General features: G+C 40.5%; 2 protein-coding genes across 2 annotated transcripts; one reads left to right on the top strand and one right to left on the bottom strand.

The window, feature by feature from the left end:
* The first annotated feature begins 3,245 nt into the window (after window positions 1-3,245).
* si:dkey-283b1.7 (von Willebrand factor C domain-containing protein 2-like) lies at window positions 3,246-24,246 on the top strand. The gene is made up of 3 exons (XM_034113746.1): window positions 3,246-3,626; window positions 18,503-18,632; window positions 23,396-24,246. The coding sequence occupies exons 1-3, from the start codon at window positions 3,264-3,266 to the stop codon at window positions 23,626-23,628; spliced, it is 726 nt and encodes a 241-aa protein (XP_033969637.1). The 5' UTR covers window positions 3,246-3,263; the 3' UTR covers window positions 23,629-24,246.
* Window positions 24,247-28,118: 3,872 nt separating this feature from the next.
* rpl23 (ribosomal protein L23) lies at window positions 28,119-32,426 on the bottom strand. Its single transcript, XM_034113770.1, has 5 exons — window positions 32,317-32,426; window positions 30,584-30,667; window positions 29,991-30,119; window positions 28,948-29,061; window positions 28,119-28,247 (listed from the first exon to the last, which is right to left on the bottom strand). Exons 1-5 carry the CDS (start codon window positions 32,327-32,329, stop codon window positions 28,165-28,167), a joined length of 423 nt encoding a protein of 140 aa, XP_033969661.1. The 5' UTR covers window positions 32,330-32,426; the 3' UTR covers window positions 28,119-28,164.
* Between the last annotated feature and the right edge of the window lie 31,339 nt (window positions 32,427-63,765).

The following is a 63,765-nucleotide window of genomic DNA, read 5'->3' as shown; positions in this document are numbered from 1 at the left end:
TAGTATAGTATATCAGAATCAGAAACAGCTTTATTGCCAGGTAGGTTCGCACATACTAGGAATTTGACTTGATGTCATGGTGCATATATAGAAAACTAAGAAATCTAATATAAAACACAAAATCTTTTACACCGTAATAAGATATAAATAGCAATACAAATAAAGCAGTAATTTACATGGAAATGGAATGCTATGAATGAATTTTAGAATATAAACATGAAATGTGAAATAAGAATATGTGCAGTAAGGAGTATGACATTGTGTGCATTAATGTAATGCATATAGTCTATAATGTGGCAGAGGTAAAGTGTCAGCGGGGGGGCCGGGCCTTGTTTAAGAGGCCGGCAGCGGAGGGGAAGAAACTGTTAAGGTGGCGAGAGGTTTTGGTCCTGATGGAGCGCAGCCTCCTGCCAGAGGGGAGGTGGGTGAACAGTTTGTGTCCAGGGTGGGAGGGGTCGGCCACTATCTTCCCTGCCCGCCTCAGATTCCTGGAGGCATGCAGGTGGTGGAGGGAGGGCAGATTGCAGCCGATCACCTTCTCTGCAGAGCGGATGACACGCTGCAGCCTGCCCTTATCCTTGGCTGTGGCTGCAGCGTACCAGGTGGTGATGGAGGAGGTGAGGATGGACTCCATGATGGAGGTGTAGAAGTTCACCATCATCGTCTTTGGCAGGTTGAATTTCTTCAGCTGCCTCAGCTGTACTTTTTTGATGAGGGAGCAGAACATCTGCATTTGAGGTCCTGGGCGATGATGGTGCCCAGGAAGCTGGGGGCGGGTGGGGCTGCGTTCTTCCTGAACTTAAGTCCACGACCATCTCCACTGTCTTGAGAGCGTTGAGCTCCAGGTGGTTGTCCCCACACCAGGTCACCAGATGGTCCATCTCCCACCTGTAGGCAGACTCGTCCCCACCAGAGATGAGTATACAGGGAGAAGAGCAGAGGTGAAAGAACGCAGCCTTGAGGGGAACCGGTGCTGATGGTCCGGGGGTCAGAGACGTGTTTCCCCAGCCTCACGTGCTGCTTCCTGTCAGAAAGGAAGTCTGTGATCCACCTGCAGGTGGAGTCGGGCACGTGCAGCTGGGAGAGCTTGTCCTGCAGCAGAGCCGGGATATGGAACATTTGGAAAATATAAACATAGAACAATATGTCCAAAATATTAGAAAAACGACATAAAAAACATGTTGAGAATATAACACAGATCCACGCATTATACATAGTCGAAGATATCACCTAAAAAAACTAAGTATAGTTTGTGGTAAAAGAATATCAGGAAAAACCACATAGTGTAGTATATTGGAAATATCCCGAAAACCAACATAGTGTAGTATTTAGTAGCTGCATAGTATAGTATGTCTAAAATATCAGGAAAAAATACAATATGTAAATAAGTTAGATACGCGCTGTTCAGTCTTCATTTTTCTGGACTAATAAAACTATGTTTTTTTAAATAAAGCATGTTGTATAGATTGATTCTTAACAATATTGGTTTTCTAATCTTAATATCTAGCTGTGGTTTATAACCGTTTATATTCTCCTTCTTCCCCTAAACCAGCCCAGATGATGTCCCACTGACACCAGGTCAGCACCACGTGACCCCCGCTCTGCTGAAATACACAATTAAACATTTTCTATGGCCTATTTTTTGTATTAATATAATTAAACAGAATTTAAGACAGTTTAATGACCTAGAGATATCCTATTATCCCACTGCGTATGTACACATGTTGTAAATAATGGTTAAAACCTCAGTAAATGAAATTTAAAAAAGATGTGTTTCAAAAAGTGTTTAATTTTCGCACCTATACCAGTCATATTATTTCATCCAGTAGCCTAGTTAAACTTTCACGAGAAAACAGTTGAAAATTGCTTTTATGGTGTTCCGAGGGATTCGGCGGCTCAGCGGTCTCAGCCTCTCGTGCGCACGAGAAAGTTACCGGTGCCAAGTAGGAAGAGGAGCACACAGGAGACAACCGTTTCATTGCAGACCGTTATATTTATGTGGGGAAATGGCAGTGCATACATTATTTGAGATATATTTCAAACTCGGACTTCATTTTAAGGACATGTCGGCCAGGGGTGTAGAGCTTGTTTAAGCACCAGATTGGCAAAACAGGAGAGTCTGTAAACCAGTCTGCCTTGATCTATGAATGAATGTCCGGGACTCTCACGGTATCTGCTGCCCACAGCTGTTTTATAGAAGGAAAACCTCCTTCACTTCATGAAATGGCTGCAGCATCAGGAGGCAGTGGGACGTGTAACTCTGCCTCTGAGAAGTGCAGCACCAGCGCACCGAGAGCTGTGCCTTTTTACGCACCGCCTTCACTGTGTTTACCTTCTTCAGAACAGCTTAAGTGACTGCAGGCTGCTACATGTTAACCACACACACCTCTATACACACACACACACACACACACACACACACATCGAACTGCCCGATTATTCCCCCTATTACTCGTTTTATGAAGGAGATGTCCGGTCACCAAGGAGCATGATGTGTGTGTGCACCGGAACGAACGACACTATCATAATATCTTCTGAAAACAAATGCCACACACACACACACACACACACACACACACACACACACACACACACACACACACACACACACACACACACACACACACACACACACACACACACACACACACACACACACACACACACACACACACACACACACACACACACACACACACACACACACACACACACACACAGGCGACCGGACATCTCCTTCATAATGCGCCTTCTCCTCGTTTTCCCAGCATTCACTGGATTATCCGTAAATCATACAAACAAAGCCAAAACGTTGATTTATCTGTTTTCCCGTTTTGGTTTAAAAACTGAATAACGTCGGTTTTTTGGATTTCCGTTTTTCTATTTTTCCAAAAAACACCGGTTCTTTTTTTTTTTTTTAAACGTTGTTAATATGTTTTGGATGCATATTGTACTAGTATTTGTTCAGGCTGTTACATACAATTAGTCTCTGTTGCTACTGCTGGTGAGTAAATATTAAAATCAGTTAAAATTGACAACCGGTCTGCGATTTTTTTTTAATGTATCTGCCGGTCCTTGGCACAATAAAGGTTGGGAACCCCTGAGCTAAACAACATGTCAATATAAAAACAATAACAAAGTATCCGAGTACTTTATGTGAGTACTCTCCGTACTGACGCGCATGTGTGGGCGTGATGTATGGGGGGGGGAGAGCTGACCGGACTCTTCTCTTACCGGGGCTCAGTGTCGGTAACCCGTTCACCATGAGCCCTCCGCTCCGCGCGCTCAGCTGCCTCTGTCTCGCGCTCGCCCTGCTGATGTTGCACGCGGCGGCGGAGTACTCCTCCAGAAGCGACCTGGACTACGAGTTCGGGGACTACCGGGGCCGGTGGTGCATCGACGACCACGGGTTTGTTTACGGGATCGGAGAGGTGTATTACCCGAGCTCCACGGCGTGTCCCTGCACGTGCACCGTGGACGGTCCCGTGTGCGTCCGACCCAAGTGTCCGCGCATCCACCCCCGGTGCACGCGGATGATTTATAGGGCGTGCTGTCCGGTGTGCGAGGCTATGGCCAGGGTCTGTGTCTACGGAGGCAAAACGTACCGGCTCCTAGAGGAGTTCAGGGTGAGAGAGATTCAAACTTTTGTTTTGAAGATATGGATTAATTATAAACAATACAATCAACTCTTTAATCAGACTTTAGTTACACCTGGAGTCCTACATTCACAAGCTACCCAGCAGTATACAAAGTCCTTAAAACTAGCTGCACCTTTACCAGCTTTGATAACACTTTAAAGGTGGGGTAGGTAAGTTTGAGAAACCGGCTCGAGATACACTTTTTGTTATATTCCATGGAATGCTCTTAACATCCCGATAGCAATGAATATCTTAAGTGCTTTGACAAAAAATCCATAACAAAATGTCATCTGTGGAAGCCGTAGTACTGTAAAAAGTACGACCAATCATTTTAGCCGGCCCAGCTAAAATAACTGGATGGCCTACCTGCCTGTCAGCCTTCCATCTGTGCACAAACTTATCTCGTGCCCTCATTGGTCATGTGCGCGTTCGTGTGTGTTGGAGGAGGGGCTCTATAAGGAAGTGGCAGATTTTCTCCGGTTGTGTATTTTCAAATTCTAGCGATCTCGAGCCGGTTTCTCAAACGTACCTACCCCACCTTTAATGATCAATAATTATAAAACATATCATAAATTATTCTGAAATGGACCAATCTGCATAATGACTACTTTACTTTTGGTACTTTAAAGGTCTCCTATCATGCAAAATGCACTTTTTGATGTCTTTTATACATAAAGATGTGTCCCCGGTGTGTCGGGGAACTCACGCAGCGTCAGAAAATAAAACCCTCTCTCTTTTCCTCCGTACCCAAATCTCTAAAAATGGGGCTACAACGGAGCTGATCCAGATTTGCGTCCGATATGACGTAATATCGGAAATGTAGGCTGGCTTTACACCCACGGCCCTATCAGAAACGTTGCTATCAGAAACAGTTTTGGACGTAATATGTGACCCGAGGCGAAGTCCCTCCCCTTCCGGTTGAGCTCCATGGGACCTTATTTCGGAAAAGTTATGCATTGAAGTCAATGGAGAGAGAAAGATTATCTTTCGATCCCGTTTGAATTGTGCCACGAATTACACATGATGTTTGACAATTTAAAAGATAATTTTGCAAGTCAAAAAAATAAAAATGTGTCGTAAAACTGTGAAGTAACACTTTTTTTGTGTGAAACCGCTCAATGAACTACATCTCCCGTCTCGCACCACACACCAAGACGGCCGTCACGTTGGCACATTTCACTTCTTTCTTTCAGAATGAGGTGAAAAGTATTAAAAGAGGTGAAAATCACTACAAGTCTGGGCATGTTGAGAGCTGTACATACACACAAGGGGAGTTAGTCGGTTCCGTAAGAGCCAGCATGCGGGACCGGGATTCTGGGATTTGTAGTCTTTCTAGTTGCGTATTTTTCATAGTCTTATATTTCAACCGTTTTACGACAAACTGACTTTTTTGACATGGAAATTATTATTTAAAGGGCCCATGTCAAGCTTTTCCGGTTATTACCCGTCCCCTTGTGTGTTATGAAGGTTTTTATGCATGTAAACGGTGTGCAGAGTCACAAACCCTCAAAGTACACCCTGTAGCGAGTAAAACTCTAACACAGAAAATACCTCCCCAAAACGCCTCGTTGGAGATACGTCATTGTCCATTTGATTCTTCCATTTCGTTCCGGGTACGGCATGATGTCAAGCCGTACCCGGAACGAAATGGACCAATCCGTGGAGCCGTTACGTTAAGCCCCCGCTGATTGGTCCAAATTGACCAATCCACGGACTTCCTCACACACACATCTGTGTGCAGGGAGCAGGCAGCTCAGCTGATTTCTCCTCCCTGGCTGCAGGCTGATAACAGACAGTTGGGATCGCGGCGAAATTCTCTCTGCAGACCCATTCTCACAGCGTTTATCAACCTTTTTCTTACTCAATATCAAGCCACACTTATTGTTTTTACTTCGGCTGTGACTTTGTGTGTGCTCAGGATGAGTTTGGCTGTGTTTCACTATGTATCCTAAACAAGGAAACAACACCTCCACGGAGCTCAGCGCGATTCACAACGTCCCGACCAATCAGAGCACACTGTGCTCACAGGGAGGGTGGGGGCTGGAGCTATTGGAGCTACAACGAGCCGTTAAAGGCAGAGAGTGAAATTCAGTGAATACACGTAGTTTACAGAGATGCTGTATGAGAAACCAATGTGAGTTTGGAAAAATGCACAATATAAATCTATTCTAGTAGACCTCAACAATGGAATTATGATCAGTGGAAATGGCCATGACATGGGCCCTTTAAGATTGACAAACATCATATGTGTAATTCGTGGCACAATTCAAATGGGATCGAAAGATAATCTTTCTCTCTCCATTGACTTCAATACAAACTTTTTCCGAAATAAGGTCCCATGAGTCCCAGTGGCGTTTTCTCCCGGAGGCCAAGGGAAGCCAGGCTTCCCCTGTTTTTTCGGATTGTAGTTATAATTTAAATAAATAAATAAAAACACTTTGTTTTGTTTCGATAATTCTCCTTTGCTGTGTGTTGCTGCCGGCCCGTCTCTCCCCCACTCTCATTGAGTATTTTACAAAGAGTGAAACAAACAGCGCCCCTCTAGATGTTATGGTGAAACAGTAGATTGCATTCACTGTTGCAAGAGGAGGCCAGCCGGATCGGGCTTCCCTTGGTGAAAAAAAATTGAGGGATTGACCAATCAGATGAGGCCCACGTGATGCCCCTGCCAACCTGTGATTGGTCAGGGCCATGCCAAGGGAAGCCAGCTGCCTCTAGCTTCCCTTCAGAGGCGGCTGGCGATTTGATTGGACACTGCCATCCAATCAAATCACATCAACATCAGTTTTACTACGTACTGTAGTAGCCTACTGTAACTGTCATCACCGCTGTTTGAAATTATCAAGCAAATGAAGCATTATTTATTCCATATAGGGCCCGATCACCTGAATAGATGAGATTGTTTATATTTTTTAGTTACTTTTGGACTACGGACTGAGCTAATTACAGAGACGAGGACTGTTGCTGCACTTGCCGTGTGTTAGAAAGGGAAGGGAAGAGAAGGTGGACTATCGCATGCAAATGTTTCTGAACATAATTGTTTTTGAATTCATGTGTTTCATACACGCCTACTGATACTTTGATGTGAACGTAAAACTTTAAAGGTCTCCTGATTTACTTTGTGAATGAATGCTTCTTTTTTATTCATTACCGAATCTGCACTGCGCATTGAGCGGCTGGTATTGCATTTGGGGGGGGTGTGTCTGCATAAATTAATAAGAAAATGCTTAAATGAATAAGACGAGAGAGTTTCGGCTGGAGAGTGCGTGCGGACCTGTCGGTTAGATAACAGGCGTGTGCAAGTCCTGCATCTGTGTGATACAAATGTGTGTAAAATGATACCGGGCGCTGTAATCACTCATCTGGTTACGATATTGACCACCCCCCCAACCCAAAAAAATGGGCTTCCCCTACATTTTTCCCCACGCCACGCTACTGATGAGTCCCACCGGAAGGGGAGGGACTTCGCCTCTCTATATCGAAATCAGTCGGAAGTCGTAACGGCTCATTTCAAAATAAACGTGGATTTGCGTAAAGAAATTCGGGTGTTTTGTTTGATTTTAAATAAACAAATTCTTGGCTTTCAGAATATGAAACTTTTATTGCCAAAATCACACGATAAATACATTTTTGAAGCTTGTAAAGGGAAGATGACAGCTCTCACTCGCCACTCTGCTCTTCCGTAGCGCCGCCCCCCCTCCCTCCGGCTGAAATTATTAATGTAAGGCGCATAGTAATCATAGATAACACGGCAGGGTCCGTTACAGTTTGTTTTCATCTGATTTCAAATAAACAAAGTCTTGGCTTTCAGAATATTAAACTTCTTTCGGCAAATTCAGCAGGCATAACAACAGCCGGTGTTTGTCGTGAGTGTTTTCCCCGGGAAACAAACACAATACACACAAACGCAAAAATACACCAACACACACACACATACATACACACACACATACTTGCGAGCTTCCCCCAGACCAGTAATCCAAACGAAAATATTTTCCCTCCGGACTATTTTGACCATTTGCTCCGCTGGTAATCAATCAGATAGATGGATTCCAGAGAGTAGGAAACTTTGAAGGCCTTTTTCTCAAAATGATGACTCGGTGATAGTCATTATATAATGTGACATATTTTGCTTAATATTTGGAGTACAACAACAACACCAGAGGCCTGTACTACGAAGCCGGATTTTCGCTTAGCCGGCTGACTTCAGGGAAAACTCGGGCTTTCCGGTCCTACGACGCTGGTTCTCTTTTTAGCGGGCTAGATCTCCATGGTAACTTATGCTGAGCGGCTAACCTCCTCGGGAGGAGGTTAGGTTGCAGGCTAAGAGATCAACTCAGTGAAAGCACCGCCTGCTGACCAATCAGAGCTCCGTGTGCGGAGTTTAAAGCTATCAAGTCATATTACAGGATAGAGGAAATACAGAAAAACTGCCGTTGCAGGAAAGACGGCCGGCAAAAATCAACTGACTGTGTGAACGTGAAAATTAATAGAATATCCCCTCCCATCTTCAGAGCAATCTGACTATTATAATATTAGCGTTAAGAAAGCTTACTTAAATATCTGCCACGACATAAGTAACCGGATCAGAGTAACATTAAGTACAGTCCGCGGCACTGTGAGTGCAGACGTCGATGTGTCCCATTATCATTCATATCATATCACATCATAATGTATCATATATTTCCTTATTTGAGTCAGCTTCTTGAGCCGTATCTGGCCGTGCAACACTCACAGTGTCACATACTGTATGCAGAAGTATTATTTTAAGCAACACATTAAGTTGACGAAACACTCGAGTCAAATTCTCCTAATTAAAGTCAGATCCACTCGTGTCTTAGACTGGGCAGTGATATCATAAACCTGTTAATGTACGCATTCAAACGCTTTTTCTTTTACCAGCTGTATTCACCTATGTGGCTTTTATCCTGGATAAACTGTTTAAGTCATGGATGTTTAAAGTTTAACTTCTTCATATTTGACTAATATTAAAGTTCACTTTTCATTCAGGAAGTATGACGCTGCGCTGTCAGTACGCTTGTCCATGTTTGTGATTGGTCGAATGCTCCAAATACCACCCCTTTCATGTGAACGCGCACCTAACTAGATAGGACACGGCTGGCTTGAGCGATCCACTTGATAACCAGGGTCGTAGTACAGCTTAGCCAGAGCGCGTATGTTTTGGATTGGGCCAACCGGCTAACTCAAACATATCCAGGTTAGGAAAATCCGGCTTCGTAGTACAGGCCTCAGAACTGTTGAAACAACATCCATAACATTCATCTGCTACTTAGTAATTATTTATCTCTTTATCTAACATATCATTCCAATAGCTTGCATATAGACTCTTATTTCACTATTTCACTTTTTTAAACTATTTTTCTTTTTGTATTTACTTTTTAATATTTACTTGCACTATATTTTTCTGTTTATCTGTGTTTTGTGTTGCACTGTTGGAGAAGCCTGTGACCTAAGATTTTCATCGACATAACTACTCTGTAGCTATGTTCGTATGACAAATAAAGAACCTTGAACCTTGATTAGAAGGCTAGGAATCTCCTCTTTCCAACAGTGTATACAACTCAAAATGTGTCTTCGGGTCAATGCGACTGATTTCGATAGAGCAGGTCACATATGGTCGGTGCATGTTTACATTAGCATCGCTAACACTCAGAGCTAACCTGTACTGGAGAGCATGTGTGTGAAGAAGCAGGAAATAAAAAGGAACTCACCTTGTGGTATAACCGGCAAGAGAGAAAGGCTTTGAGCTCCATACTGTTTCAGAAACAGGGGCGGATCTAGACAAATATTCATGGGGTGGCAAGAGGGTGGCAGGAGATTTTGAGGGGTAGCATCCCCTGGCAGAAGTATGCTGATTTAATCGCAGTCATATCAATCAATGTTAACTTGGAAAGCCACAATATTAATATTTTAACTCAATAACATAGGTGACATTATTGTGGCACATCAGTAAAGCCTTACATATATATATATATATATATATATATATATATATATATACATATATATATATATATACATATATATACATATATATACATATAAATATAAGGTGGCAGACATAATTTAATGAATTTTAACTGAACAATAACTGAATGAGTTTGTTTCACTCTTAGACCAGCAGGGGTACCAAATCTATGCAGACTGCTGCAATAAGTACATTAATTAACTGTCTCATCGATGTTTGTCTGAATGAATATGATACTATTAACAATCATATTATTCCTATCAGCTGTCAATCACTGTCATGATTCACATATTAATTTATTATTGAATAAACTATATTTTTTGGAGGAGTTAATGATGAATGTTCCTCAAGATGCTTGCTCACCCTCCTTCAAATTTGAAAGACAAGTAATTATATCATGTATCAAAAGATTCAAAGGAACAGTTCAGCGCCCCACGACTTTACTGCAAACAGTTACAACCTTGACTTTACATCAGAAAGAACAAACATTAAGGAAGTGACTAACTGCATCAGTTAGGGTTAAAAAACGTGTATTCAGCTAAAACATATACATCGCTGCAGTTATTATCCAGTGGAAAGTCCTTACCTACTGGCCTAGTTAAATCAAAGTGGTTACTTTTTTTTGGCTGGGCAGTGTAGTTTTACCAACCCGGTATCACGGCAAGACGTGAACATGTGACGATCTACCATGCTGGGAGACGTGAATATATCACGGTTTCGTCCCTTCAAACGTGACAGTTACACAGTATTGTTAACATGGCCCAACCAGTGGAGAAATACCCGGAAGTGCCAAGCAAATGGTCTACCGCGCCTATTGGTCGGTTTTTATTGTCAAAATTAGATGTTTTTAATTTATTTTTTAATCATCACACTTGATTTCGCCGATTTTCTTGTTGCCCTAGCTGGTCGACACCTCTTTTAGCAGAAACAAAGGCTACATTAATGTATTAAATCGATGTTAATCCATGTGTATGGAGGTGAGGATGTGGAATTAACGGACGTGACGTTGTGCGATTGCGTTGCCAGGCAACCCAATTTACAAACTCTTCAACTACAACCCTAATTATATTTTAAAACATTTTAGAAGGCCTCACGAAATACTTTAATGTAAATTAAAATGTAAATGTGAAGGGGTGTGTGTAATGTGGTGATTGACATTATTCACCCACGGATCTATGGGTTGGGGGTATTGTTCCGCACGGACATTTTAGTTAAACGGACTTACTGTTGATGTGAAATCCGAAAAAAAATACGTTATACACCATAACGGTGCACAGCTGATATAAAAGGACTTGTCGTTTTTAAAGATATTACTGATTTTCTTTGAATATAAGAATGTAAATACTGAGTTGAGAGAATAGTCAGGGGATTTGGGTGATGGGAGACACATCTATGGATTCAGAATTTCAATAGCTTACTGTTAAATGACAGATATACCTTTCTGTCTGTGATGTTTTACAAATCAGATATTATAAGTAAAACGTGAAATAATATAGCAATATCCTGTACAATTATGTGAAAACATGAATAAAACTACACATCTTCAGATATTATACATACACAAGTGTCCTACACTAATAATACAAGGTTATTATGGCTGTGTGCACCGCCTAGTGGTTAAAGCACGTTATTGAATTAGTTGTGTATATGATATGTCAATGAACCTTAGAAAATCTTGAAATCTTGAAAGGGATATGCAAAATAGCCATTATATACAGTCTTTAATGAACTATTAGTAGAGAATAACGAGTAATGAATATACTTTATAGGGATCTGCAGATAAATGTTTAGTCTTCTCAAGCAGCAACTATCAAATATCTCTCCTGATTGTTGGCACTTGACAATCACCTTTCCCTGAATTTTACTCAGGTGTAACTAAAGCCTGATTTAAGGGTTGTTTATATTTCACATCATTAATCAGAATCTGCAAAGTAACTAAAATAAATGTAGTGGAGTAAAAATACCAGGTTAACCTCTGAATTGTAGTGGAGTAGAATTGCTGTTTTGTTTAGTAATGGATATTGAATATGGAATAAAGGTTTTGACAAGACCTGGTGTAACAATAATCAAAAAGGACATTAAAAGAGCTCCAGATGTCAATGATCTAAACAAAACAGCACACCTGAAATGTATTAAATACTTTATTAAGGGCAGTGAATTCGTTTTTTCTGTATGTTTTTCAAATCAGTGTTATACAGTAAGTGTCATAGACAGTGTTACATTGCTATTATTATCCTTAAAATATATATTATAAAACAAAACCATTTATGATCTTTTTTTTTGGGTGGTTTACTAATGACAGTTAATTCTGTTTCTGCTATTGATGGTTTCATTTTTGTGAAAAATAATCAAATAATCAAATTCAATAACGTGCTTTAACCACTAGATGTGCCTTTCTATCAGCTGTGCACCGTTATGGTGTAAATACAGCCTATCTACCAATTGGATCAAATATAAAAGTCAGCCGAATTATTATTGATACTGCAAGGAGACGTATTGTGTGAAAATAAATGTAAGATGTTGTTTAATTGCGGATATATTTATGATCCACGTCACGTTTTCAGTTTTGGCGGCCGTGCTTCCTGTTTGTCCAGAAGTCTTCTCATCAGGGCTCTATAAATACAGAACTACGGCAGATGTGTCATATTTAATGCAGCCAAACCGTGTATTACAATGCCGTTATGTGATGACCTCCAAAGAGAAAAGCAAGCAAACTCGGAATAAAGTATTATTTTTTTTTTTTTAAATGTTTTCGGATTTCACATCAACAGGAGTCCGGTTAACTAAAATGTCCGTGCGGAACAATACCCCCAACCCATAGATCCGTGGGTGAATAATGTCAATCACCACATTACACACATTCCTTCACATTTACATTTTAATTTACATTAAAGTATTTCGTGAGGCTGTCTAAAATGTTTTAAAATATAATTAGGGTTGTAGTTGAAGAGTTTGTAAATTGCGTTGCCTGGCAACGCAATCGCACAACGTCACGTCCGTTAATTCCACATCCTCACCTCCACACACATGGATTAACATCGATTTAATACATTAATGTAGCCTTTGTTTCTGCTAAAAGAGGTGTCGACCAGCTAGGGCAACAAGAAAATCGGCAAAATCGAGTGTGACGATTAAAAAATAAATTAAAAACATCTAATTTTGACAATAAAAACCGACCAATAGGCGCGGTAGACCATTTGCTAGGCACTTCCGGGTATTTCTCCACTGGTTGGGCCATGATAACAATACCGTGTAACTGTCACGTTTGAAGGGACGAAACCGTGATATATTCACGTCTCCCAGCATGGTAGATCGTCACATGTTCACGTCTTGCCGTGATACCGGGTTGAGTTTTACACACCGTCTTATTTGACTTTCTCAGGACTTAAAACAGTTTTTTAGGGGCAGACCCCCACAAAGAAAAGAAATATATACACACATAAAAGGTCATCATCTTAACAGTTTGTTATGCTCATCGAGTCATCCGTGAGCAGAGCATCAAGTTGGCATGACTATTACGACCCGTCCACACGGCGGCGTGCGTTGAAGCTTCAACGCTTCTGCCCATTCACTTTGAATGGGGTGACGTCACACTTTGCCGAACTGCAATGTGGGAGCGTCGCTTCGCTTTGCTCGCGTTGCTCGCTTCAAAAGTTGAGCAATGTTCAACTTTTGAAGCTTCGACGGAAGTGCCAGCCAATCAAATCATATGCCAGTACAAGCTCTAGCCAATCAAACCGCGTGCTTGTGTGTCCGGGGCGGGAGATTCATGTCATTGGTTGTTGGTCGAGCTTCAGACGCGCCCGCCGGCGAGCTTCAACGCACGCCGCCGTGTGGACGCTGCGTTACAGCTGAATGCGGCTATTACCATTTTGTTCATCAAAACGCCTCACAAACTTATTAAGATCCAAAGCTTTAGTGCGTTTCGATTCAATGCTGAGTACAGCCAAACTTGACAGTCTCTTCTCTGTAATTGTAGACCGCACATTTTTTAGGGTGGCAGTTGCCACCCCATGCCACCCCGGTAGATCCACCCCTGTTCAGAAATAATCCTTGATAATCCATGATATGGCGTTTCATCACCGCAGTATCTGCCGGTAGCATCTCCCGCATGAGCTCAGCCCCCTCCTTTCTTTTTTATCAATTCTTTTTTTTTTTAAAGCTTTATACCCCAAATCAGCACTTTTGAAACAGGAAGTGAAATAGAGGGATATGAGGCATGGCTAGAATGGGTGATCCGTTTGGTATTTTGAGCAAAACACTTCATAGACATGTTTTTTATATATTTTTATATATCTGAGACCTATGCTATTGCCTAAAAATAGCATGATGGGTGCACTTTAAGTATATTTAGATGCCATTACTTGGTATTGTTTACTTGAGTAACATACAGGACCTTTGCTTGTAACAGAGTATTACCACACTTTGGTATTTCTACTTTTATTTAAGTACAAGATCTGAGTACTTCTTCCACCTGTGGTACTTACTATAAATATATATTTTTTAGCTTTTTGTTCCATAAAGATTGCATTACTCATATACCACAATGAACCATATGGGAAAATGGATCCATTGAAAGTGTTCATTTATTATCTATTTCCAATTTGTATTTCTGATTTATATCTGTCTTTATGGGGAGTTTCATAATATACAAAACGTTATAAATGTGTGCTTTTTTAATATTGATCTGAACACATTTCTGAGCTGTGAGATAAATGTAGTGGGATAGAAGTGTAAATAAGTACAACATGTACAGTAAATACTCAGGTAAATACCTCAAAGTTGTACTTAATTATACTTTTTGTGTCATTTAAACTTGTGTGTGGCTTCTGGGTATATTTTCAATTATTTTTGTCACATGCTATCTTACAAGAAATGATTTAAAGGAAGTTGTATAATGCATTTAAAAGAGAGTTTCAATAGAATAGGGCTCGGGGGACAGGTTTAGATCATTATCATAAGGTTTGCATAGACTTTGGGATATAGAATATTTGTAATATTATTATTATTGCTGGATTATCCCAATGGCTGCACACCCTACCATTCTGTGAAATGTGTTTGTTATGTTCATATCAAGTGTACATTTCATGACCAGTGGTGTCGCCTGGCGCCCCGAATGTTTTTTCTGTAGCCCCGGACAATTCTCCCTCAATAATGTAATACATTAACCGTGCTTTACCTGAACCTCATCATGACACTAGAGAGCACGGCAGGATTGTAATTTCCCATGTCCAGTGAATGCAACAGAGGCAAGACACCAGACCAATCAGAGAGTTGCATGGCAATACAAATACTTCTGGGACTCTGTTACCCATTACACACCAACGCGGTTCCAGGGCCGGTTCGGAGCTGGAGCTTGAAAAGCACAGTTTTTTCCTGTTCACACCGCAGCGGAGACGCCTCTAAGCTCCGGAATCCGGTTTGTTTCAAGCACCAACAAGTTGTCGGTCTAGAAAGCAAGCAGGGGCAGGGGCATCAGTTTTAATGTTATACCATAGTAATTAATGCTGCAAAGCTGGGTATTTTGAGCTTGGCGCATGCAGAGGCTAACAACAGCTAGCTCTAACGCCATCGAATAGGACGTATATTTACTTTCTTTCTCCTACCGAATCGTCGTTGAAGTTGATGATGATGATTGTAAAGAAGTCCTGAATGTAGCATTTAACGACTAAAGTTGGTAGTAAAGTCGTCCCATTTGTTCCATTTCGTTTCGACAGAGCAAAACCAAAACGAGTAGCGCTTCAATACAATCTGCCATTGTTGTTGTTTTCGATGTGAGGGGTTTCCGCGCGGTTTCACTTTATGAAGCAGTTACGCAAACGGTTACGTCATGACGCAAACGATGACGCAATGACGCAGCACCAGTCGGGCTCTGAGCGGTGTGAACAGAGCGGGAGCTGAACCGAAGAACCGGTTCTGAACCAGAAAAGCTCTAGCACGGAGCTAGAACAGGAAAAGCCTTGGTGTGAAAGGGGTATAAGTTTCATTCAAGCTCGGCTCTGTGTGTGTGTGGCAATAGCGCATTTAGTGTGATTGTGCGAGCGAGAGAGAGAAAGAGAGCGTGCACCGGTGCCAGCAGGGACCATGGGGCAGGGACCGTGTTGTTAGCATCTGGTTAGCTAGCTGCACTAATGGACATTAGGAGCTGTTTCCACAACAAGCTGGAGGAGAGTCCTCTCCTCTCAGACTGAGAGACTCAGGTGAGCTAAAGGACTCTCTGAGTGTTTAGATAGTTAACTTTAGTCTAAGTTATCTCAGTGGGTCTCAAACGGTTTGGTCATGAATTATGTAAAAGATTATTTCCGAGGCACACCTTTATACGATCATTATAGTTATAAAAAAAATAAGAGAATAAATGAAAAACAGTTATGAAATACTATATGACAGTAAAACAAGAATACAGTTTAAAAGGGGGGTGATTTGTAAAAGAAAAAGTAAATCTGTTTACAGTTCAGTTTCATATCGATGTTGAGAGAGGTATCCATAGATCTCTTCATTTTGCTCTCAAAGTGCACCAGATGAATGCTTTTAACTTCAATATTTAAAAAGAAATCTTCGTGTGGAGCATGCCCCCGGACCCCCCTAGAGGAGGTGAGGACCCCCCTAGAGGATGTTAGGTCCACCCACTTTACCCCTGCTTACACCTTATGCTGTGAGTTGATTATCGAGCCTTCATTGTAACAGTCGCGGGTGTACTGTGTATGTGCGTGTGGGGAGTGTTGCAGTAGAACATTCAACTGTAGCACCCGTATGGGAAGCCCTACATGTTTGAGCACCCTCTATGAAACGTCAAGCTACCCCACAGCACCCCCAAAAGAAAATCTCTGGCGCCGCCACTGTGGGCTAAGCCCCGAATGTTTCCAGGTCCAGGAAACGCCCCTGGTGGAGACCAAAATGGAGCTAAAAACAGAGTTAATATTGGACTTGTTTGCCAGGTCTGATAACATATGAGTACAGGTTATTACTGGATGTGTAAATAAGAAACAGGCCCAATTCCAAACCACACCCTACCCACTCCCACAACGTGACAGAGTGAACTCCGTCTGTAGTGACACTCGCAGCTGAATGAGGCTCCCTCCTTTCAGATGGAGGATGTAAATACAGCAGGAGGCTTTGGGAGGAACTCCCCTCTCTCTGGCAGAAACAGGAAATGCCGTAACTTTAGGTAACAACAGTTTCAAATCAGCATCTCTTAAATAAAATAAAACTAAAAAAATCTTTAATTGTGTTTAAAGAAACCTCTTTTAGTTTTAAAACCTGATGTTTATAAGCTTCTTAGTTTTTGCAACAGTCCCTGTAAATATACACAACTTTATAATAAAATGAAAACATTTACCGTTTTCTAGACTAAACAGAGGTATGATCCTAAGTAAAACAAATATGAGGTTACAATGGAGTTGTTAACATCTGTATGACGATATTAAATGTCTGTCTTGTTTGGCGCAGTTTATCAGTAAATGTTTCTACGGAACTATTAGTAAACAGCTTGTTTCATGACGGACACACACAGCGTTGGTCGGTCAGGTATGGCAGCAGGTGAAGTCAGCACCGATGCAGACTCTCTGTTGGAGGGCTTGATAACCCACTCCCCCTCCACACTCGTTGGTTTGGAACAGCACTTAATGTGGCGGACCCTCCGCGCGAATGCGCAAACGGAAGGGTAGTATGTAGGAGTAGTATGTAGGGGTAGGGTGTAGGGGGTGGTTTGGAATTGGGCCATCGTTTGCTTACATTTCTGCAACTTCTAAAGCCCTGGCCACGCGAGGACGATAACGCAAACGGACCGCAATCGTTATCAAAAAAGTCTTCCGTCCACACGCAACAGGCACCAGAAACGTGTCCGTTCACACGAGACCGCTCGAAAGCGCTGGAGACGCTGTAGTACATATGCCAGGCCTGTAAGTGGCGCTGTAGTCCTGCCACAAAAGCAGCGAAGAAGACATGCCCATGGTTGCCCTTCTGTTTATTCTCCGCTGTTGACGCTCTGGCTCTTTTTCTCCCTCCCCGAGGCAAGCGTGTGCTCCTGCTGTATATCTCTCCGGTTTGCCACCAGCAGATGAAAAACACCCACCTCTCCGCCTCTTCCAAGGGACGAGGGGACCGTGCGGCAGAGTTTCAGTTCGATTTTTTTCCGCCGGTCAACATGTCCGTTAAAATTTAAATCTTCTGGACAAAATTATAAAAGTGCCGGTCAAAGGTCTTCTTTGTTATTTATTGAGCTTTAAAACAAATGAATAACGACTCTATATAATAATATAACAATAAAAAACGGAGCCTCTCTTTTCCTCCCCCTCTTCTGACAGCCCAGCAGCTGATCTCTGAGCAGGAGAGGTGGGGAGAGGCGGGGCGAGGCGGGGCTATTGCTTCAACGTTATCAGGAAATGATCGTATAGGCGTAAACACAGAGCCGTTTGCCCCCCCAGAGCGTTTCGTTTGCAGATCTACCCACCTTGGGACCCGTTATCGTTATCGTTTTCTGCGTTTCCATGTCGGCCTCGTGTGGTCAGTCTATCTGATAGTGAACTGTAGCAGATACGACCGTTATCGTCCTCGTGTGGCCGGGGCTTTAGCTTGTTGTGCTGCCCCCAAGTGGCGGAAACCGTTACCAGCAGCATTTTTCCCTGTTGAGGGAATGCATTTTTAACATTTAGACATTTACCGTAACAGTATGTTTGACACAAATTCCTTTTTTCTCCGTACAGAAAGCAACTTAAAATGTGCAACATTTAATAATAAAAAGAGGGGCTGTCTTGTGTGTGCTGTTAACCAAAATGTACATGTGTGGGGATTGAGTAGTGGGATTACAGGTACGTACACAATTACTTATTCGAAATGTTTAGAACTTGAAGTCAATGACATTCAAATTGTGTTCCAGTTGTCGAGGTGTGAGCGATGTCGTTGCCAGGCCAACAGAGAGGTGTACTGCAGCATTTCGGAATGCCCCGCCCCTCACTGCGTCAACCCCACCTACGAACCCAACCACTGCTGCCCCATCTGTAAGACTGGTAAGACTCAGTCAGTGCCCGGACATCTTTTTAACCCATTAAACCAATTCCCTTCTCATCATCCCAGAAAATACTCAGCTGTGGTTTTGTAACTAATAAAGAAGAAACAAAGAAGTACATGCCAGCGAAATTAATTTAGTGTGATTTTATTCATGCCATTTTAAAAGTATACTTATGGTAGCCGACAGGTGCAAACGCGCGACAATGGCCCAAAACACTTCAATTAGGAGAAACACGCTGCCACTTTAGAAACAATGTAAATATAGAATCACAAATGTGCCAAATGAGGAAAACATCTATACCAACTTGACAACACATGCACAGCATTTAGAAAAAAATCACCAACTTGAAGAAACATGTGCAGCATTTAAGTGTTTTGTCAGTATATTTGAAATGACTAGGTTAGCTACGTGAGCTAGCTTCCAGCAGATCTGAAATAATATCCGAAGGAATCATGAGATCACTTTTTATAAGCCAATAAAACTTAGTTTTTAGTGACAGAGGCAGTTAGCTAACTTCATAATCCCCGAACGTCAACAAGTGTCCCAGCTGTGTGCGTCACTTTTGAGTGTCCCCAGTTTCTGTTGTGTTTTGAGCTTCTTGCAGCGTTTTTTATATGTATTGTTTTGATTGAGTGCCCCCTAGTGGCACAAAATACATAGTGCACGTTTACGTTTCTTTAAATTACATTCAAGTTCGTAAATATATGTATAATAAAGAATGGTGCCGGATTGAGTGTTAAACCCAAAAATGAGTTAGCATTTTTGTACTTCACAGATTTTCCAAATATTTTTCCAAAGCCAATCGAAAAAGTCCCATTGCTTTCAGTCGAAGCGAGGAAGCCCTTGCGATGCTAACTTTTGGGTTGGCCTACACAAAAACGTCATCACTGCACTACTCTATTGAGTTAAATCCAAAGATTAATAGTAATAAGATCATCTGACACAAGCTTTAAACAAACCTTTAAACGGTCAGAAACAAACAAACCTTAGAACACTTTTAGTTTTTTTTCAGTGAAGAATAACGTGATTGTTTTCAGTATCTGTAAAAAGTATTATACGACTTTATACTTCTTCATAATCCTTTTTCTTAAGCAAATAATCAACTTTAAATTACATAAATTAAAGCATTACAACATGTTGGCCATGTTACTGGATTGAAATCTAAGTATCCACTCAAAGCCTCTCAACTGGAAACAGTGTCATCAATGTGCACCAGCCAGCCACTAAAGGATTGTAGGATCAGTCATTGTCCTTTTGCAACACAGGGTTACACAACCAAATGCAGTTGTAGTTTAGTCCATTATGCAACACAGGAAACACAAGACAGAACAGAACAAAAACAGTATCTGGATCTGGCTGAATACTAAGCAAACCCCAGAGGTATCATGCTCCGTGGGGGATGGATAATCCACACTAAATGTCTCTTAATGTTTACCGGAAGCAGTCCACGGACTCTGTTAACAGCTTTTAATGGCAGCAGGTTCCACTCTGGAAAGAATGAGTGTTAGTAAATGTTCTGGGTTGCCCTTCTGACAGCCTCTAGGTGCAACGAGGCAACAACAGCTGAGATGTTTTGAACAATCTTGAAGAAGAGGACTAACCAAGACGATAATTTCCTTTCCGTCAATTCCACCAAATTCAACACTGCTACCCCCCCCTGTAATCCACATATATCGACCTCTTCCTTATATTGTTCAAGAGCATCATTGTCATTATCAATGTAGGGGTCCCAGGCATACTCTAGTTTAAAGCGTGCTACGTCCACAAAAGCTGTCTCCTTCAGATTCTGGGGATCAGCAGCTTAAATTCAGGTGTAAGAAGTTGAGCAAACTATTTTCCTGTGTTACAATTTGGTCAACTTGTTAGCCGAACTGTTGTGAATTTCAACCCCAGAGGTGGAAGAAGTACTCAAATCAAAAGTAAAGTAGAACTATGAAAGAGCAGGAATACTCTGCAACAAGTAACATTTCAAAATGTTACTTAAAGGTGGGGTAGGTAATTTCGGAGAAACCAGCTCGAGTGCGTAGAATTTGAAAATACACAACCGGAGAAAATCTGCCACTTCCTTACAGAGCCCCTCCTCCAACACACACGAACGCGCACATGACCAATGAGGGCACGAGATAAGTTTGTGCACAGATGGAAGGCTGACAGGCAGGTAGGCCATCCAGTCATTTTAGCCGGGCCGGCTAAAATGACTGGATTTTTTGTCAAAGCACTTAAGATATTCATTGCTATCGGGATGTTAAGAGCATTCCATGGAATATAACAAAAAGTGTATCTCGAGCCGGTTTCTCAAACTTACCTACCCCACCTTTAAGTAAAAGTAAAAAAGTATTGGCTACAAAATATACTTAAAGTACCAAAAGTAGTCATTATGCAGATTGCTCCATTTCATTATATATATATATATATATATATATATTGTGTTTTGATTATAATTATTGATGCATTAAAGTGTTATCAAAGCTGGTAAAGGTGGAACTAATTTCAACTGATTGTGAATTTAATCCTGGTGTATCTTAAAGTGTTGATCCTATTGTTTATGATTAATCTGCAAAGTAACTACAGGTACTACATAATTGTAGTGGAGTATCAGTACAAAGTAGCATAACATTGAAATACCCAAGCACAAGTACCTCAAAATTGTACTTGAGTACATTACTTGAGTAAATGTACTTAGTTACTTAACAGCAATGTTCAACCCCAAGGTAAGCCTGACATCTTTTAACGCCTCGCCACATACAGTATAGTTTTTGGGTTTCTTGATCTGCTAGTAAGTAGTTTGTAGTGCTTACTAGCATTGAAGCACATCTCCCAAGAGTCAACCCATTCCTAGAGTATGGTCAGGTCACCTTGTATAGGAAGAGCATTCCTTTTATGAATTGAGGCAGGAGAAAGGTAAACAAACATAAATATAGCCATTGTTGGCAGTAAAATAAAAAAGCCACAAGGGACTAAACATGGGAAGAAACACTTTGAAATACGCTAATTGGTAATCAAAAAATGTTCACTCCCTGCTCACCCCTTTGCCTGTCCACCCAAACCCAAGTGATCAGGTGAAAGCATGTAAATTACGCGAGCATGGCCGACATCTTTCGCATCAAATAAAATCGATATCAGTCCCTTCTACGGGAAGTTGCTGGAGCATAAACACATGCTGTCATATCCCATCCCACTCACACACACAAGCAGGCACACACACACACACACACACACACACACACACACACACACACACACATACACACTTAATCTCAGGTCCATTAGAAGGCTGTCATTGTAAGTGTTCACCCAGCAGCTTATAAAGTCAGCCCTGTTATGTCAGACATGCTTTTTACTGCCATCGGCGGTAAAGTCCCTCTCTAACATTGCTGGGATGTGTGCAGCGGGGTTATTAATAACTTGTATTGTGTGTTGCTTTTTAAAGGATAAATGGGAAAACCATAGCAGCTACATAATCAAAAGGCTATTTCATTGATTCTTCATGAAAATAATAACCACATGAACGTGCTTCCTTGCTGCTTTATTGTTAAGCTGTAGTGTCTATTTTTACTGCTCCTCTGATGGACAGATGGTGAGGTTGGTTGCGTCATTGTTTTTTTATTTTTATTTTTTTCTGCTGCCAAATTGCCTCATGTCAGCTGTGCTTTATGGAACGCAGTTGGGTCTGGCATCAGATTAACTGTACTTCCTCTCCTCCCGCTGACTGCCTTTGGTAATTGTTTCACAGGTAGCTGCCAATAAAGGAACCCCCATCTGTGATTGAGCGATCCAAATGATATCAAGGGCTGGGTGTTCTGCATATAATGAATTTACTAAAATATCATATCGTACATAGTGTATATATACAGTATATATACATATATATTATATGCACCGAGTAAAGAAATAGCACCTGTAGGAAGGATTTTTTGGGGATTATTAGTATAGTATTATTTAGTTCATTTTGAATTTGCATAAAAGTCAGTATCTGTTGCTTTTCCTGTGTTGCTTGTAGCATATTAGCTAGATATTTGATAACGAATTTGAACTAACTTTAAAGAATTAGGTTTAGTCAAGAATGCAGTTGACTTACTTGAAACTGAAGGAACCATCCAAAAACCCACTGCTTCATTATTCTACATGATCTATTTTAGCTGTTTTTGGCCACAACCATCTTTGTAGAGCTACTTAATGTTTTGTGGCTAAGTAGCATACAGTCTGCTGTGGTGAATGACACAGATGAGAGTGATGAGACTTTTGTTTCAACTACGGTTTCGTACAACTTAAATTACCTTTATAGAACATGTTAGCTAGCTGTTACTCCATGTTTCCTGTCTTTGTGTCTTTAGCTGACTGTATCCAACTATAATATCTTCCTTTATTTAAAAAAAAATGGTTAGACACTGCAAGACGTTTAGTATCACATTCACTACAATCAGAGTAAAATGTATTACAATATATTAATCCCGGGGGGAAATTGGGTTGATAAAACGGTTGCTCCATTGCAAAAAACAAGTCAAATAGAATGAAAATGTTTATATAAACAAGGAAAGTTAAAGTAAGAATGTGCAATAAAAAGATAGACTAAAGGGAAGTTAAAATAAAATAAGAATACAAAAATAAGCAGAAATATCTAATAAACATATGAGAAAATATGTATGTGCAAATTGCACTACAATAAACAACATGTTAAATAGCTGTGTTGGGCAAACGAGACACAAAGGGACTGCTTTTACTATGCTGAGGAACAAAACAAAATGTCTCCTGTTTGTTTAGGTCCTAACTGCTTCGCAGGGGACAGGGTGGTCCCAGCGGGGGAGCGCGTGAACATCGACCAGCGGACGGTGTGTTACTGCACCTACCGGGACGGGATATGGCACACACACCCCCAGGCCACCTGTGAGCAGCGCCCCCAGCCCAGCCCAACACCCAGCGCCCCAACTGAGCCCCCCAGAGACGAGGAGCCCGGGGGGAGGAGGTTTATTCCCAGACTAGGTCTGATTCCATGAAGTGGAGTGTTAACATTATTATCTATTACTTACATCAGGACATACATCCTCACTCAATCTGTACATTAATACTACCAACACAATTATTTAAGAACTGGAAGAACTGTGGGATAACTGCAGGGAGGTTGGTGTTAAGGATGAAGAAGGAACTTATGAAAGGGGGGTGAAAAGTGGCAAGAAAAAATATGGTTGAAAAAATGTTGCATGCATTTTCAAATGGACCATTAGACATTGTTTGCTAAGCCCAAACCCCCTTAGTAACTGTAGCTATATCTGAGTACATTTAGATAAAAAGAACCTCTGATTTTAGACAGACTTAAACAAAAGAAAGCCTCTCATTTCCAGCCGATGAGAAAATCAATTTAGCCAGCAGTGAATGAAAAACTGTCCTGGCCGATTTGAGCAGCTTTAGCTAGCTAGCTAACCATATTATTAACTTTAACAACTCTTTAATGTTTCCAGCTGTCCAGCATTTTTTTTACTGAGAACCAGGGTCCTGAAAATGTAATGGATAGATCATATTGTGCTAAAATACTAGAGGTAACAAGACTGTCAAATCTGACCAAATATAATAAAGATCAGGAAAGCTGTTGAGCAGCTGTTAGCCTACACTTTGATATAGCATCTAGCTACAAGGTGGGGGGGGGAAACAATGTTAGAAATGACCTGGCTTTGGAGCAGTGGCGGCTCCAGAGTATTTTTGTTGGGTAATCTATGGTAGGGCTAACCCATACAGTGGTGGGGCTCAAGTCAGTATTTGCAATGTAATTACATCATAGACTATATAGAATTACAACACGCTATATCGCCCCCCTTGACAGTGAAATGCCACGCGTGAGGTTTAGATTATTTCCCTGTCTCAATCCAAATTGAACTGTATGAAATAAAAAGGCACATTTGTCTTGTAGTAAATAAAAAGGGTGACCTGGAGCCAATCCTGCAATTTCCACACAGGTGAAAGAGTTGACATGCTGAAAACCCAACCCCTGCAGGGGGGTCTGGGGGGTTCTCCCCCAGGAGATTTTTTGAAATACTAACATAAAATACACATTCTGGTACTCTCTTGAGAAGAAAAATAAATAAATCTATTACTACACATTTAAAAAAAATGAATGCCATTTTTGTTTTTTGTGACTTTGTTCTGAAAGCTGAACCTGCTGCTCCTCTCAGAGAAGAGGGAAGAGGCTGTGTGAATTACTTTACATTGTGGATAAGGGTGGATAGCCCCCATTGTTCTGTGTGTCAAAATGAAAGACAGCCCACACACCTATCAATCATCAAACCGTGGGGTCTTATTTCATTACGTGTTGATTTCTATCAACACGTTATGTTGTATCGATGTATAGAGATGTACTACCGCAAAAGTATTCTCCGTCGGGACTTCCTGCAACAACACCACGCCGTTATCGTGATTCTGATTGGCCAGAAGACATTATCAAAGATGTTTTCAAAACCGTTTCTAGTCTTCGGTATTTCCAGACAAGTGGCTACTGAAATCAATCTTACTAACTGTTGTCTGTGCAATTTACTCAGCGCGAGTTGGCGGACTTTATTTTGCTTACTTTAACATCATTTTTCATGGTGGGGCTAAGGTGGGGCTAAGCCATTTCTTGGTATGGCTGTAGCCGACCCCAGCCATACCCTGGTGCCGCCACTGCTTTGGAGAGTAACAGATTACTAAATATCTTGTTTTTAAGTCAACATTGTTCTACATAATACACTTAAGAATGACTATTTATTGTATTTATTTGCATTGCATTTGATATTGGGGTAATCTAAAAGTGACAGACCGTAATCAGTTTACGATCACTTCTATATAGTAATACTTCATATGTAATCAACAACTTCATTCTATGCATATTTTTAAGTAATCTGTTAGTTGTAACCGATTGCATTTTAAATGTAATCGTCCCAAGCGTGAAACTGGATGTTTTTTTACATATCCTTGTGAATGTATAAAGTTTGCCATTCTCCCGACCTTGTAATTTATGCTCAGTTGAGTCATTCGTTGCATGTGAAGCTATGACATGGGGAGGTCATTTCACTCACTGCTCTGAAGGGAAATCAAATGACTTCAGTTTATCCCCTCATGCATAATGGGGAAATCTACAATCCTGCCTCATAACGCCCAGTGTGCGAAATACGGGGGGGGGGGGTCCGGGGGAGCTCGACCCCCCTGATTAACACCTGAGCCCCCCTGAAAGCCTAAACAGCAACATTTGAGGGGGGTCTCAAATTATAATATTTGTCACTTGCAATGGTCACTAAAATGTTTTTAAGCTTACTATGTCCAGTATTCATAATTCAAAACATTTATTCACAAATATCTTTTATTTTGGCTGGCAAAATCATGTCCTCGCATAGAATCGAAAACAGACGGCTCTTTAACGGTCGCGTATTACAGAATACAGAATGATTTGACGGCACCCCTGAAGAGGGACCCCCCCGATTATTGACGGATATTTCGCACACTGCCTACTGTCATTCTGTGTGGGAGAATGGCTGCAGTGATGGAGTCATGGGTGTGAGGAATGCATTGGTGATGTACAGTAAGCAAAGAGGGGCTGCATGAAAGTGTTGGTGCAGATGGTAACATGCTGCTTTCCTTCTGGAAGCACAGCGTGTAGGCCCCCCCCCCACACTTACAGAAGAGAGAATGACAGCAGGCTAAAAAAATTCATTTGCATACTACCTGGATTAACAGATGGTATGTGTAACATCACAAATACATGCCAGTAGACATGTACAAGTACATGTTATTGTTCCTGTTAATCTCAGATTGTCATACATTTATTTTGTAGTGAATATCTTTCTATTCAAAGATCTCTATGCACTTTGAACCATCCCAACATATTGCGTATTCCTGGGTTATAAGCAGGGGTGCACATAACTTTCTGGTACCGTCCTGGAGTCAGTGTTTGGTACTCCAACTTCTTTTTGCGCAGTTCTCCAGTGTGCTCAGGGCAGAGACAGAGTACAATTCCGTTGTACAGACCGACGTTAACAGCAGCCCCGTCTGTGCACACGGAGACCGACTCTGTCGTCCGGTGATCTAACCGCCTTCTGGAAAAGCTTCACAAGTACGTCGGTAAGCAAATGCGCTTTGTGACGGTAGTGGTACGCATTCCAGATTTTTGCCGCGCATGCGTACCAGTTATATGCACCCCTGGTTATAAGTGATCCTAGTGATAAGTCTTACTGCTTGTCTTACCACCCTTTTAAAATGTGTACAACCCTTTCTCATCTGTAAGTAAGTATTATTTAAGAGCTGTACAGAAGTTAATCTGAAATATAGGTTGTGAAATAAAATCTAGCAGACAGTTGTCTAGCACTCGTAAGGTTTACTACACCCTCTAATTGTAGGATAATCACTTTGGTGAGAGAAGCAATGTAGTAAATAATGCATTTGGAACTATATTCATACAGGATAGTTTCACAATATAACAATTACAGCACATTAACAGATTTCCTTTCACATAACTTCAAGCCATATTGCCATAGCAGGGAAAGTGATGTCTATATTAAATAATGAATACTATATCAAACCTGTAAACATATGTGGAAGATGCAGTTAACCATTACAATTATAGACACGGCGACCTAGTTGCAGATTATTTGTCAACGCATGTAATACTAACTGGAATTTAAGTCTCACAACTGTACCACATCCAGACAGAGCATTTTATCAGTGGCTCATCTTTCAATGTTTTTACTACATTCCCTTAACCTGTTTATTAAGCCCAGAGCCTGTTTTCCAGGTCTCAGGCTCGAAAATGACATTCCCAGAACAAATGACCATAACTTCACTTCTAAAAAGGGGTAAATTAATAATCTTTTTTCTCAAAGCAATGATAAACCTGTGAGTTGGATGAAGAAGAGTCAGAATCAATATAGATTTTTTTTTTATTTTAAAGTAAATTCAGATTGAACATTGTAAAAAAGAAAATGTAAATTAGTGTCCGTCCAAAAAAAATATAAAATTACTTTTAGTGAAAACCACCCTTGAATGATGGGTTAGTAGACTAAAAGCTTTAGGAATCCAAACTATAACATAATAAGTACCCTGTATCAAGATTGATGCAAAACAAGTGAAATTTGACCTTTTTAGAGAGATTTAGGGGTTTTCGCTTCCCCTGTCGCGAGTTCGGATCGCTCAGTGATACTTATATTTCTGGAATCCGTGGAATCTCAGTTTGCTAATCGATATATTGTTTGTGCTGATACGATAAGTAATAAGGGTATTTAAGCCGTGAGTTCTGTGCCAAGTGCGATAGCATTTTTTCGCTCAGGGCTCATTCTTGTGAGACTTGTGTTTTGTTTCGGTAAAAATGGTTCGTATCGTCAGTTAGCAGAGTTTCTTCCCGTTAAGTGAGTATGGAACATTAATAGTTTCATAAATGTTAAGAAGCCCTGAGACACAGTTTCGTGAAAAAACAGGTTAATAGCGTTTCCTCTACCTAAGGGTAAATTAAAACAGCAAAACAAGAGGCTGGATTACCAACAGCTTTTATTGAAAACAAACAGGGCAGGGTCAGCTCAGGCTATGCTGCCAGCGTTGGAGGCGATCCTGGGCCAGAGGTCAGCACACTCTTTTGCCACCGGGCCTGTGATGGCTGAACCTGCAGACAGAGGAGAACAGTTAGTTTGATTCCAGCACCACATGCTTCATTAAATATATGAGACAAGTGACTGCCGAATTAGAACAGAATCAAAGGGCTGCGGGTGAGAATTAGCCTTAACGCTCCCATGTGAGCCATAGATCTTAAGTACCTTTGGTGCCAATAATGACTACTTTTTAAATTCCTGTAATAAACACACGTATATGGCGTAGACTTCAGAGACCTGGTTTTAGCAGGCAGGTTGAAGTTGTCTCATCACTGATTGAGATTAGTCAGCCACAGAGGCTGCCATCTCACCCACAGTGATGAGGGTTAGTATTCCCTTCTACGACAACTCACCCAGCCACTGAGCCGACCAAGCAAGTGCTTTTTTGAAGGGGGAATATCTATCTGTATCACCTCTATGAGAAAACATCAAACTATGTATGCAAATGTTATGGTGTAATAACTGATTCTGGTCCAAAAACTTTGAATAAAAAGTCAATCTTAATAAAACACAACTTCAAACAAAAACAGTAACATTTCAGCAGGTACTCAGCTAGAGGAGAGAATCGATGAGAAACATTTTACTGTCCGACAGGACAGAACCTGAGGGGCTATGTCATACAGTCAGCGTACATGAGACTATCCGCAATGCCTTAAGGCTGTTTTAATTACTGCATATTTAGCTTCTTGTCCTTATACATCCAAACAAACCCACCCTTCATTTCTCCTTTGTTGTTTACTATGACGCCTGCATTGTCTTCAAAGTAGAGAAACACGCCATCTTTTCGCCGATACGACTTCCGCTGCCGTATCACCACCGCAGGATGCACTGTGGACAGAGGAAATTAGGTTAGTTCAAGTTAACAAAAGTTAAAAACTCATCTTTGAAAATCGTATTTACACTTTTCTGAAAACCTACAAACATGATCACTGCATCAGTGATGAACAAGCTTCAGAAATTATTTGTTTTAATTGACTCTAGACCAGGGGTCGGCAACCTTTTTGATATGAAGTGCCCTGCAATTTGCGGGCGCGCTCCGGCAGCGCTACACCCCTTTCACCACGGAGGAAAGCAGCAGCAAGTCGACTGGAGTTGCGTTGCGTGCATGGCTTCCTTCTGCAGGTAACGGGGAGACGCGCTCTGGCAGTGGTCTCGTTCATGATCCGAAAATAAAATGTATATATTTTGCACACTTATTCCTAGTGTGCCACTGGTTACGGTGCCGCGTGCCAATGGTGGCACTCGTGCCAGGGGTTGCCGACCCCTGCTCTAGACTATACTGTTGTCCAACTATTTGAGTTAGTAATTGTGCTGCAATACAATTTTATTTTGTATTCTGGACATAAAGCTGTAAATAAGAGTCTTTGCTTTCTGACACTAGTCTCACAGAGTGCAAATCTAGCACCAACACCTTTAAATGACACAAAGCTGCTACTTTCTCTTAGCTGGCCTAAATCACATTTACAACAGCATGAGTAATCTTTTGCACTTTAAATTATACTTGCACATGTGTACCCCAAGTTTCAGTTATTAGGCATAAGCATTCCCTTAACTTCAATGCAGAGACACCCGTTTTGTAGCCTACCTGACTGAAACATTTGTAAGCTATGTACACCAAACCACAAACCTATGCATTGGTATTCACTGTCCTCCACAAGCACTCATCAAAATATGTATGGTTCCTATAAGAGTTAATGAACAGCCTCAACATTCTAACCAACACCTAAGTATCTTGCACAGACAGTGGATCCACTCACCCTTCTTCCTGAGCTCTGGCTTGCCTTTCTTCACTGTGGCCATGACCATGTCACCCACTCCTGCAGCAGGCAGACGGTTCAGACGACCCTTGATGCCCTTCACTGAGATGATGTACAGGTTCTTAGCACCTGAAGAGGGAGAACACAAACGTGAAGACGGGAACAGCATGGGAGACAGGAACTGGGAACAGTTTCTAAAGAACATTACAGTATTTTTAAAATATGACACGAATTGAGCATTTTCTCAGTTTGTCTCATCACTGATTGAGATTAGTCAGCCACAGAGGCTGCCATCTCACCCACAGTGATGAGGGTTAATATTCCCTTCTACGACAACTCACCCAGCCACTGAGCCGACCAAGCAAGTGCTTTTTTGAAGGGGCAGTGTACTAAAAGATTGGCCAAAGTAACATTGTGCCATGATAAGTACCTCATTTAAGTCAAGTGCCTGCTAATTTACCAGCTCTGAACTTGTAAAACCACTACAATATAACAAACAGAATATGTAATCTGTGCATCTGACTTTAGTTCACATCATCTGCACAAACTCATTTGAAAATGGGAGCAATGATAATAGTTCAGTAGAGGCGTACCTGTGTTGTCAGCGCAGTTGATGACCGCTCCCACTGGGAGACCCAGTGAGATGCGGAACTTGGCTCCAGAAGAACCACCACGTCCTGAAAGAAGACAGAAACACACAATTTAAATGATCGAATAAATACGTACGATAAAGGGATTTGTGATATACAGCACACAGGAAATGGAAATCTTAGAATATGAAGTTACAAATGTAAGTAATACCTCTAGACAACATGCATCAAAGAGCTGCAGGTCAGAGTCAGCCTTAGCACTCCCATATATCTTAAGTACCTTAGAGGTAACAGTTGAAGTTGTCTCATCACTGATTGAGATTAGTCAGCCACAGAGGCTGCCATCTCACCCACAGTGATGAGGGTTAGTATTCCCTTCTACGACAACTCACCCAGCCACTGAGCCGACCAAGCAAGTGCTTTTTTGAAGGGGGAATATCTATCTGTATCACCTCTATGAGAAAACACCAAACTATGTATGCAACTCTTATGGTTTAGTAAAAACTGATTCTGGTCCAAAAACTTTGAATAAAAAAGATAGAAAGACCATTTAAATCGAATAAAAACATACGATAAAGGGATTTTTGGTATACAGCACACAGGAAATGGAAATCTTAGAATATGAAGGTTCACATTTAAGTACTAACTCTAGATTAATTCAGTCAAGCGATTTTACTTCCGAAATCACATTCACAAATTGTCTGTTTACAGACGCTGGACATTTTTGATTTAGTTGACAGATGATGCTGATCACCTATTCTGACATGTGATCTTACAGCACTGATATTCATTACAAGACCTAGCTCCGAAGTTCAGTAATTCCACTACTTGTACAATTAATATAAGCTTTCTTTTTTAAAAGACATTGCTGCAATGTCAAATTCCATATATATCTCCAGCACAAAAAAAATAGTTAGGGAACATTGTGTTTTTAAATCAGCCCAGTAAGGAACTGAAAACGTGAAGGTGCATGGTTTGTCTGCGAGGATATCACCAACTACTTCAAGTGGTTTCTAAACACTACAACATGTGGGCTATGACAGTCGGCTAGCTTAAAGTAACTTCACGCAGGACTCTACACAACTCATAATTTCAGCTGTCAAACTTGAACAGGTCGATTAGCAAAATTGTTGGCATTAAACAAATAGATGAACCATTTACGTCATAAGGCCTCAGCTATCTTCCCAGCTACCAAAGCAAAACCCGTAAACTTATGACTCAAACTAGACACGAGCCACTAGCAACGTAGCAATGTATCGTCCTGTGCACAAAATAATTTGCTGCAACAGATGAAAAAGCGCTTAATGTGATTTGAGCGAAACAGTAACATGATGTACCGGCGCTGCTTTGCTAACAGAGCTAGCTTTAGCTAGCAAGGACCAAATTACACCCAACTGTGCCGATATACTGCACGGGACATCACGTTAGCGTTCATTACATGTTCTGACATTAGGTTTAAAACTATTAAACCTTCCTGAACTCAACAGAAAACAGCACATTCACATGTACTGCCTCCAGCTTTACTCGCTTCACGCGCTGACAGCAAAACATGGCTCCCACCAACTAGCTAGCGAAAATGCTATAGTTCAGAATTTGTCAATAGTTAGCCTAAATTAAAAACTAATTCCGCAGATGTGTTGTCTTGCACACTCTTTTACACACAAACAACATTTTAAAAGCTGGCGGGGAGTATAAAACACCAGATGAATGTAGATTTTACAAGGTGGGTTTCATACCTCTCTTAGACATGGCTGCTGTAGGGAAAGAGGACGAAGGAGAAAGGAATTGTGGGATATAAAGTTGAGCTAAAGTACATCCGGGTCACGGTGACGTTGCTTACGTAGCGCCGCGTAGCGCGCGCTGAAAAAATACATTGCAATAGCCTACTTCGAAAAGATAATCAAACGATTTTTAAACATAAAAATTCATTTGAAAAACGCATCGCCAGAAATCGTATGCATACACAACATATATTAATAACCTTTTGGATAGGTTTATAAAATTAGCCGTGTAATAATTCGCGTCTGAATAACATGATCTCCCCTTTAATGTTTAGAATGGAATTAATTTTCAACCTCCGTGATCTGTCTGTTTATTTTGTATACATGTTCATGTTGGAGGGGAAATTAAACTAGTATTTCATTTGCCATCAAATGCTTCTCTGTCATTGCTGATAAAGACATTATGACATGAACAATATAAATAACCTTCAATTTGAACTCTCAATGGGTTCCACTAATCAGACCTTGCCAAAGTTAAGTAAAAAAAAGTTGACTATTAAGACATATAAGTCTCACAGGACAGTGGTGCAAAAATATATAGGTGGATGTTATGGAATAGATCTATAATGCTAAAGGATCAAACGAAATCAAAATAAATGAGTTAAAATCAGCACGACCTTAATAAAAAGGCAAAAATAAACCCAGCAGTAATGTTAATCCAGAAACATAATATATAACTTATTTCATTCACATATTACTGCATATGACTACTTGTACGTTTCGATACATTTAGCCGATAAGAGGCTTTTATTTATTATGAATGATATATATTAAAAGATAAGTCTTAATATAGGAAATCAAAGTAAGAACATTAATTAAAAAGATAATTAAATAAAAACCTTTTTATTAACATAAGATGTTAAAGTAAAATTGTGCTTCTTTTACTACAACTGCTAGGTAACATAGAAATTACCAATGTCTACAAAATGCAAAGTAAATACACTAATTCTTATTTTCTTTTTCTGTTTGAGTGATTGTCTCAATATAGTCAGAAAGCTTACAGCGACCATGAAGTAACCACTAGATGGGAGCAAATTACTGTCACCATTTGGACTAACTCTCATTTCTATGAAATTACAGAAAAATGAATATTGGAAAATACTAGACAGACTCAGAGGTTCATATATACATTAAAAAAATGACACTTCTAAATTATTTATAATTATATCACAATTGTTCTTTTTTAGATTTATTTTTATTTCAGATACAATTGGCATCTTTACAAAATTATTTCTGTATGATTTTTTTTCTAATATGATCTGTAGGATCGGTACGGTATATATATCCATAATTGAATCCCCCTAAAACACATTACATTCAATGTGTGTATTGATGAAACCTGAAATATGTCACCTGCTATGAAATACAGCAGCTGTAAAAAATAAACAATCTATCTAAGAAGTGATGCATCTCTCCCTGATTGTTGAGAGAACAGAAAATAAGTTTTCCTCTTCATCTTCACTTGCTGTCAGATGACAATGATCCTTAACGCAGTGGGTGTTGGTCCAAGTTTCTTTGGAGTTGCACATCCTAGAGTGAAACATAGATGACGCATTGTATTAGGCCAACCTGGAAGTCAGCATCGCAAGGCCTCCCTCAACAAAATACAATACAGTTGATTTGGGAATATTGCAGAAAATAAGCTCTGTGGCAAACGCTCATTTATGATAGGCCTACTTAACACGTTTTATTTGGCTGTAAAATTGTAATATAATCCTAATAATAACACCAATGTGTCTTTTGAATCGTAATTGCAATCACCAATAATGATAAGTTATTGTTATGCTATGAAGGAGTTACATTATTCTTGACTGAGCATAATCACGGCTAAGCTAAAGGCGGCTAATGTTTAGCATGAGGAGGTTTAGAAGTCTAATTTAATCACTTGTTAGCAACCGCTGTTTTATGACACATAAAGGTTCAGACATTCACCAGTGGGGTATTTACTGTTGTATTTTATGTCGTAAAAACAAAATGTAAAAGTCTCTTTATTTTGTGTTAAACCCAGACCTTATGTATAACTGTGTAACCAAAAAAACGTCCCAAAAACTTCGAGACGAGGGAACCGGAAGTGGTAAATGCTAGCACATTTCCGGGTTTGGACTGATGATTGCACCACTCTATTAGCATGTGGATAAGTTAGATCTGCTCGTCTAAAACAGTACTTTTCAGATGTTTCTGTGATTATTTGGATAATATGAAATACTTCATATGGATTTTGAAAAACTTGATTCACACATTGCATTCTGACCCACACATTTCTTATAATTATTTATTGAGAGTGCTTTTTAATGTTTTGCTCATCACATAGGAACAGCTCATTGCTTTTGTCTTTGGGATGTAGTATGTGTTTTTCTGTGCATCACTACAAGGTTGTTGATTTCCTTCTAATGTGATGGTGGCCATGTAGTGGTGACATTTAGAACTAGAGAATGCAATTCCTGAAGAAATTGCTAGTGGGAATGCTTTATGCTGAAAAGCTGACGCTAAACTGCTATGCTGAAATGTAATGTGTAAGAAGAAAGTGAAGAATTTCGATTGAAATCATACATGAACACTGGGGGCTTGAATGTGTGATGAGTGAAGAAAAGAAAGTAAAAAGGCTTGGAAAAGCAGCAGAATATTTGAACTGCAAACTGTTGAACTAACTTGATGGTGAATGATCTGTCGCCATGGCAACGGCATTTGAAGAAACCCCATAATTGACGTAGAGCTGTTGAGGGCTGGACCGGTGATATACAAGCGAAGTTTGGGGGACGATCGGACCGTTTCCATTGGACTTACAGCGACATCGTGCTTCATGGCGAGTGGTCTGTCGTCATGGCAACGGCATTTGATGACACCCCATAATACGCTTAGATGCGTTGATGGCTGCATCGTTACCAAACTTGTGAAGTTTTGGGCCGTTTGAAGCATTTTCACTGAAGTTATGAGAAAACCGTGTTTCATGGTGAGCATTGTGTTGCCATGGCAACAACATTTGAAGAAATCTCAAAACTGTCTCGTAGATGTCTTCACGGCTGGACTGTTAGCACACATGTGAATTTTGAGCACTTTTTGAACATTTTCATAGGAGTTAAAGGGACATCATGTTTTATGGCGAGGGATGCGTTTCCATGGAAACGGCATATGGTGAGATTTCAGATTTGGCGTAGAGCTGTTGAGGCATGGACCGGTGATATACAAGTGAAGATTGGGGGACGATTGGACCGTGTCCATTGGACTTACAGCGACATGATCGTGTTTCATGGCGAGTGGTCTGTCGCTATGGCAACGGCATTTGATGACACCCCATAATACGCTTAGATGCGTTGATGGCTGCATCGTTACCAAACCTGTGAAGTTTTGGGCCGTTTGGAACATTGTGTCTGAGAAAGAGAGAGAGAGTGTGTGTGTGTCTGTGTGTCAGAGAGAGAGAGAGAGAGAGAGAGAGAGAGAGAGAGAGAGAGAGAGAGAGAGAGAGAGAGAGAGAGAGAGAGAGTGTGTGAGAGAGTGTGTGAGAGAGAGAGAGAGAGTGTGTGTCTGTATGTTTGTGAGAGAGAGAGAGAGAGTGTGTGTGAGAGAGAGAGAGAGAGAGAGAGAGAGACTGTGTGTGAGAGAGAGAGAGAGAGTGTGTGTGTGTCTGTGTGTTTGTGAGAGAGTGTGAGAGAGAGAGAGAGAGAGAGAGAGAGAGTGTGCGTGTGAGTATGAAATGAACAGTTAGAACTGACTGCTGTCAGTTGGAGTGATGACATCATCGTGTTCCATTACACAGGTGTTTAAAGTTGGGCTAACGAGCTCTGTAGAGATCAAAGGTTTGCATTGTTCTGAATGAGAGATAAAGCTCTTACATGTGAACGTTTTGTGGAAGAACGATAACAGATATCTGTGACATTTCAAAACGTGAAGCATGTCAAGGAAGTTGAGTATCTGAAGTGTAATTTTTGTGTACTTTCGGGTTAATAATGTGGCCTTTTTGGCAGTTTAACTAAAGGTGTGCGGCTGCTGCTGTGAGGAAATATCAGCCTGAAATTACAATGGGTTTTAATGGAGACATGTTGAATGTTTTTGTCACTTCATGCCCTCAAGAGGCATTTTGTTTAATTATTTTTTGCTTAATTATTTGTCATTTTTCAAGCTACGAGATGTTTTCCTACGTTTGTCATGAAAAAGTATGTCTCAGGAATATAGGGTTTGGGAATTATGGCAGTTTTAAAAAAAAATATGAAGGCAAATTTCAAGATTTCCTACCCTAGCTGTGACATCACGCACTCTAGTTAATGTTAAAATCTGAAGAAAACCTCTTTAACAAGGTCTGAACAATGTTTAATATCTCTAAAAGTAAGAATCAGATTTAAAAGTTGTGTTACACGAATAATGTCAGAAAGATGTGTAACATTTTAAAGTTGGAATGAGGTTTCTGAGTGAAAGTATGAATGAACAGTTAGTAGTTGAAGTCGCATGAAGATTGTTCAAGTCTGAAGATTTTCTCCATTGACTTCAATGGTTAAAAATGTGATGAATTATGGGATGTATCTCTGGAATTATGAAAGTTATGAACGATAAAAGTAATAGCCATCGATTCCCGACCGAGCTGAACGTTTTGATGTTTGAACGGAGTTTCTGCGATGTTAAATGCAGGAGGAGAAGAGGTGCAAAGTTCCGGCGGAATAATAATAATTTCGTCCGTAGAAGAACATATAGTTGCATTCCCACTAAATTATTATGTGTGCTTGCAAAGACAGTATGGGAAAGGAAATATTGTGATCATTCTTTTTTTTTTTTAAATGTTCCGATTATGTATTAAGTAGATTTGGAAATTTATCTTGCACTACTTACTTACTTAAAAAAGCAACAAAACAACCTTAATTGAGGTGATGCTGCCTGCCACATAAACGTTGGACATGCTAAGCTAATGCTACAAAAGTTGTTATGCAAAAGGGAAGATACTTCTTTGGCAACGGACATTGAAATTGCCAACATAAATATAATTTCTTGGGATGCTAGGCGTTATAGACAATGCACAGGGTTTCTGCTTATCACATGTTCTTTTAATGAAGCCTACCCAACCCAGATTTAATCTGTATCTACATTTTATGCAAAGGAGAACACCTCAATGTCAAGAGTGGGAGGTACACAGAATCATTTTAAGAGAAGTTGCTGTATAATCTGACCATAAATGTCAGAAAGTGACTGTGCCTGACTCAGGGCTATTCTCTCTGGAAGACAGAATCTCCGCAGAGATACATTACAAGGGCTACCGTGACATTTTACATTTCAGTCTTAACCAGACACCTGTCATAAAGCATACCAGTTGATAAGGGCCTTTTTGGCTAACTGTAATGTCAAAAAAAGGGAAATCAAATCCGTCGATCAACGGACAATCCAAAAGGTCATCACATATTTTTAATGTATCTGTCCATGTACAGTATACACTCTAACAATTAAAGTTATTCAGAACATATTTTTAATCAAAAGTATGTAGAGCAAAACACATTTATGTGGAATCTACATTAATCGATACATTTTAAACCACCTCTTTAGTAATGACAACCTATGCTGGTCTCTTATTAGTTTACTTTACCCTTTACCTTTACCCTGTTTTAGCACCTTTTTTATGTTTTCACAAATCAAATATGACGGAACCACTGTCATTGAAGTCCCAAGCTCTGTACCGAACAGTAGCTTCTTGTTTTATGCATCTTGTTTATCAGCTATACTTTCTGCCGTATGAGTTGCTGTGTGTGTGGTTGTTATTAAACAGGGATTCAAATGGCTGAACTGATTTTGGTCATCTGTTAAAGGTCCCATGTCATGCTTTTCTGGTCATTACCCGTCCCCTTGTGTGTTATGAAGGTTTTTCTGCATGTAAACGGTCTGCAAAGTCACAAACCCTCAAAGTACACCCTGTAGCGAGTAAAACTCTAACACAGAAAAGACCTGTCTATGCTGCCCCAGAACGCCTCGTTGGAGATTTCTTTTTCCATTGTGTTCTTCCTGGGTACAGTGACGTGCCCATACCCAAATGGACCCATTGGTCCAAATGGACCAATCCGTGGAGCTCCTCACACACACACACACACACACACACACACACACACACACACACACACACACACTCACACACACACACACACACACACACACACACACACACACACACACACACACACACACACACACACACACACACACACACACACACACACACAGGTAGGGTAGGGTAATAGTTTATAACATTTGGAACATAGGCCAACGTACACAGCATTCGGACATTCACATGGCTGTTTCTTTCAATCGTACATCCTGCAATGTAAACATACAATTCAAAACTACGTTTCATAAACACATGAATTGGTGCACAAAGTGGGACATGACTTCCACAAACACTTTTTATATTGAGTAACATTATTGAATACCTCGGGGCACAACCCGTCAAAAGGAAAAAATGGTGTCCATATTTATTGTACTGTGGTCCCATAATTTAATACACAAAATCACAGATCACATGATTAAGTTCTTTATAATTAAATGTTTTTTGAACTAATAACAACAAAACTAAGCTACTAAACAGATAATAATTGATAAAGAAATTATGAACAATTTCGATAATGAACGCAACACTGAACAATTTATAAATGAAAGCAGACCATGTGTGACGAGTTGGAATTAGTGACGGATATATTTGTTTTTAGTTTACCAATTAAATTGACTTTTGATAGATGAATGCACGGCTCAACAGTTGGGAGATTAATAAGCACCAGTGAAATTGTGACGCAATTCAAATATTCATTACAGGCAGCAGTGACAGTTCCTGCGGGGTACAGGAATAGAAGTAGATTTTATACAGACCAATCAAATAAAGAGGCTTTGTGTTGGGAGTAACAGCTTAAATGTATAAATACTACCAGGAATACACGAGCTCAAGTAATACATTCATTTATTCATGTGGCCTGGAAGTATTCCAATTAAGTCTATAAATACTGAAACCACCAGCTAAAAACACCAACCAAGGGTATCGTTATAACTGCGAATGTTATTGCCCCTATGTTGCTGAAACCCCAGAATTAAAAATGCAGAGGAATTAAGCTCAGAGTCCTCAATGGTAGCATTGCTGTTGACAATACTGTATTCTAAAGGATGAGAATATGTTTGTGATGGTACAGTAAGACCCAGAGAGTGTCTGTCCATGCAGACCGGTATGTGTTTACGTCTGTGCGGCCTTGTCCTTTTCTCAAAGTGAATACTCAGACTGCAGTCACACTGTGTGCAGAGGAAGGACATTGAGTGTGAATTATTAAACACTGTCTTTTCTTCTCTCATCAAAAGGTAGTAGAGAGAAGCTCTCTTTGTGCTGTCCGCCTGACAGAGAGCTCATTGGGGTTCAGAGTGCACATCAGGTGCATGTAGTTGAATTCAGCCTGTGACCTTTAAATCACTCATCTTGAGTCCCTGTTTCTAAATTCTAAAAAGACCTACTGCTCCTCTAAAGTTATCTTCTCTGTCTCGGGCCAGTGTACACTCCCGAAATAAATTACTCAGTCTCTGTTTTAACCCACAGAGTGCTCGAGGAATGAGTCCTGAAACCCAGAAATGAGTTAGCATTTACTACTTCCAGTTCCGTTGTCTTGAAGTCCATTTTTTTTTTAACACGTTTTTGTTTAGATACATGAAATAAGATCTGAGGTTAACACAAGATTTAGTGATTTTCACGACAGTAAATCACCACTGGTGAATGTCTGTCTATGTACATAGAAACGGCATGAAGGGATACATACAAGGAATTTGCTTTGCGTGTATGGTGGTGCAAACATAAACCCAACAGCCATGTGACCCTAACCCCTAGATTCCACCGGGTCCGTCTGCGGCGCGTTACGGGCGCGTTACGGGCGCGTTACGGGCGCGTTACGGGCGCGTTACGGGCGCGTTACGGCTGCGCCGCGGTGCTCACGGCGATCGCGGCCACTCTAGTCAATGGGTGCTATTCCACCACACGCGGCGCGTTACGGCTCAGAAGCGTCCCAGAAGCGGCTCGGCGCAGGGCTCCTCTAAAATTAGGATCGGATCCTATTTTTGTCGCGGCGCAGCCGTAACGTAAGGTCGGGCAGGCAGGAAGTGGAACGTTCAGAGCTATATATATACACACAAGGGTGTAACTTTGGTTTGAGAAGTGGGGGGGACACAAAACAGGGGGTCCTCCGCAATTAAACATTTTCCCGATTTAATTTAAGAGATTTATGGATACAGCTCTCAACACTCATGAAACAGAACTGTATAGCTATTTCAATAATCAAAAAACCATTAGAATATGCTCACAACCAATAACACATATTTGATAAACTCTTCTCTCCTATCTTTATCTTACCTAGTCTGCATTCTTTCTTTTTAGTAATGCATATTTTACTAATCACTCCCCTTTCAAACTGTGTTTTTGATTTTTTTACTGACCTACAGTATAGTACACATTGGGATGATTGCTTAACTTATTTTTTACAACTAGGCCTATATTAAATATATGGAGATATTTGTTTACATGTATGACCATTCCCTTTGAGACCCACTGAGATAACTTAGACTAAAGTTTACAATCTAATCACTCAGAGTCCTTTACCTGCCTGAGCTGACGTTATCTCTCTCAGTCCCACAGGAGAGGACTCTCCCTCTCCTTATTGTTGAAACAGCTTCTAATCTCCGTTAGCTCCGAGCTAGCACCAGATGCTAACAACAACCCCCGTAACTCTCTCTGTCTCTTTTACCCCTTTCACACCAACGGTGTTTCAGGGCCGGTTCGGTGCTGGTGCTTGAAAAGCACCGGGTTTTCCTGTTCACACCGCAGCGGAGCAGCGTCATAGCTCCGGAATCCGGTTCGTTTCGAGCACCAAAATGTTGTCTGTCTAGAAGCAAGAACCGCATACGTCACGCTTACGTCGGAGGGGGGCGAGATTAACCTGAGCTAACACTTAAGGCGAGTACGGCAAATAAAAGTTGTAACAAGCAGTAGTGCTGAGCAAAGTGACTAGAACGCAACCACACACTTGTTAAAAAAAACACACTTTATAAAGTCAGGCAACACTAACCAGGCTTCGTGTGATTCTGTTTATTTGTACCTTACTTTGACCATCCGTTCGCTGTTATTGATCATTGTGGAGAGCAGGCAGACGTTTTGATTGTTATTATAGCAGCTATCGGATGGAATCAATACATGGGCTGCACAGGTTGTCATGTCCGACTATCACAAGTAGAATCATAATGAAAAATACGTCGGTAAAAAGAAAACTGCTTAGCAAGTAGTCAGTTTAGCTTCGGTTGCTATGCTAACATCACCCATGTTATACCAGAGAAACTTTCATAACAGCGTTGTGATGCCAAACAGCGTCAATTCAGACTGACACCAAACAGCGTCAATTCAGACTGACACACATTCACTTAAGGGGAACTGGGGATATGTATCAGCTGCTTGTGTGACAGTCAGACAGTGAATACTTTAGAGCCGTGTGAGCTAACCCGGAGCTAACGGGAGAATACACTCCCGTGGAAGAGCAGCCAGCACTGCAGCGGTCGGTAAATGCCGCTGAAACACATTAATAAACAATGAACCACGGCACTCTGGAGAAAAGTATAAGGTTGGAGAAGTCGTTATTTAATTTAATCTGGCTTCGTATGATTAAAAGCAACGCAGTCCCCGGCCCGTTGTTGTTGTGAGGTGAGCTCCGGTGTTGGGGAGAAACTCAGCGACGTAAACTGTGACGTCATGACGCAGCAGCGGCAGCACCAGTCGGGCTCTGAGCGGTGTGAAAAGAGCCGGCGCTAAACCGAAGAACCGGTTCTGAACCTGAAAAGCTCTAGCACGGAGCTTGAACCGGAGTTGCGTTGGTGTGAAAGGGGCATCTGTCTCTCTCTGTCTGTCTATCTCTCTCTCTGTCACTGTCTCTCTCTCTCTCTCTCTCTCTCTCTCTCTCTCTCTCTCTCTCTCTCTCTCTCTCTCTCACAAAATGTGCTCGTGCCACACACACACAGACGCTCCTCCGTGACGATGACCGCTTGCATAAAAAAAATAATAAACACATTTGAAAAGTGGGGGGGACACAAACGGGATTTGGAAAAGTGGGGGGGACATGTCCCCCCCTGTCCCCAGTGGAAATACGCCCATGTATACACACACACAAACTAATTTTGCAGACCCTATCCCTCCGTAGTCTTTCAAGTAGGAGGAGAAATGCCAGCGTTCTCCTCCGGTTTACAGGCACTGTGTAAATTATATATATAGAATAATTATGATGATGAATGCATTTTTTTACCACTAAAATACAGCAACACATCTTTGATTCATGTCGTTTATAACTGGAATATTACAGTTATTATTAACTTTGTCTGTACAAAGTAGCCTGTCCAGGAAATATGCCCAAATCAACAAAAACTGCGAGCCGGCAGGCAAGACTCTCCGCTTCTGAAATGCTTCTGAAACGCGCCTGGTAGGGTATGACGCCGGAGGAGGCCGGACCAAAACCGCGGCGCAGACGGACCCGGTGGAATCTAGGGGTGAGAGGCTGATAACTACAGCTCAGTGAGGTAAAGGACTCTTGAGTGTTTAGATAGTTCACTTTAGTCTAAGTTATCTCAGTGGGTCTCAACGTTTTGATCACAATTTATGTAAACACATATTTCCAAGGCACTCCTTTATAATTATTGGGATAAACAGGTTTGAAATCATTTCAATGTATACTATAGGACAGTCAACCAAAAATATCCTTTAAAACTGGAGATATAAAAAAATGCATAAATAAATAAATGTTAACTAGGTAAAATAAGATATGATGAACAACAAAAATAAAAATAAGTTACATTTATTTGTTATTGGCTATGGTAGGTTATTGGTTATGTTCACATACTTATTTGATTATTAAAATGTAAACCGATCTTTTTCATATGGGTGTTTTAGAGTTGCACCCCCTAGATCTAGTCTCTAGTAATTCTGCTCAAAGTGCTCCAGATTGAAGCATTTTACTTTAAAATGTTCCAAAAAATCTTCCCGGGGGAGCATACCCCCGGACCCCCCTAGAGGATGTGACGTCCACCTCCTATTCTATTGTGTATTCCTTGGATACTCTATTGATCTTTATATTTTCTATTGTACGATTCTCTGGCTGGGGGCGGGGGCGCCAGCTAAAATCTCGCCTAGGGCTGCAAATTGTCTAGAGCCGGCCCTGCCCTAATGTAGTTTGTTTTTAGCAATATGTTAGCTTTTTTTACTTACTTACCTTTAATCAGGAAACACTGGCCATTACTTTTGATCTAGATTGGACAATAATGGTGTTTTGGAGGCTAAGGACAAGAAAGTATTGGATGGATTGTTGCGATTTGACTTAAACTTTGATTTTGAACATATTCATTTTCCAGCAAATATTATTATATGTGAAAATAGGGATTCTTTCCATTAATTTATCAGCAAATCTTTGAACTGATTTCATTAATTGTTTTATTTCACCACATTTATATACTCAAGGAAGGGAGGGTTAGATTTATAATGTATTTAGTTACAATTACTAGTTACCGATACAAAAAATGTATTCACTAATCCAAGGTGATGTAACCTGATTACTTTAATTTCAGATTACCTCAATATAAATTGCATTGCAAATAAAGTAAAAAAATATCAATCAGATGTTTTGACTTAATTGTTTTATGCAAGACAACAGAACAATGTGACCTTAGAAAAGAAGAAACCAAGATATTTAAGATCAAAAATTATTTTATTGATACAAAACCTGTCTTTCATGAAGCATATTCAGACAGCCTACACACCAACACTGAAACACATGAGCACATACTACAGTTTAAAAAAGCAGAAATAAGATCTGAGCTGACAAATAAATGCTCTGTTTTAGTTTAACACACACAGTTAAGCTCACACACACTGTATTATGAACACATAGGTTCACCTACTGAATAAAAAAAAAGAACAAATGAACCAAAGAAAGTGAAAACCATAAAGCAGATTCAGGCAGTAGGCGTATAGATTCACACTTAAAGTATTATCCTACAGAACAGTACAGCTGACAGAGAAGAGATAACATCTGATCCTTTTACAACAAACACTATATGCTCATAATCATAATCGTAAACCACACATTTAGAAATCTAACAGTAGTCTGTTTAAGTCTTTTTAATATGTAACTATAAGGAAATGTTGTTTAGTTTATTAAAGCCTGTATACGTTTACCACAATATGTTTGGGTCACAATACTAAGCAAACCCTTTATCAAAGTCCAGCCTTGTCTAATCTTGACATTTGTGCTGCTTTTGAGCGGAAAATGCTGTCACTCATCGCAAGCACCCTCACTGATACGCAGTATTCTCTAAGCCCATGAGTAGGAGCTAAATATCTTAAATGTAAATGCAGTTTCTGTCTGGCACCTCTGTCTCTGCGGTGCGGATGAATGAAAGCATTCAGACAGTAGACATTCAGGGGCACTGCAGCGGTGACTGACACTATGACTTACACCACTGTTCATAGTGAAAGATGCTATAATCTCAATGCTGAAAGCCCCAATCAACAACCTTTCATACAAATAGATTGATGGTTTTTATGTGTGTGCAATTAAAAAGTACATGCTCTGCCTCCTCTCCATGGCTATCATTTATAAAAAGGCTTTGAATAATGTTCTCTTACATCTACTCCTCCACAGTCTGAACCCTTGGAACAGAACGTAAAATGAGAGCAAGGATGTACAATTAGAGCTGCATAATATATAATTTCAACATCAATATTGCAATTTGCAAATGCGCAATTAAACTTTGTTAGGAGTGAGAGGTTTGCTTTTGGTGTTCTCCACAATCTCAATGACTATTCCCTGAATGCTCTCAGGTACAGGAGGACAAGGTTTGCCACTATTGTGGTGGCTCTACTCTTCAGCCACCTCCCTTGTGAGTGTGTGTTCCCTTTCCCTGTCTGTGTGGGCGTGGTGGCTGTCACTCCTGGCTCCCGGCTCAATCTCCACCTGCTGCAATCAGCTATACACACCTGATTCCCATCAGCCATTTACTAATGGCATATCAGCGGAGGCTCCACAACATGTCAGCGCCAGATCGTTGTTTAAACCCCAGTGGTAACTCTCAGCCTTCTTAGCCTATTTAAGCTATTTCTCTGTACACTGAATGCTTTTCTCACCTGTTTCTCTTATGCTCCAGGATCACTCTCCAGCCGCCTTGTTACCATCACCTGCCGCCACCAGTCATCATTCCAACCGGATTACTCTCCACGCTCCTCCACCTCACAATAAACCTTTTTCCAACACTCTGCCGTGTCCTGCGTTTGGGTCCTCTCGGATATCGTAACAACTATGGCATTCTACCACCAGCTCTTTGCATGCATTACATGTTTTAATTAATAATACCAGAGCAAAATACGATTTTTTTTTTTTTTTTTTATGGCAGTTGCACGATATTAGAACAAAATTAATTTATATTTTTATTAACATAAGTTAAAGTAAAAATGTGCAATAAAAGTCCTTGTAGCCTATGGTGACCAGGTGCCAACAAGCCACATGTGGGACAAAGAGTGTTTGTGCTGGACTTGTTTCTGCAATGATAAGAGAAAGTTTAGATTCACATTTTAGATTTAAAATAAACATTTCTGTTGAAAATATTAGCTTTTAATATTGATAACACTGCTTTATGGGTTACTTGTTTGCACAAACCATGCAAGTGAAGGAATTACATATATTGATTTGAATATAATTTTTTTCCAACACACTATACTCCGTAAACATTTACGTATTTTTTTGCAATCTCTGAGTCTGGAAAGATGACCGGAGCTAGCTTACCACCACAGTCTGCTGACCTGGATGATTGCGAGTAGTTATTTCAGCTGCTGTGACCTTCTCTGTTTGGTTAACCTCTTTTGGTTTCAAAAGGAATGTATCCAGAGATCACATTTTTCTTATTGAGTCTTGGGCATTTCTTGTGAGTTTTGCAAATCATATTCACCTTCATGCATGATTGAGAGAATATTTTGGCAAATCTCACAAATACTCCCTGGAAATCGTCCACCACCGGCTACACCCCTACGTAAATAAGTTTATTTGTTGATTGATTGACAATGGTGAGGGCCCTTGTTTCTAAACAGCCTTGGATAAATCCAGTTTTAGATGGGCGATTGTCAATCAAATGCTGGGAGATTGGTTAAATATAAGATAAGATTTAACTTTATTTATCCCCTCTATTTATAAAAATGCTAGGCAGTCCCACACACATTGGGACCCCTGTACACACAGCGTTTTATTCAGGAACCAGCAGGACGTCCTCCACAGCTCAGGCTCATGGTGAAGACTCTGGCTCAGTGTGAGGACATGGGGAAGCTCCCTATGCAATCCCTGCCTGCCAAAACAGTCCGGAAGCCACCAAAGAACTCATGGAAACGTTACCGATGGAAACGCTATGGAAAGAAACCGATGGAAGTGCTTACTGAACAGTCCGAACGCCACTGATGAAAACGCATACACACCCAACCTCAGAACTCCAGATATTCCGTCTTATTAGCAGTGATCTTACGTTGCCCATGTTGAGAGGGGGAAGACACAGCATATGGCTCCTTTTCTTCATTAAACTGGACCAAGCTCTCCTTCATCTCTTATGTTTACCCTGCATCCTCTGTGTCCTTAAATAATATATTTTAAAAGGATATGGTCGAAAGTTGGGGTATTATTATGCTGATGCCTAGTAATTAGCTGCCACCACAACATTCACATCTTAGACCTGTCCAGCCTACAGCACTGCATGTTCTAATGAGAACAGTGTTCAGCCTGCAGACAGAGCGCTGTTAACAGATGAGTGTAATTTATGCTGTTAGAACCAAGCAGATGTTCAAAAGGCTGTGTGGTTACATACTGTATGTCACCCACCTTCTGTTTCCTTTTCCAATGAACATTAGATAAGGTTGTACAAAAAAAAGGAACATATCCCTCCTCCATTAGGAGAAAAAGGAAGCCAATAAGATACTCAATCCTGAAAATGATGCGAGGAGGTCTTCGACCAGTTTTTTTATTTTGTAAAGACTGTAAACAATGTACAGGTTTATGATATCACTAAAGCTGACAAGAGGTAAAACAGCTCAGCGCTGTAGTCGTTTTTACCAAAGTGTTTCTGGCCAACCGACAAATCAGTAGTAAATATGTCAATATAAAAAACATCTCCAGATCTTATAAGAACAAACCATGGCTGTTATGCCTTTTATTTCCATTATTTCTTTATTATACACACAGCTCATTGTTAATGTGATATCTTTAACAGTTTTACAGTGATTTGCCACAAAAAATATTTATTTTAAAAGGTTCCTCTCAGTCAAAATAGGCTGTCTCAAGGGCCACTGCTTGGCCTGATGGAGCCCCTATATTACATTACATTACGGCAAAGGTTGACTGCTTTGCATCGGTTTAAGTGAACTGATTGAACCCAGCTGCTCTTCAGAAGGGAGGGCTGGGATGGACTTGGCTGCCTCTGTTCTTGTCATCATTTCCAATGCATAAAACTCTATGCAGGTTTACAACTCAGACGTTATAATACGTATATAAGACGTTAAAGACACAACAACTGATCATTATGGACTATATATTGATTGCAAAAAGTAATGGCTGTAGAATAATGACACCATCTGCGTTCTGTCAACTTCTGGTTCATGTTCTTCCTTTCAAAGTAAAATACCTACAAGTATTTTTCTTTTACTTTTCTTTTTTATATTATATTTTTATTATATCATAACTTAGTATTTTTTTCTTAACATAGGTAACATTAAGCTGTCTGTGGCTCTTTCCTGCTGTAACGATGCAAATTCCCCCTCTGTGGGACTAATAAAGGTATTCTGATTCTGATGTACCGTGAACCACTGGAGAGCTGGATTCACTGGAGAGAGAACCTGCTAGAGAGCATTTCACCATAAAGCGACTCAACAAAATATCTTACAGTAGTTATCACCAGGTAGCCGAACAACCAGAGTAGATAACCTGTAGGAACTACCCAGAAAAAGAGCCCCATTGACGGGGATAGAAGGATAAGAGTGATAGTAATGAAAATGTTCATTATACCAAGCAAGGTCAGTTAGTATAAAACTGTATACTACTGTATACAAATCTTCTGTTCATGTGAAAATGAATGGAAGTCATCTGTTGGTAGCTCTGAGAAAAACGTAAAGCTATCAGACAGCAACAGCAACGTTAAAACTGTGAAAACACTAGGGTTATCAACCAGATACAAGTTAACAGTTGTTGCTGTAATAACCTTATGTCTGTTAGTGAAAATAATTGAGACCCTCACTCCAAGCAGTGGCGGCGCCAGACATTTTCTTTTGGGGGTGCTGTGGGGTAGCTTGACGTTTCATAGGGTGCTCAAACATTTAGGGTTTCCCATTAATGTCCCGGGCGCTACAGTTGAATTTTCTACTGCAACACTCCCCACACGCACATACACAGTCTTCCCGCGACTGTTACAATGAAGGCTCGATAATCAGCTCACGGCATATAGGCTAGGTGTAAGCAGGGGAAAAGTGCAATATATATAAGTGGGGGGTGGACCTAACCTCCTCTAGGGGGGTCCGGGGGCATGCTCAATGCATCAATCTGGTGCACTTTGAGAGCAAAATGAAGAGATATGGATACATCTCTCAACACCCATATGAAACAGAACTGTAAACAGATTTACTTTTTCTTTATGGATATTTTACAAATCACTCCCCTTTCATAACTGTTTTTCATTTATGCTCTTATTTTATACCTATAATGATCATATAAACGTATGCCTCAGAAATACTTATTTACATTAATCGTGACCAAACCGTTTTGAGACCCACTGAGATAACTTAGACTAAAGTTAATTATCTAAACACTGAGAGTCCTTTAGTTCACCTGAGCTGAGGTGATCTGAGACTCTCAGTCCAACCCAGTCTCACGGCATTTCGTGTTATAGTCACAACATTTAATCTATTGATTCGTGTTCACCAACACGATTTTCCCCTTTTTTTCGTGTCACACAGAACGAGTTTCGTGCCTGCACCACGTCTTTTTGTCCGGTCGGGTCTTGGAAGACCGGAAGCTGTGGGGTTCATAAAAACATGTTCTTACTCAATATCAAGCCACGATTATTGTTTTTATTTAAAATCGTATAATGTCGGACTTTTTTTGCCGTCCGCGAGGAAAAGAAATGGGGCTCAGAGCCTCAGAATACTGAAATCTGTATTTTTAAAATATGTTTTTCCTTCTAATTTGTTATTCTTTTCTAAATAACACACTGTTATTTACTCAACAATAACACACAATTATTCTTGTTTTTATTTATTTGTTTAATTCCATAATCTCTGGCTTTTTTGGCGTCCGTCAGGAACTGAATTTCTAAATAAAATAACCGGAAACAGATACACACCCACTGAACTGATTACCCAAGATCCTCAGCTATGGTTTAAGCTTGGTGATTGGATTGTTTAGCCACAATGCACGTTGGGATATGGTGTTTATGCGATATGAAAGGGTTTAAGAGTACATAAATAGGGGGAAAGTAGAAGGTCAATGATATAAATATAGAATATAAAAAATCAAGAAGATACTGTAAGTGATCTCTACAATAAAACAGTTTAGTGTCGGATGTACAAAGATATTAATAGGAGGATGTGCAAAACAGAACAATTAATTAACCTTTTTTTAAACATTAAATAATACTTTAGGTTAAGGTCTTCTTTTAAATAAGATAAAAGCTTTGGGGGTATCTACAGATAAATATTAAGCCTGACAAAGTACTTAATGTCTAATATATTTATTTCCTGCAATGTTAACTATGTTGTAGCACTTATTTTAACTGATATTATACATATGAATTATACTCTTATGTATGTAGATAGTATAAGAAATGTGCAGAATATGACAGTTTAATGGTGGAGGTATACACACATATTGATAGATGTCTTGTAATGCACTGTTGAGGAACCTGTGACCCAAGTTTTTCATTCATTGCATAACTTCAACATAGTTGTGTATATGATATGTCAATAAACCTTAGACAATCTTGAAATCTTGAAAGGGATGTGCAAAATAGCCATTATATACAGTTTTTAATTAACTATTAGTAGAGAATAACGAGTAATGAATATACTTTATAGGGATCTGCAGATAAATGTTTAGTCTTCTCAAGCAGCAACTATCAAATATCTCGCCTGATTGTTGGCACTTGACAATCACCTCCCCTGAATTTTACTCAGGTGTAGCTAAAGTCTGATTTAAGGGTTGTTTATATTTCACATCATTAATCAGAATCTGCAAAGTAACTACAATAAATGTAGTGGAGTAAAAATACCAGGTTAACCTCTGAATTGTAGTGGAGTAGAATAACAAAGTAACAATGAGCTGTCATGTGGGTATATATTAATGCTGCCCATTATGGACACCAACAATTTTCACCCATTTATTAATTATATGGTTTAAATTTTTTATAACAACAATGTGTTTAATACTGGCAACTTCTAATTGTGGGAAAAACAAAAACGTTCCCAGTAGTCCAGCAGATATTTGAATGAATTGTGCTTTTGATGATAAAAACATGACATTTGGCACACTGTTAGAGCATGCCCTAAGGAAGGATTTAGGGCCATCGCATATTTGTCCAATGGCGCCACTGATTCCAAGATATAAGAGAGTTCGGATACTTCCCTGTGAAGTATGTCAGTTTCACTGGGTAGTGTTGTCCCGGCGGCTGTGCCCCCACCAGAAGTAACGATTGTCAATGTTAGCTAGGTTGCTAGTTAGCTAACGTTATTGTTCGCAGTAGCAAATCATTACAGACTGCTCAATGAACCCAATAAAACTAACACTAAAACTAGTTTCTTTCAACACCATTATTGTGAGACATTAATAAATTGTACAAAAAACAACATGGCAATCCTTAAGAGTGAGAAGTGTCCGCCGTTCCACACTGAACTCTTTGACTGTTATAGGTGCACTATCCAGGTACACATATTGCATTTTACATAATTCACATTGTAACGCACTTATGTTCTCTTAACAATAACATGTTAGCACAGACATACACAAAGCCCTCAACTGGCTGTGGACATTTGAAAATGACTTTTTCAATGTGAAATCAGAATTTAGTATTTGACTGCACAGTAAAGGATAACATTTCTGATCGTATTGAAGTTACTTAGCGTAGCATGTATTTAGCAAAATTTGCCCAAAAACAAAGAGATTTGCAAGAGTGTAAGAAACCATGTGGTCTGAGGTATGTGTGAGGTGCACACATTCTACTTTTATAAATACCACTTTATGTGTGGGAAGTGGAGTTTGTTTGGTTGTTTTGTGATACATCTTCACACACCCCGTGGAGCATTCAGTGAATCACTGATTGGCAAAGCAGGAGACCATTCACGGTAATTAAACCTGCAAAGTTTGTCTCAATCCTCTGATCTTGTTGTGTGGAAATCTGGAGGAGGGATTATGTGTCCCAATTTTGGTGGCAATAGATTCTGGTGTTCAGATCATACGCTGTTTGGCCTAGTTTGAGTGATTACAAGCCAATCTCAAAATGTGTAATCTTAAATTCCACAAAACTTCAAGGGGACATGCTTTTGTTGCTATCTCAGTCAAGTCATGCATCATTCATGGTGGATCAGATGTTCATAATTAACAATAATTAAAAGATGTTGCAACTAAAGCAGATCATTTTTCTTAGTGCTTGAACTGATTTGTTAATGTGAAGCGCCATCTGCTATAAACCTAGTCCTTTAAATGCACAGTGGATACTATTGGATGAGTGCTGAGGATAGGTGCCAGACTGATGTTACTACTACTAGTAAAGTTATGGTTGCTAGGATACAATGGCAGGTTGGAGTGAGATGGAGGGGGGGGGGGGGTTCAGATGGTACTGCCACTGAATGCTCATCAGACATCTAGGGAAGAGAGAGTGGAACAGAGGGAGGTAGGAAAAGAGAACAGGAAGAGGGAGAATAGGCAGAAAATAGCAAAAGCAAGGGCTGACGGAGGGAGAGGGGGGAGGCTCATGAACATTTCTCCTGACTGAGAGAAGTGGGTATAGGTGAGAGAGGAGATAGAAGAAAATGTGTGTGTGAATCTGAGGATGTGTGTAAAACACTAGGGAGCGAGGGAGGACGAGAAATGTAGGAGGAGAGGAGATGTGAAAGCACGAAGCAACTGTGTGAGAGAGATGACACTCTGCATGGCCACAAGAATATGGATGCAGTGGCTCAGTCTGTAGGGACTTGGTCTTGGAACTGAAGGGTCGCCGGTTCACGTCCCGATCAGACCAAAAAAAAGATGGAGTGAGCTGGTAGCTGGAGAGGTGCCAGTTCACCTCCAAGGCCACTGCCGAGGTGCCCTTGAGCAAGGCACCTAACCTTGAAACTGCTCCCTTGGTGCCGGGGACCTGGCAGCCTCTCTGCTCTGCCACCTCTCCTATCTGTGTGTGTGTGTGTGTGTGTGTGTGCATCCTCCCCTGTGTGTGTAATGTGTGTAAACACAACAGAGTGGGGACAGACATTTCCCTGTAAGGGATTAATAAAGTGAATCTTCTTCTTCTTTCTTAATCCCTTTATGTGATAGTTGCACATGTAATTCAAAACAACTTATTTTGTTGGAGCTTGAAAGGATTTACTCGCATTTAACCACAAGAGCAATAAATGGGGCTAGCATTGACGTTTTGAACCTACCGCAAAAAACTGGACTTGTTCAATGTCAATGTATATGAACAACTTTGACCTGATATCTTGGCAGAGACTTCCTCTCCTCATTCTTTGTCTACAGTCCCATTTGTGATGCGAGACTGGAGTTCGAGTGAGGAAACAACGTATGTAACCCGACTGTTTACATGTAATCAGTTTTCAAGCTAATTTTAGGCAAAACAAAAGCAAAGGTTCTGAGACTGCATTTAGCCACTGCATTCTGCCTCTTTTACCTGATCCCAATGCCAAACTATTGTCCCGTTACATTAATATGACAGAATCTGTTTGTATAGATTAGCACTTAGCTAGTTTCAGGTTTTCACTTGAATAAATGTCAATAGAGTGGCGCAGGAATGAGTACTAAACCATAAAATAAGTTAGAATTCTAGCAGTTTTCAAACTGCTACAGCTTCCCTTTAAACCCATTTAGCTAGCATAACACAATTTCAACTTTATTATGAAGTAGACATGGAAAAGTCAAAGTGCTTCACAGTAAGCCTGACACTGACCGTGTTTATAAAAAAAGTGAGTAAAAAACAAGACACCGTTACATTTCCTGCATTGTTTTCACAGCAGATTTGTTTGAAAGAAAGAAGTCAGGTAAAGCCTCAGTGAGCTGTGGGATGAAGAGCTGCACACCTTCACAACGAGGTAACATACAACTCTTTTTCAATATCCTCTGACTCACGGGCAATGGGCAGCATACATTCAGATCATGGTTGCTGACAGAAAGAAAATATAATTTTTGCCTGGCTTCTTTTTTAAATGATTCAAGTTTGTTTTGCTGCAGAATTAAAGCCCATCTGCTGTCCTTACCAGGCTGCCTAAACAACCAGGACTGTATCACAATATACTTTTTTCATGTAACTGTACAAACAACATGGCTTTTTAGCTGTTGTGTGACAGAGATCCGTTGGCCGGCTTCAGTAGCTTGTGCCAGGCAACCAGGGGAAATGTTATTCTTTCAAAGCGGTACTAATCAATATTTTTATATTAACAATGGCAGAAATGACACGCTTATGGCAAGGAACCCACACACAATTATCACCTGACTTTGCTGCTCCCCTCAGCCCTATGAAGCAGAGGGGAGAAAGTAAAGCAGGGATTTCTCTACCATGTTCTCTTTTTGCTCAATAATCAACTACTTTGATAATTTATGTGTGTACAATCAAATGCAACGCCATGACTGCCTTCGAGGAGACACTGTACGAAAGTACACTCAATCGTTCCCATTTGGGGGATTCAGTTAGAGGAGATCAAATGATACCCAAAGGAATTGGATGGTGTTGAGGTCAGGGCTCTGGGCACGCTTGACTTGTTTCCAATTATATTTTTTTAACTCAGACCGTGGACATTTTGTTCTGACCAAAACTCCAAGGTTTGTGGTCAGAAAAAAAGATGTGGTCAAGGGTGTCTGCATACATTTGGCAAATGTGATATACTAAGAGACGACCCAACCAACATCCGCATATTTCTCAAACATTTTGCACAGTATTGTGTCAGAGGGAAACGAAGTGCGAGAGATGCAGGGGATGAAAGAGTCGTAGCTCCCCATGATGAGACCAAAAGACGGAGACAGAGAGAGAGAGTGAGCGAAACCAGAGCATCAGCGTGCGTCTAACCTCAGGGCAGAGCAGAGTGTGATATTCCCATGGCTACTTTTGTGATAAACACCGAAACCAAACCAGACAGCAGGCTGCTGAACACTCGGCATCAGACCCTCTTTAATCTGACAAAATGCAGCCCGGGTGAGAGCCTGATGGATGGATATGCACACACACACACACACACACACACACACACACACACACACACACACACACACACACACACACACACACACACACACACACACACACACACACACACACACACACACACACACACACACACACACACACACACAGAAAAACAGGCAGGCACATGTACGCACACACAAGCATCTACGGACTACTCTACGCAGTTACAGCTCTGAATCCAAAATGAGGATAAATATTTGATGAGGAACGCCTCGCGAGTTGAATTTGCAGACAAATCACGTTGCTCACTGTGTCCGCGAAAAAAAAACCTCAACAGTCTTTAACAGAGGATCTAGGTCATATACAGTGTAGCGTTTTCAGGTGGCTTACAGCCGAGGGAGGACCTGGGTTTGGCCTTTCCCACCTGGCCTTTGGAAAGGCTCTAAAAACAGTGATAGAGAATTAAAACAATATCATTCTTTTCCTTCAAATTGTATCGTTTTTTTATGGTTGAAACCGCCCCTAACATACTGTATCTTCAAGCCTACAGTCCTAATGGAAAATCGTAGATGGGACACTGTAGTACTCTTGTTTTGTGACAATTATTGGTTATTTATTTTAGCAGACAGCAAACATCACTTAAGCTTCAAGTTCTGCAGACATGCTAACCCTAACCTGAACGTTTTATTCTGGGAGGGTAGATATACCGTGGTAGAAAGTCTCCCAGCATGCACCCAGGACATCAGGTTAACTGAAGCCAACATTGCTAGTGTTATTCCTCACACTTTGTGACATCGTTTTCTGATTATTTTGTTGTTATCTGCGGTTATTTCAATCAGTACTAAGAGCAAATATAAGAATAAGCCATAGAGTGGTGCAGGAATGAGTCCTAAACCCAGAAATGTGTTAGCATTTTAGCACTTCTGGACTTCTACGTAGCAATGTCAATGTTCTTTTGACTCAATTATTGGTTAAAACCCCGAAATAATGTCTGTGGTTAAAACAAGGTTACGAGAGTTTGACGTTTTGTTCTACAACATAAAATATGTCGAAGCTTTCATGTGACATTAAAGCAGCGATTGCTAACAAGTTATTAAATGTACGCCATCATGCCGTACATTGAATTCACGTGACAGTGATGTAAGATGTTTATAGTCTAAAGTTAGCTTTTTACTTCTAGCAATTGCATTTATGATTTTATTATTCTAAAAACGATGTTAATATATGGAGATTATCCTGCTGAACAAAATAATTAAAGGGGACCTATCATGCAAAATGCACTTTTGTACATCTTTTATACATGAATATGTTATATATATTATAATATATTTATACGTTTCTGTTTTCGAAATACCAAACAGATCATGCATTTTAGCCATGCCTCATTTCACTCTATGTGTTGTTTGCTGTCTACGGGTCTGATTTTGTGAGCTGCAGCTGACCACGCCCCCCTGCAGGAGAGGGGAGCCGCTCTGATCAGCTGCTGTGCTGTCAGAAGAGGGGGAGAAAAAGAGATCTCCGTCCTCCGTGTTTTACTATAGCCTATATGGAGTCGTTATTCATTTGTTTTAAAGCTCAATAAATAACAAAGAAGACCTTTGACCGGCACTTTTCTAATTTTGTCCGGAAGATTTAAACTTTAACGGACATCTTGACCGGCGAAAGAAACTGAAACTGAAATTCTGCCGCACGGTCCCCTCGTTCCTTGGAAGAGGCGGAGAGGTGGGTGTTTGTCCTCTGCTGGTGGACTAACCGGAGAGAATTACAGTGCTTGCCTCGACGGGGAGGGATTGCATTGAATTAAAGCAGCGGGAGCAAACGCTTGCCTCGGGGAGGGAGAAAGAAAGCCACAGCGGAGAATAAACAGAAGGGTAACCATGGTAACCAAGTCTTCTTCGCTGCTTTTGTGGCAGACTACAGCACCACTTACAGGCCTGGCATATGTACTACAGCGTCTCCAGCGCTTTCGAGCGGCAATGGCCGGCCGCGGCCCAACCCCACATTCCCCTGATAGGTGGAGAGTTGGCCCAATAGCCGTAGCGCCACCGTCCTGACGTCAGGACAGTTTTCAAATCTGGATCAGTTTTTATCAGATCCGTTGCAGCCCCTTTTTTAGAGATTTGGGTATGGAGGAAAATAGAGAGGGTTGTGTTTTCTGACACTTGGTGAGTTCCCTGGAACACCGGGGACACATATTCATGTAGAAAAGACGTACAAAAGTGCATTTTGCATGATAGGTCCCCTTTAAGTATCACTTCAAGTCGAGGCAGCCCTAACGATGCTAATTTAGGAGTTGGCCTACAAAAAGATGTCACCGCTGCACCACTCTATTGGTGTGTGTAGGTTCGATGAGCAAAGATGGTATCTGTAATGACCTTCTGCTTTCAGAAACGAATAGATTGAACTGGAATCCGTGACGTGCTGGGTTGTTAAAAACAATAAGACAATATCCAGTGATTTAGCATTATCACTTTCATCTAGACTAACACATTACGAATAAGAATTGGTGCTATCCACTGCTGTGCCTCCAGACTACAGAGCAGCTCCTCTCCTCAAGCTGTGAGACTCATCCTCCATATCCCATCATGCTTTTTCTGTTGTAAACTACAATTCACATTGTGTCGTAAAATGACAATGAACAAACCTTGTATCCATAAAGTTTGGGAACTTGTGAAAGATTTAATAAAAAATGTATTTGTTTCACTACAGGCTGCAATATATGGGTTTTTACTTACCAGTGTGGGATCTGTATTGCTCCAAAGTTAAAAAAAAAAATACTGGTTAAAAAAAATACTGTTCCTGCCTTGTCAATACATATTTCTTTTAAACTTAATCCCTCCCCTAATTTTTCATCATAATACACTGTGTGTATCATTCAGGTCTGAAAAACATGATGAACACGTAACCTTCTTTATCACCACCTGCAAATCAGATTCAAACGATATTAAATTACATGTTTGCAAGCTTCTTCTTTACTATCATTGTCAGGTTGCTGCAATACATTGTCAAAACACTACAAATTGTCCTTCAATGCAATAGTGTGAAAGCAATGGCATTGTGTATTGACAAATATAAACAAAATGGGGAACACCAAAAAAAACTCAACAAGGTCGTTCAGAAGGCTATTCCTGAAATATAGAAAATATTATATAAATGTTTTTTTTTCATGGTCTGAGTATGGAGGTCGATTTTTCTTAATATTATTTGTGTGAACAGAACAATAATCTGTGTGTAAATGTGTAAAACACCTTCCACAAAAGCAAAAGAAGATCTGTAAACTCACAACAATGATTTTGCAAACATAAAAATGATCTGCAAATACGCAAACAATTCAACAAATAAAAAGACAATCTGTGAAAACTATAATGAATTTACAAATAAACAAAAAGCATTTGTGGATATCTTTCTAACATTTACAACTTTCAATCAGGCATTTGTTAATTCAGTTTGTATTTGTCGATCTCAATTCTCTGTTTGTGGTTTAGCTTTAAAAGGAATGTTGCTCATCTGTGGAGGTCAATCTGTCTCAATATTATTTGTGTGAACAGATCAATAATCTGTGTGTACAGTTGTAATCTTTAAATGTAAAACACCTTCTACAAATGCAAAAAAGATCTGTAAACTAAACTCACAAAAATGTTTTTGGAAACATAAGAATGATCTGCAAATACGCAAACAAATCACATAAATAAAAAGTTAATATGTGAAGACTATAATGTAGACAACTTCTAAATCTCTTCAGCTTGTGTTAACCACAGACCTTATTTCAGGCTTCTAACCACAAACTCATTAAAAAAAAACATGGGAAACTGGAATTCCAAGTCATTTCAGGGTTTTTGGACTCATTACTGCACCACTATATTAACAATTGTTTCAATTAAAATAGTATAAATTGAACTACGGATAACTTATCGTAGTGTTTCAATGGATGGATCATTTGTTCAGTTCACCACTGGGCTACAGACTAAAACATCTTCACAATTATTTGATGGAATGCAAATACATTTTGGCCAGATATTCATGATCCTAAAAGGATGAACCCTGATAAGTTTGGTGTTATAAGTTTAACAATTTTACTTAATATTAATGGTAATTGTCACTAAAAAGCCAAAGTTGAGGGAAATCGCTTTAATTCATCTTTTTGAAGCCTCTTAAGGAAGATTAGTACTGTATATTAATATATTGACGCTACATTGGACAATACAGATGTATTTGAATCCTTTCTCAATTCACGTCATCCTAGAACTACAGCTCAGACGGTGGTATCAAGCCATCAGAGTGAAATGTCTTCAGCTCAACATGGGAGATTAATTTAGATGTTTTATTTACTTTACTGGAAGTTGGAATCAGGGAAACCCTGACAGTCCGTCAACATCTCTCACCAGCAGAGTAGTGAACACATCTCCAGCCTGTGTCACAATCTTATGAAGGACCCAAATGCAGCACTCGAGAAACCAAGGAGTATTGGTAATGTACTTTATTGGTAATAATACCAGAACAGAGGGATACCAGCAGAACAGTATCAGCCGGATGATGTGCAGGCCGACGAACCAGAGGACAGCGGGCAGAAGGTGAGTCAGGGCCGGGCAGAGGGTCAGGGAGCAGGCGAGGCGGTCAACGTAGGTACAGGCAGGGTCAGACAGCAGGCAAGGCAGGATAGTCCAGGGACAGGCAGGATCAGGGAACAGGCAGAGCAGGCAGGTCAGGGACAGGCAGGGTCGGAACCGGGTGGGCAATCTGGTAACAAACGCGTGAAAGACTAGCATGAAGGCAAAGTACGATCTGGCAACGGGTGTGTGTCTGGTGAGGGTTTACATACTGGCAGTAAAGCTAATGGGTGCAGAAGAGAAAGAGAGTGAGCAAAAACGTAGGTGTGGTTAACAGGTGAGACAGGTGAATGGAAAACTACTGGTGGATGGAAAGCAGACTGTTACAGCCTGTCCCACTTTCATTGTTTTACAGGACTGCACTGGAACAACACGCAGCATTATTCAAAGTGCTACAGATCACTTTGTTCCTTTATATCATGCTGTCAATATTATTCTAATGACATACTGATGTATGTTAGGGTCAGAGAGGGCAAAAGTACACACATCCTTTACTCAAGTAAGTACAGATACTCGTGTTTAAAAATACTCTGGTAAAAGTAGAAGTACTGACTAAACTTCTTTGCTCAAGTAGAAGTAAAGAAGTATGGGCTTTGAAATGTACTTAAGTAAAAAGTACCCATAACTAGCAGCTGTTTTAAAGAGTACCTGACCTCCCTTTATATTAATAGAACAATAATGTCATTGTTAGCTAATGAATGTTTCCATGCTGAACAACGGCAACATGACAACGTTTTCATTGGTCCCTCTTCTTTAGAGAAGACCAGGAAATGATGGATACACGGATCGTGTTCAAATCAATAGGCACGCAATGACTCTACATAATAATGATCACGCCATCAAACACACATTCACACTAAAGGAACCAGCCTGTTTGGGAAATGTGAGAAGTAGAAAGTACAGGTATTTGAGTTCAACATGTAAGAAGTAGAAAGTACAGGTATTTGGGTTCAAAATGTAAGAAGTCAAAGTAAAAAGTCGTCAGAAAAATAAGTAGTGGAGTAAAGTACTGATACCAGAAAAATGTACTTAAAGGTAGGGTAGGTAAGAATGGAGAAACCAGCTCGAGTGCGCTAGAATTTGAAAGTACACCACCGAAAAAAATCTGCCCCTTCCTTCAGACTTCCTTACAGAGCCCCTCCTCCAACATACACAAACGCGCACATGACCAATGAGGGCACGAGATAAGTTTGTGCACGAGATGGAACCGAGGACCGAGGCAGATAATTGGACTTGCTTTTTATAGCGCCATGGCTTCCACGGCTTCCACAGATGAAATAGTTGTATATATTTATTGTCAACTCGTTTAATTTATTCATTGCTATCGGGATGTTAAAAGCATTCCATGGAATATAACAAAAAGTGTTTCTGAAGTGAATTACCTAAGTGCAGTACCGAAGTATTTATACTCCACTACTTCCCCCCTCTGGTTAGGGTACACGTACTGTTTTGTGACACTGAGAGGGATTTAGCCAGTTCTAAATGTGTGTTTCCTTCGGGTTTAGGAGGCCTCCCAGGGCAGCCGTTTTCACCTGTGTAATGGGATGTGCTTCTGTAACCTTGACAACATTTGCTGCTGCCTCAATATAGGAGCTTCTACAGCCTTGAGAAGTCTTGCAACCAAATTGCTATTGCTTTTTGTTTTCATTTTCAAGATTTCGTACACTATAAGCTAAGGAAGCAATCCATGTCCTCACTTTACCTGCAGCTAGCTATCTATGTGAATCTATCTTCCTAAAAGTCTGCCTGTTAGTTGCTTTAAAGGTCCCATGTCATGGCCATTTCTACTGATCATAATTCCATTGTTGAGGTATACTAGAATAGATTTACATTGTTCAATGTTCCAAACTCACATTGGTTTCTCATACAACATCTCTGTATAGTATGTGTATTCACTCTCTGTCCTAAACGGCTTGTTGGAGCTCCTGCCCCCCCCTCCCTGTGAGCCCAGTGTGCTCTGATTGGTCAGCTCGCCCACTCTGTTCTGATGAGTCCACCACCGTTACAGCGGAACATCAGTGATTATGTGTTACAATGGCGTTAGCAACCAGAAAAGCGGACAGTGTGAGCTGTCGTTTCCTGGTTGCTGCGTGGGGTCTGCGAGACAGCGAGACACAGCGAAACTCAGCCTGAACTCAGCCTGAGCACACACACGCTCGTAGCCTTGCTGTGAGTTTGTGTGTGTGCTCAGACTGAGTTCAGGCTGAGTTTCGCTGTGTCTCGCTGTCTCTGAGTTCAGGCAGAGAAATCCGCAGAGCTGCAGCTGAGAACAGATAAGGCTGAGTGAGTGTGTGTTTGTGAGGAAGTCGTTACGTCACTATACCAAATACGTCACTATAACCAAGAAGAAAAAAATAGAAAAAGAGAAATCTCCAACGAGGCGTTCTGGGGCAGCATAGACAGGTCTTTTCTGTGTTAGAGTTGTACTCACTACAGGGACTCTACAGACCTTTCACATGAAGAAAAAGCTACATAACACACAAGGGGATGGGTAATAACTGGAAAAGCATGACATGGGACCTTTAATTCATGTAATTTCATTTTTGATCAAGTGTTTATCAAAAGCTTTTGGGACAATTTAACTCTATTAATAATAATACATTTAATTTATATAGCGCTTCTCATCTGCCAAGACAAATCTCGAAGCGCTGATCTATTGTTAGATCACTAAGCAATCAGACAATGAACTTAACGTATAGCGTCAAATAAAACGTTTCCTTTTTAACATTTCAAATGCATTTGAACAGATCGACAAGGCGGAGGACTTTTTACTGATTTACCACGGCTGTCCGTAGCCCCTGCATGGCATTAGGTTGTGGGCTAGTGCGTTGATCTTCATATCTTTGGATCAGGGAAGCGCTGGTTCAACCTCAAATTGCTCCTGTGGGGATTGGACAGAGTAATGAGTGTATGTAAGTGGCTTTAGGTAAAAGCGTCTAACAAGTAACATGTCATGTAAACATTTACAAAGCAGGCCGCTCCCGGCTGTCAATGTGGCGTAAAGCAGTAATTGGGGTTCCAACATTTACAAAAAATCTATTTTGCATATGGTTTATTAAGTAGTAATCATGGCCAACACATTTGTCAAGCATACTCACAGTGTGTGAGAACTCCTCAGGGCTGCCTTTAATATTTCTTTAATCTTCAATTACGCAATTGTTTTGAATGGGATTCTGGACAAATGGCAAGGAATAGTGTCATTTCCTCTAACAGAAGTAGTTTAAGTGGCTGAAATCTAATTTTAAACTAGTCCTTTTAATTATAGGGTATAGCACTTTGCTGCCGCTAGCAAACATGAACATCAATTTCAACTTGCTTTAGTGTTAAATATTGTAATTAGGTAATGGCATGCCCCTTGCCTTTAAACAATAATAATGCCACTTTACTTCTGTAGGTATAACATTGAGCTTGTTATAGGCATGATAACGATGAGGTTAATGCTAAAGCAGACAAAGGCTCTGTTCATTCCCTACAGTGATCTGTTGTGCTCTTGTGTGTTTCTCTCCGGATGACAGAAACACACTAACCTCATTACTCTCTGAGTATCTTTCACTACAGCTCCATGTACACCTCTATGACACATGTCGACAGGCATGTTTTGCCTCAATGTTGTTGTTAGACTACAGGTTGTTGCTAAGGGAAGGAGTTTTGCGAAAGGTACATTTGACCAAGACTGCTCAGAGCAGGGCCGAATGCTTGGCCTGTGTTGGTTGCTGCTTGGAACTTTTTTAAGAACCACTCATCAAAACAACTTCACTCTCAACACCAGTTCCTTTGTTCCTGAGCAATGACCTGCCCTGGAATAGTTCTGTTACACGTTCAGGTCAGAAATACATTCTGGTTCACGGGAAAATGGCCGGTCTCTGCCATTAGGCAAGTTTGGCAACACTTTGATAACAAAATATTACAATGCATTATTATTCATTTACTTATGTCCAGCATTTCAATTAGAATTGAAAGTGTTCATTTCTTTTAGAGGCACATGTTGCTGACAATGCCTCTTTTTCACGTGAGGTTAGGAGGGAAATGCAGGACTTTGCAGCATTTATAGTTCTTACTTCAGGAACACGTTTTGAGTGGTCCTTCTTGCACAGCCACCACCTCTATTGCCAGCGAGGACGGGGTTTCAGGGCTCTGCAGACTGAATCCAGAATGGTGTCTGCAGCTGGAAACAATGACGTTACAAGGATTCTGAATAAAATGTTACGACCAAACTATTCTTCACTTCCCTGCAAAAGCAGATAGCTCACAGGAAGCAGAATCGTACCGCTTGTGTTTCATTCTGTGAAGTTAGCGTGAATTGGTTAGGGAGTGTAGCCTATTTTATTATAACCACCAGATACAAAAACAAACCTCTTCTGAATAACCA

The sequence above is a fragment of the Trematomus bernacchii genome, unplaced genomic scaffold (genome assembly GCF_902827165.1).
Source record: "Trematomus bernacchii unplaced genomic scaffold, fTreBer1.1, whole genome shotgun sequence".
Classification (NCBI taxonomy): Eukaryota; Metazoa; Chordata; class Actinopteri; order Perciformes; family Nototheniidae; genus Trematomus; species Trematomus bernacchii.
Note: the sequence above shows the minus strand (reverse complement) of the source record. Positions and strands in the feature narration are given on the sequence as shown.

What these genes read in the sequence shown, in the direction of transcription:
- si:dkey-283b1.7 (XM_034113746.1), top strand. Translation starts at nt 3,264, where the DNA reads ATGAGCCCTCCGCTCCGCGCGCTCAGCTGCCTCTGTCTCGCGCTCGCC. An exon ending in GGCTCCTAGAGGAGTTCAGG is followed by an intron (nt 3,627 to 18,502) that starts GTGAGAGAGATT and finishes ATTGTGTTCCAG; the next exon opens with TTGTCGAGGTGTGAGCGATG. An exon ending in CTGCCCCATCTGTAAGACTG is followed by an intron (nt 18,633 to 23,395) that starts GTAAGACTCAGT and finishes CTGTTTGTTTAG; the next exon opens with GTCCTAACTGCTTCGCAGGG.
- rpl23 (XM_034113770.1), bottom strand. An exon ending in CAACTGCGCTGACAACACAG is followed by an intron (nt 30,120 to 30,583) that starts GTACGCCTCTAC and finishes CTCCCTCTTCAG; the next exon opens with GTGCTAAGAACCTGTACATC. An exon ending in GCCAGAGCTCAGGAAGAAGG is followed by an intron (nt 29,062 to 29,990) that starts GTGAGTGGATCC and finishes CTCTGTCCACAG; the next exon opens with TGCATCCTGCGGTGGTGATA.